Below are 72,089 nucleotides of genomic sequence, written 5' to 3'. Positions count from 1 at the left end.
GGGATTTAGTAAAGAACTCATGGAAGGTGGTCCTCTGTGTGTCTGTCTAGGTGAAAATCATGAAGTAGGGGACATCATCCTACCCAGGCACTACAAGGACTTGAAGACTTTTATGTTAAAGACAGTCCAGACACTCCATGCTTTCTACCAAGCATGAATTCATCCAGGTCTGTAGTCCTCTCAGGGGCTTCTTGCCAGCCTCTCCCAATAACATCATTTCAGAAAAAAAAGCACCTAGCTCAGTAGGCTGATTTCTTTAATCAACCTGGCATATCCCTATCTTTCAGGGTCCATAAAAAATGGTCCATTGAAGCAGATACCTAGTATCTCCTTTAGCTAATGATAACTGCAGCTTCCAGGAAAGAAAGAAGGCAATGCCCAGGCAGAAGGGTGAGGTACAGAAGTTGGAGTTTGAGTTTCAGCTCCAGGGCCTAATACTTTCTTGGGAGATGCTTGTATATTTAAATGGATGCAACCCTTGCATAACTATCAGAGCTAGCAGTTATAGAGTATCCCAAGCAGAGTTCTACATGATTTATAATTTTTAATTTTTTTGACACTCAAACAAAGCCACAGGAATAAGATTATCTCCATGATGGAAATGTGGACAGAGAGCTTGAATAGCTCACTAAGCTGTAGGTTACAGAAGGGCTGTGTGATTCCAGGAAAGCCACTATCAAAAGAGATGTGCCAAACCAATCTGCTCCACCATGGCTCACAAGTTTTGGCCTTATTTGTCTTATCAGTATTCTCAGTGGGAAATGTTACAGTCTTGGCTCTGACCTTTGATTTATTCTCTCAGCCCTAGATGATCTACAATGGTATCACCTCACAACTAACCAGCTAATAAACTGGCTTAATGAGATGACATAAACACTCTGCAGTGCTCTGAAACCAGAACACTGAGACACTGTCACCAGACCTGCAGTTATTTTCTAAACATATGCTGCACAGTGACCGCATGAAACAACATGAGGAGTTCAGGGAGGATTTTTCTTGGGGTTGAAATTGCTTGAATTCCTATTCAGAAAGCAATCAATGGTCCTTCTGAAATATCACAGCATTTGGTTCACTGCCACCTTGTAACACGGGGCAATCTGAATCTCATTGGGTTGAGCCACAGGCAATCAATTCTATAATAATTGTCCTCAAGGTTTCCAGCGACTTCTATGAATATGCTGCACTCCCACAAGTTTCTTAATATCTAGCAATTTATAGTGCTGATATTTTGTTGGGAGAAGGGGCTATTTCCTGGAGCTCTGTGGAAGTTTCAAAATTGATCATTATCGCCCACGATTGACTCACAATGTGGTTATTTGTTGTTTTGCTTTAACTCTTGGGTTTCCCAGCAATTGGATCCAAGAGATGTAGAATTTTGGTGTGGAAAGAACATAAGACAGGAAGCATGGATGACAGGTTGAGTCTTGGTTTTGCCGTTGGGCAGATCCATTCTCTTCATTGGGTCTTAGTTTCATCTTTCATGTAACAAGGCATTCGAGGAATTTCAGGTGCTGCAAACAGGCACCTTTTTATTCATTCTACACATTAACTGTGAGCTATGGGGGTGGGAGGGGAATGCCAATCCCATCTTAGACAATGGAATAATTTATGAATGAAACAGAATTTCTTTTTTTATTATTGTGAAAATACTGTACAGAGGGGTTACAATGACCATGGGCAAGATAATGAGTACATTTCTTATCAAGCATTGTAGCCTCCTCCTTTGTTTCCCCTTCCCATCCCTTCCCATCCTCCCCCCCGACCCCCACCCAATCCTCCCCACCGCCAGCGCCCCCCCCCAACACCAAAGTTGTAAAGTTAGATGAAACAGAATTTCTTGTCCTCAGGATTCTTCCTTTGTGACAGACTGAGTTTCCCGCCTACATGGGTATTTTTGGAATCACATTTTCCTCTAGAATCTTGTCAGTCCCTCATCCATAGAATAGTATCTCCCTCTCTCTTTGTGTTTTTGGCAGTATTGTGATGTTGGAACTCAAGGCTGCATTGTATGTTTGCTGGACAGGTGTTCTACTATTTGAGACTTGCTTCTAGCCTCCTTCCCCCTTGCTTTTTCACTAATTATTTTTGAGAAAAGATCTCACTTTTTGCTGGGACTTGCCTGGAATGTGATCCTCCTATTTATACTTTCCTCACCATGCCCAGCTTTTCTTTTTCTTTTTTTTTTGGAGAAGCTTATATTCCCTGGTAGTCTAGAACCCCAATCTTTCTTATCTCTACTTCCCAGTAGTCATAAGTGCTCTCCTCTTGTACCTCAGTGGCCTTGTGACTGCTCCAACAGATAGAATTTAGTGGAAGAGATGTCATGTGAATTCCAGATATGGTCACACAGTCCAGGGCTCTGTCTATGTCAGGATGCCTGCCTGGAACTGAACCACCATATACTGAGAAAGCCCAAACTAATGCATGTGCAGTACCCACAAAAGAAATTCATGTTGCATGCAGTAGGTACTTATTGTTGGTTATTATTATTTGTTGTTGTTGCTGTTGCTGTTGTTGGTGATGGGTTTGAACTCAGGGTCTGGGTATTGTCCTTGAGCTTTTCTGCTAAAAGCTATTACTTTCATCCACAGCTCCACTTCCAGCTCCACTTCCAGATGTCTGGTGGTTAATTGAGATGAGAGCCTTATAGACTTTCCTGCCCTGGCTGTCTTTGAACCGCAATCCTCAGAACTCAGCTTTCTGAGTAGCTAGGATTACAAGTGTGAGCCACCAGTGCCTAGCTTACTGTTATTATTATCTTAGTTGAAAGAGTTAAAATCATAGCATGTTTATCAAGAAAACAGAAATAAACAATAATGGTTAGATGATAATCTAAGACAGTACCCAACGGATTGACTATGTTCTAAGGAGTCTGGAAATTCAGAGAGGAGAGTGATCACATTAATGGGGTAGGGAGACAAGAAAAATCCATGGACACTTGGCTGGAGAATGACTCTAAACGAGGCTGCTAAGATGAAGTATGCTCCCTTACACTCGTAATCACAGCTACTTGGGAAGAAGAGATAGGAGGATCCAGGTTTAAAGTTGTTCCCAAGAAAAACATGCTAATTACTAAAATTACTAAAGCTTAAATAGCTGGAGACATTTGTTGAAATGATAGAGCATTTTTCCTAGCAGGTGCAAGTCTCTGAATTCAAACCCCAGTAATTCCAAAAGAATGGACCACATAAAAATGGAGAATTGGAGTATCCAGGGGTATCTTTCAGTAAAAGGTATAGAAGGTAGAATGAATAATAACAATATAGCACTCTATCCTGCTAACAGTCTTGTACCTCTGAAAGAGATGAGAAACCTTGTTCAGAGAGTCGATTAACTTCTCTGAGACCACACTGAGGGCAAGAAAAGAACTGGTCCCCAATCCCAGTCTTCTTGATTCTAAAGACTGTTTCTACTGTACTTTGGGATTTAGTGATTCTAAATAAACTAATACTGTATCTTATTTTAATTTTCATGCCTTTGTTTGTAACCTTGCATTTTCATGAAATCCTAAGGAACATGCTTCAAGTAATAATTTTATCTACACTATGGAAATGTAGACTGGGGCTAAGTCAATCAGTCAGGTTAGTAAATAGAAAAGTTGAGCAGCATATTACTCAGTAACTGATGAAGAATAAATATTTAATATTCCTCAACTCAAACATGGCATAGAAGTGGTAGAAATGCATAGTGTTCCATGCACTTCAATGCAAACAAGAATTTCAGAGACAGTGCCAACCTTTCATTGGAATCTGTCTCTAATTAAAGACAGTTTCTGTAGGTGTATTGCTTGCATCGTGTAAGCACACCCAGTCTGTCGGGGCTGAGTAATTGGTGTTTTACTTCCCTTCTTCCTCTGATTATTTGGACTTTGTGTATCATGATTTCTCCTGATTGGCAAGAGGTGACACAGGCCAGTTAAAGATGTAGAGTGCATGGGGCAGGAGCAAGTACCCAGGAATTGGAAGGAGAAAGGCTGGTTTCTGGATTTGTTTTTACCTCTTATTCATCAAATGATCCTCAGCTTTCTCTTTCATTAAATGATGGTGATAGGCTTGCATTTAATTACATTTATACACTTATTTTTCTTTTTAGCCAGTGAGCTGATGTGGACAGGAACTGGGTAGATATCATTCTAGAAATGCAATGGGAACCAAAGCTCAGCACTTAGACTCAGAAGTTAGAAAGATCTGGATTGAATTTTGGCTCAGCCATTTATTAACAGTGTGTTCCTAAGGGAGGTGAACTTCCTTGCTATGTTGTGGTTTTCTCAAATGTAAAGTGAGTAATAGTAATATAGAATCAATGAACATAAAATTGGTTAGAGCAAATAATTGTTTAACTTAGAACTTGGACAGTTAAAAGAACTTAATTTTAATTCTTGCTAATTTTTGAATGGCCTATGTCTAAAAGAAGGTGGCATGGAACATAATAAATATTCTTTGCACTAAAACATGCACATATGCATGCATGCATAATGTACGAATGAGCTGTGGTAGGCAAGTTGGGAGTTCTTATAGTTCAAATCAGGTTCTGGAGGGTTCTGTGGATATCGTAACAAAGGTATGAATTATATCCTAAAGAAAGAACCACCAAAAGTAGAAGATTGCACACAGCTTTAGTCCTCCATTGACACTGAAGGGTGGGAAGACAGAGGATAGGTAAAGAATTGGGTCCTTTTGAGCTCATTGATATCCTCATCCAGGCCTTGCTAATGCTATACTTGGAGCTGTTGAAGGACCTCAACCAGAAAGCAAAGACAAATCATTTATGGAGAAAATTGTTTTTGTAAACCAGAATGTTGTGGCTTGTGATGGTTGGTCAAATTAACTGTGTAATAATCATCTCCACTTAAGCTTGTGATGGATTGGCTGTAGTCAGAATAGAAGTTGGGGGAGAAATTACAAGGGAATGAGCAACATCGTCTGTGTTTGGACTATATTCATAAGTCGTAGGCTTGAGGATGTCATCGGCGTCATCTTTGCTCTTCACTGACCACACTGAGGGTGAGGATGGGAAAACACAGTGGAAGAGGGTGAGCCTGAGCCAAGCCCTACCATTACTTACAGTTTAGGTGCCCCCAGACCATTTCCCTAATCTGTTAGAGACTTTGCATCTACCCTTGTAAACAAGGGTAGAGTCTGTAGGTTTATAATTTACTTTGATGGTGGTCCTGCCCAGCGGATTGTTTAGCTTGTTGTTTCTGTGGTCACAGAGGCACAACATAGTTTTTATTTTGATGATACATATTTCTATCTATCTATCTATCTATCTATCTATCTATCTATCTATCTATCTATCTATCTATCTATCTATCTCTCTGTTTATTTCTCCTGGTCCTGTGGCTTGAACACTGGGACTGGGTGCTGTCTCTGAGCTCCTTTTGCTCAAGGCTTATGTTCTACTATTTTGAGCCACAGTGCCACTCTAGCTTTTTCTGAGTAGTTTATTGGAGATAAGTGTCTCATGGGCGGCCCAGGAGGGCTTCCAATCCTGATTCTCAGATCTCAGCCCCCCAAGAAGCTAGGATTATAGGTGTGAGCTACCAGCTCCCTGCCATAAATGTTTATATATTGACATTATTCCTGCCCAAATAATTAATATGATACCAGTTGCTAATAAGAAATTGGACCTGCTCCCGCTTACTTAAGAAAAGGGGAAATTACTGGAAAATAGAAATGCTTTGCCTTTTGCAAGTGGAAAGGCAATTTTACAGACAAATGAGGCTCAGCCATTTTAGTCTGGCCTCACAAGTACTCGAGCCAGAAATATAGAAAAAATCAACTCTCTCTGCCCGTCAATGACTTCCTTGGGCCTCACCACTGTCTGTCTCAGGGATTGGAAAGTCCCTATCATGCTCACTTCTCTTGCTCTTAATTAGATGCTTCAGTCTGTCAATGGTCCAACATGGCCACTGGCACTAGACTCCATGTTGTTACATGAGGCAATGCCTAAAGTAATCCTAGGCTCTGTCCCTTAAGAGTTCAGCTGAGTGTGAACAGATTGGTTCAGCTCCATTCTACTGAGTTTTCCTTTGGATTTAGATTATTCCCTTTGGTCTAACTGGCTTACATGAGCCAGGGATTACAAGGTATATTGAGCTGCCCTGGCTAAAACCAGTGGGAGAGAAGCGACTCTTTGAGAAGGAATCAAAAGAAACATCTGGCCTCTCTACTGCATGGATCAGTGGCCTTCCAACATTTTGAAATGTGACTGTAAGAAGCACGTTATTTTATATCCTGATCTAGGACACACATACCCCTTTCCATAAGACAAATAAGGGTTTCTTAACACAACCCTTAAGTGTGATGCTGGATATACACCTATTTTCTTAATCTGTGTATTTTGTTTCATTTGTACAAAGCTCTGGTCATATCAATTAAGTTGGTCGATTTTTACAACCCACTGGTAAGTGGCCACTGTAGTTGGATGAGGACTGAGACCATTGGAATAGGCTTCTAATTGACCTTCCCCTGCTTGTGTAACTCTATAAACTACTACCAGATTAATCTTCGAAATCCAGATCCCAGGAAACCTTCAAACCAGTGGCATTGTTTAATGCTAAGTCTAGTCTTGGCTAGCTGTGGTCTCTGAACCCTGGCTTCTTCATCCTTTATAGCTGTGTCCCTGTGTCCCTCCCCCCGCTGCCCCCTGCTTAGAAAAATTTCCTACGACTTTCTTCTTCCAAATCAAACTCATTTTCCAGGGCTCATCTCAATCTTACTTCCTGGTTCTAGACTTCGCAATCAGATGTGACTTTGCTGCCTCTGAATCCATTTCTTTTTCTTTTTTTCCCTCGGTTATGGAGCCTGAACTCTGGGCCTGGGCTCTGTCCCTCAGATCTTCAGCTCAAGGCTAGCGCTCTACCACTTGAGACACAGCGCCACTTCCAGCTTTTTCTGCTTATGTGGTGCTGAGGAATCGAACCCAGGGCCTCATGCATGCAAGGCAAGCGCTCTACCACTGAGCCACCCTTCTAAACCCTGAATCCATTGCCTTTGTAGTTTCCCTGAAGTATTTCCCATCATCCAGTAAGTATCAGTTTTGCATTGTTACTTGTTTCCTTGGCCCAACTCAGATTGAAAGTGAGGAGAAGCTAAATTTGAATTTCAGGCAAACAAGAAATAATTCAGGCTGGGGCGTAGCTCAGTGATAGAATGTACTCTTAACATGCTGGAGGCCCTGCTTTTGATCCCAACTACCACCAACACAAACAAATGAACATTTTAGTATAACACATAGGCTTACACATAGTATAACACATAGGCTTACACCTGTAATCCTGGCTACTCAGCAGGCTAAGATCTGAGGATAATGGTTCAAAGTCAGCCTGGGCAGGAAAGACTCTTATCTCGGATTGACCACCAAAACTGGAAGTGGCGCTGTGGCTCATAGTGGTAGAACACTAGCCTTGAGCGGGCAGTGCCCAGGCCCTGAGTTCAAGCCCCAGGACTGAAACAAAGATACACACACAGAAAGACAGAGAGAGAGACAAAAGAAAGAGCGAGAAAAAGAGAGAAAGATAATCCCTCTAACCTGTACGGCTTTGCAGAACTCTGGAATACCAATGCTTGTCTCTGGTTTCCACTTAAAAAGCAGGATAGTTTGTGTCAGTGATGGAATAGCCCAGGGGGGGCTGGGGAAAAGGTGGGGCTGGGGGACCTGACTCTCTGAGTAGTAGGTAGGAAACAGTGTGAAGGTTGTGTTCCTCAAACCCACTTTACCAGGAGACTCAACAACTCAATAACAATTGTCTTGAGCAATTTGACCCCTAAGCAACTTGGGTCTTATGATTCAAGAGCTCTTTCTAAATCCTACAGCTGTTTAGCTAACTGTGTAGTCAGACCTTCACCATTTCTGCTTCACTATCCAGAGTGACAATTCTCAGTAAAATGGTTATTAATTTTTTTAAGGAAAAATACAATTGAGAGAAGCTCTGATTCTCTCAAGTTTTCTGTGGCTGGTTGTTCTTGGACAGAGGTTATCGAAATATGGCACTATGAACATGAGCAGCAACCAGCTGAGAACTAGTTAGAAATTCAAATTATCACAAGATCTGAGACCTACCCACAGATACTGGTTTTAGACCCAGGGATTAGATCGATACTTCCACAAGCCATCCAGTTGATCCCAAAGCAAACACATACACACCACACACACACACACACACACACACACACACACACACACACACACGTACACACATGCATACACACATGCACACAAAATCTTAGGGAACTACTACTCTGGGCTTTTCTGATTTGATTGGCTTTAATCCAAAGGATTTTTTATATGTAAATTCTTGTTCTTTTCACATCTTCAAAGCATCATTTAAACACACTCTTATAAATCAAGATTTTAAAGGACAGCCTTTTAAAAAATAGTAACATATATTTGAATTAAAGTCCCTACATACAGAAGCAAGGGAGTAGGATATTTGAAACAGTCTGATAAGCAACAGTCTTTTGGCTTTTGAGTCATTTATTCATATGTTCATTTATTCAAATACCTTGCGTCCAGGTGTTGCAAGCACTGTGCTAGGTGCTGGAGTGAACAAATACTTGGTCCCTACTCTGGTAGAACTTACAGCTTTCCAGCGAGAGGAGGGGAGAAATATTGATTAAAAATCCATTCACAAATGTCAACTTTCAATCAAAACAGGAGCTCGAGAGACAGGAAGCAGGAAAAATAGCAGCAACAGTGGGTGACACTGGGGAGGACCATCGTAATTCCCTAAGAAAATGTCATGTGAGTGTGAAGCTATGAAGAACGGACAGGAACACATTTGCAAGGAAGGGAATGGTCATACCTGAGAAGAGCATCTCTTGTACCAGACCTCCTTCAGCAGGAAGTGTAGCTACAATAAAAAGATGAGGCTGTATGACTGAGTTCTGAGCTGACCAGAAAGCAGTAGCCAAATTTAGTCATAAAGGCCAAATTTAGATACTGTGCCGACCATGACAGTTCTGTCCTTTTGATCTAGATCTCAACTGAGCTGCTTTTTGTGTGGTGAACACACCTGAAGCTAGATTTCTCCTTGTTACAAATTATAAGTGGGAACGGAGAGATTAACATCTAGTAATGGCTAGTCGGTGGTGTCCTAGATTATGTTAAATATTCTCCAAACAACATAGTTCCTCAGAATAAAGAGTTCTCGACTCCCCACCACTAATAGTGATGAAACTAGAAAACTGAAATAGGTGGGAAAAAGACTGTGTCAATATTTTTATTTCAAGGAAAATATTTCAAGGACACACTCCTCCTTCCCACAAGAGCAGGCTACTATGCTTATTGGATCCAATGGCTCTTTGGATAACAAAGAGCATTTAATCTTACTACAATACTTCAGCAGGGCTAAGAAAGTAGAGCAATGGTAAAACACTTGCCTAGCATCTTAGAATGCACAAGGCAATGGGTTTAATTCTCTAATACTACAACACACACACACACACACACACACACACACACACACACACACACACACACACACACACTTGGCTTAACATTTCAGTCCATATTTCCTGATTCCTTAGCTGATTGACAAGTCAATGAGCTGAATAACCCTGACTTATGTGGGAAATTTGCTTCTGGAGAACTTAGTCTTACAAATAGAAACAACTTTTCTGGCATTTGAAATACAGTGAGAGAGAAAACAAAGACATTTGTGTATTTCTCTTACAGAAGAATTGCAGTTGATGGAAACAGAGTGGTCACTATTTGCTGGCAGGGAACGACAGGATGGTGGGGAATGGATTTTAAGCATAGTTGCGTATTTCTTCTTATCTAGACAGAAAGCAGAGACAGCACTCTTCTCTACAGGAGGCCTATGCTGACTTGTAAGGGGATAGTCAACCTCTTAACCCTTCTCCACTTGCTGTGAGGCTGAGACACCCAAATACACAGTGACCACAGCGATCTCTTTATGCCATTCGGTTTTGTTTCAGTTCATTGGGCAGCTTGTTTCCTGTCTGCATTGGCCTCCTTCCCTCTGTGTGCTCCATCAGTGGACTCACCCAGACATAATGGTTTTTGACCAGGCTACAGAGATAGGTTGACCTCCTCAGAAAAGAGACAGGCTCTCCAAAGGAAAAAAAAAGATAGGAACAACACAGTGTGAGTTTTTTTTTTTAATAAATCCTCATATGCGTAGCTGTTCTTAGATTTGGCTTCTTCTCCAATTGCTAATGCTAATATTCTGGCAGCTGCGGTTACCCTGCTGTTTGCACAGTTGAAGATGAGACAAAGTGGCTCAGACATTGGACCTACAATTATTCATCATATACATATATAATGAGTTATATATAGAATATTTAATTTCATATATACATAATGAAATATATATTCATATATCTCACTCTGAATTTATTCAGATATCTCACAGCACAGTCTGGTGTTAACTACAAAATAAATGCATGGGAACTGTAAGGTAGAGAGATCATGGAATAACTGAGGCGATATTGGAAGAAGAAGAGTTTTCTGCATCTGAAGGTCAGGAGGAATCCAGATTGGCCTCAGTTGTTCCCTTAGAAGATCAAAGATCCAGGCTGGAAGTGGCAGGGATGAGATTATGTGCCACTGCTTCCTGAGAGTCAATTGTGAAGGAAGTATCTTTCATAGATGACACATATGACGTCATATGTGAGCAGGTACCTCCGTTTCACTATGAACCACTGTCCAACCTTGGTTGGCTGGAGGTTTGTTTAGCAGCTTGAAAAATACTAAAGTTCTATCAGGGATCTCAAACTCTAACAGGTAAGTATAGCTTCACCAGTCCCACATCTAAATGGTATCTTTCCCCCTTCCTTCAACCAAATCCCTACTCCAACCCAAATAATTGCTCTTTGTCTGGTTGTTAAGAGTACCTCTGCACCTCAATTCCTTCATCTGCAAAATGGGGATAAAACTTCATAATGAAGATTTTGTCTATTGAAAGTGCTTCAAAATGGAAGCCAATTTGGTAAAGTCATTTCTAGAAGTAGTTAGGATCATATCCATAAGGCACTTAGAATATTGCCAAGTGCAGAGTAGGGGACAAATATATACTAGCTATAGGGAAGATGTTGGAAGTTCATTTCATTTCCTTGCTTATGTTTTTCCAAAGACCAAGCCTTGTTCTTTGTTCTTCTTTGAGCAGGCTATGACAGTCATAATCTTGGCTTTTATGTTTCTAAGTACACAGGATGGAAAAGAAATAGTGCTTTCAAAGGGCAGTGGTATGTTCTAGAAGTAAGCATCTGTCATCACATTATATTCATTCCATCGTAAGTAACAAATGCCAATGTTCAGACTTTGTGTGGAATTTCTGAATATCCTAGTGGTCTTTCTCTTATTTCTGAGGTGCTGCTAAAGGATCTCAGCAGACCAGAGTGCAATCTTGATTTTTCTAGAACACTAGATTACTTTGAACTTGATACTCCTAGGGAAGAAAAGAGAACTGAATCACTAAATGCATGGGAATGCCCTATAATATAGTAGCCATTTAGTCACTACTAGTTGTCATAGCCCTCTCTTTCATTTTTTATTAATAAGCTTTTTACTGTGAAAATACCATACTGAGGGGTTACAATTACATGAGCAAGGTAATGAGTACATTTCTTATCAGGCATTGTTGCCTCCTCCTTTGTTTTTCTCTTACCATCCTTTCCCTCCCATCTCCATGACTACACTCACCACCCCCAACACCAAAGTTGTAAAGTTCATTTTTTGACATAGCATTCTGTACATTTCATTGTTGCAATGGGTCCAACTGTATCCCAATTTAAACAATTTGTTTTATTCCTTCCCCTACCCAAATTATACCAACATCAAATACAGTGAAAACAGGGGTTATACCATGGGTGAGGGACATACAAAGCAACAAAACAATCACCTTATAAATATGTTAGGTCTCCTTGGCACAGGCCGAAATTTTCTTAATAGAGACCTAGAAACACAACAAATCAAAAAAAGGATTGCAAATGGGATTGCATGAAGTTGCAGAACTTCTGCATGGCAAAGGACATAGCTAGTAAGATCAATAGAAAGCCCACAGATTGGGAGAAGATCTTCACTAGCCGTACAATGGACAAGGGTCTCATATCTAAAATATACCTGGAACTCAAAAAATTAAATCCCCCAACAACAAATCCTCAAAGAAACAACTGCCCAATAAACAAGTGGGCTAAAGACTAACAGAGAAACTTCTCCGAAGAGGAAAGAAGGATGACCAATAGACACATAAAGAAATGCTCAACCTCTCTCACCATAAAAGAAATGCAAATCAAAACAACATTGAGATTCCACCACACCCCAGTTAGAATGGCTATAATCAAGAACTCTAATAACAACAGATGCTGGAGGGGATGTGGTCAAGGGAATTTTACTGCATTGTTGGTGGGAATGTAAACTTGTTCCACCACTTTGGAAAGTATTATGGAGGTTCCTCAAAAGACTCCACATAGAGTTCCCCCATGACCCAGCAATCCCACTTTTGAGCATTTACCCAAATGATCCCAAACAAGACCATACTAAAGCTACAAGCATGACTATGTTTATTGTAGCATTATTTACCATAGCTAAGATATGGAACCAACCCAGATGCCCCTCAGTAGATGAATAGATCAAGAAAATGTGGTATATATACACAATGGAATTCTATGCCTCCATCAGAAAGAATGACATTGCTCCATTTGTTAGGAAATGGAAAGACTTGGAAAAAATTATATTAAGTGAAGTAAGCCAGGCCCAAAGAAACATAGGTCCCACAGTTTCCCTTATTTGCAATAACTAGAATATGTCTGAGACAAGTAGAAAAGGTCAGATAAGATGATGTTTGGTGAAATGAACCCCAAGATAAGGACACAAGTAGTTTTTTATTTTCTTGCTATTGTCATAGCCCTTTCTTACAGGATTAGGACATTTTGAATGAAAAACAATACCAAGTTTTTTCAGGACCTTGGATAGCGCACTGTATCAACAGGTTAATTCTGAAACTTCAGGAAAGGGATTCAACCAAGTTTTGAAGGATTTGAATTCGAGGGAAGCTAACAAGAACATGGATAGTATGTAGTTGACTTTAATGATTATAATATTTAAACACAATTTATGAAGACTCGGCCAGTCATTAACAAAGCTCTATAATATAGAAAAAGGTACCTATTTTAAAGGGGGATCAAAAGTTAAAAAAAATGAGTTAATTACCACTATTTCATTCAGAATAATAACATGTAATTCAGCTTTGGAATCCTCAAATATGAGTGGTGTAAAATGCTAAAGAGTCAATTAAAAGAGTACAGTTAAGCAAATAACAGTTACATATACCTGTAGTATTATATCATTTGCTAAGTCTATAGGTTTTCTTTAAGACTGAAAACTTATAAAAATATGGGTAGGGCTGGGCACCAGTGGTTCACACCTATAATCCTAGTTTCTTAGGAGGCTGAGATTTGAGGATTGTTATCCCAAGCCAACCCACACTGGAAAGTTCATAGGCTTTTATCTCTAATTAACCACCAAAAAGCCAGATGTGGAGGTATGACTCAAGTGGTAGAGCACCAGCCTTGAATGGAAAAGCTGAAGGACAGCGCCTGGGTGCTGAGTTGAAGCCCCAGTACCAGCACAGGCAGATATCCCCTCCACTCCCCCGACCCATGCTGCTACCATGTTGTATTAAACTCCTCTTTCACCATATGCTAAACACATTTTAAAATGATCTAAGCAACATTCAGAGCTACTCTTGCTGTGCCCTCTTCCAGTAGTCTCACTCTCTATCTAGAATGTGTCTGCCCAAACATTCCAAGGCTTCATCTCTTTCAGTTTTTGAAGCCAACGAATACAAAATGGCAATCTGCTCTTCCCAATCGTGTATTTCCTGAAGAACTCTTTCAGTTGCTCTTTGGTGCAGCTGTCTTGAGTAATGCTATTATAACATTTCTAAAGAGATGTGGGCAATACAGACCATAAAAGACACTGCAAAGAGCTAGATAGATGAGTGGGTCCACATGTCTAGATAGTGGTGAGTACAGATTCGAAATGGGTTACTGGATCTAACATCCAGTTTGATCACTTATGCAGTTGTGGAGGTGGATAAGCAACTTGCAAGTCTCAGTTTCCCCTTAGATGAAAAAAACAGAACTATCCCACATAGTATTATGAAGACTCACTAAACTGATTTATGTAAATATTGTAGTATGGTGCTTTGTATCCAGCCATTAAAGGGTTGAGAAGCAGACACAAGAAACTGTCTATTACAATTGCATTAGAGCACATTTTGGTGACTGGCTTTTAATTCTTCAGAAACACGGTATTAAAATGCCAAAACTATTAACTCCCTCAAAATACAGAATCCTTTGTGGGGGCTGTCATAGTTGGGAGACCCAAGGGCTAATTTAGAATTCCATTGAAGAATAATGTATTTTTTCTTTTCCTTTATATCAACTCTAACACAGAGATCACAAATTAAATGAGGAAGTTATCAAAAGAATCATTACATATATCTTTGATAGAATCAAAGCTTGGTATCAGTGGCAACCTTAATCAGGTTCTATAAAGAGAATTTTAAAGCAGAATTTGTACACAGTCACTTAATAGAATATTATAGATCTGGATTTGAAAGTGACATTCTTGCTTTCAGTGCACCCTGGGTTTAAGATTTTACTAAGACCACTTGGTTCTGCCATCATAATAAAGATTCCATTCAACCTGGAGATGGAATCACTCATTTGTACTCTGTTCAGCATTAGGCAGGGGTCCTAATTCTTTCAAGTCAATTGTTTTTCAGGCTGTGATATTTTTCATTTATTGCTCAGGGAGACATAAGCCTTGGGAAGAATTAGGTCTATAAAAGCTGCCTCTGCAAGACTTGCTTTTTTTTATGGGCACTTGAATATAAACAATGAGACCGAAGTCTGGTGATATGTGTTCATTGGCAAATGCATATGTGTCTACATCTATATGGATGGATGGATGTATGGATGTATGGATGGAAGATGGAAGGTAGATGGATGGATGGAGGTGGATAGATGAATGATGGGTGGGTGAATAGATGGATGACTAAATAGGTACATAAATGGAGAGGTGAAACGAATATATGTGTATACACACAAACACATATATTGTTGGTTGTGGATCTTGAACTCAGGGCCTGAGCTCTTCTACTACTTTGAACTACAGTTCCACTTCTAGTTTGCTGGTGATTAATTGGAGGTAAGAGTCTTGTGGACTTTCCTTCCCTGGGCTGGCTTTGAACCATGGTTCTCTGATCTCAGAAGCTAGGATTACAGGCATGAGACACTGGACCCTGGATGAAACATGTTTTTGATAGAATTTTAAAATTTGTTTCATCTGTATCCAATCATGGCCAGGTACCATACCAATTAAACATTTTTGTCCCTTTAGGAGTGTGTCATTGTGTATATTAATGGGAACGGAGGGAACAAGTGGAATCAAATTCCCTTTGTCTACTCTGGAAAGTGCCCAGGGAGGTAAGAGCTTTCACTCTGGCCAACAAGACAGTCTACTGTAGCATTTGGAATTTGAGTACGTGTTCCAAGGTATGGTGACATTTAGGGAAATAGAGTGGCAGAGTGACTTGTGGATCAATGGATGGATTTGGTCGGTGGAGGAAACTCCTCTAGTTCCTAAGGACTGACTCTCTAGAAGGTGTTCGCTTTCGAATCCTGTTTCTGCAGTCCCTCCCTGGATAGGATAAAAAATTCTCCTTCAATTAAGTCAGCACAACTTTTGGTTGCTAATTAGAAATTTGACTAGTACAGGGTTGAGAAGGCCCATTCTAATTCCTTTATGGACTATTCATTTATTCAATAGTCACAATTGTGTTATGAGAAGTCATTCCCACTTTTCAGAAGGGTAAACTTGGAAAGCTCACACACTGCCCAAGATCACATAGCAGATTTCACTTTTGAATCCTGGCAGTCTGTCTCTTGAGCATCCTTGAATCTGCATCTTTAGCACTCTGTGATATTGCTTCTAGACGGCCCCCAGAGAGAGGGAAACAGACCAGAAACTAGCTGCTCACCACCACTACCTCTTTATTTTCCTGCCACGCAGCTAGACTATACTTGCTTGCCTCACTTAGACCTGGATGTAAACATAGAACTGAGTTCTGGCAGTAAGTTGTGGAAGGGAAGTGGGCTTGGGTCACTTCTGTGGCTAAAGTAGCTGAGATGTAAGTGTGCCTTTCCTGTATCCCATTCTCTTCACTTCTTCTTGTCTGAATGAAAAGGATTGGTGAGGGTAGAGCCAAGCACAGAACAACTGGAGAGAAGCCTGCCTCATCAGTCATGTTCTCTAGTGGGCTGTGATTGGAATGAGGAATGACCTTGATTTTTGTTATACCTTTCTAATTTTACAATTTCCTGTTAAAAACCCCTAATGTATACAAATAGGCTAGGGTGACTAAATACTACAGTCAATGGTGGGTGAAGAGACGACAAAGCTAATTAGACTCAGCTTCTGACTTAGGGAGCTCTCTCCCACTTCCATAGGAATCCATCTGAGAATTCTTCCTGGAATCTGTGTGGCTTCAGACTCATTCTCATCACAGCTTTAAAAACTTTGTTTTCACATTGCCTTAGATGACTCTGTCTCTTTCTCCACTGCATCCCAAAGCATATAGAGATTTGGAACTGTAGTCATATTTTTACAATCTGTCTTTTGGAACTTGTCCAAAACCTTGATTAGCCTGAACCCAAATCCTCACCTCTTGTGCACTCTTTTGTTCTAAGTCATATCTTGCATTATAGAAATGAACATTTTTTCCCCTGCCATGCCCACAGATTTTGTAGCTAGGAAAGAACAAAAAATATGGTAATTCTCTGACATTGAGTTTGTTAAATTATGCACTGATGAGGCTTCATATTTCTTCTTCTAATTAGAGGGTACGATTTGAGTAATCGCAAGTAAATTGCCAAACATGTCTACATATATTATTTTATTTTGAATGACACCCTAGCAATAAAAAGGACTAGTTTTACAACAAATCTTTTATCTTCAAAGGTCAAAATATTATATATTTCCAAAAGCTTTCCTACTTGTAAAACATCTTCTGGGAAATATAATACCCTGCCTCATAGGGAAAATAATTAACAGGGGATGTGGATGCTGTCAGTCAAAGAATCATTAAAGTATGAAGGATTCCATAAAAGACTTTCTTTTCTCATTTGCTATATTGTATGAGTAGAATTTCATCTAATACATGTGACACTAAAGTAGAAGACTTCTAAGGTTGTTCTTCAAACAGGGAAAAGAGGGCATTGGTTGAGAATGACATTTCTAAGTTAACTTGAACTTTTCTTAGAAAGATTATTTTATTTGGATATATAGTCTACAATAATTTATGGCTCAATGCTATGTGCCTTCATTCATTCAAAAAGTAACTACTTATAGAAAGTTTGTCAGAATTCATTTTGTGTGTGTGTATGTGTACCAGTACTGGGGCTTGAATTAAGGACATAGGTGCTGCCCCTTAGCTTTTTCACTCAAGGTACTCTACTACTTTAGCCACAGCTTCACTTCTGGCTTTTCGATGGTTAATTGGAGATAAGAGGCTGGTGGACTTTCCTTCTTGGACTGGCTTCGAACCTCAATCCTCAGGTCTTAGCCTCTCGAGTAGCTGGGATTACAAGAATGAGCCATCTGTACTTTCAAAGTTGGACATTTATCCTTGGGCTTTGTCAAAATGAAGAGACCAGGTTAAAAAATTCTGTATAATTTTTCATTTGAGGCTTGAAACTCAGTATAAGAATTCTATTCTTAAAGTCACTAATAGTGGTCAATTGCAACGTCAGAAAATTGCAAGATTTGGAAGAATCTTGTCTCAAGCTCTCATTTTACAGATAAGTTCATCTGCCACTTACACTGTTCATTCATTTAGCTGAGAAGTTTATGAGTAAAACCCAACAGAGGTAAGGAACAGCTGGACCCAGGTGCCCCAACAAGTCATCAGGAACTGTATTCTTCCACCACCTGGCTTTACCTCTGTGGCTTGCCCTTCAGGAAAGTGTTAAAGCCATCTTGATGGCTTTAGCTAAATGTGAGCTTCTTGATTCTACTAGTTCCAATAAAAACTGTTAACCCATTTTTTTTTTGGTCATGGAGTACCTCTGACCTGTGACCAGAGAGAGGATTTCCACATTCTGATTTTCTTGGTCTATGTAATGGTGCCTATCAAGGTAGGAATCCAGATAAGCTTCCCCAATCACATACAGGGTTAATAACAAGACTATCTAGGAGAGAAAATATTGCTAAATGAACAAAAATACTAAATTTCTACATACCAATTTTTCACTCTCCTTTCTTCTTTCCTTTCTTCTTTCCTTCTTTTCTTCCTTCCATTCTTTCATTTCTTCCTTCCCTCCCTCCCTCCCTTCCTTCCTTTCTTCTTCCCTCTCTTCCTCTCTTCTTTCTTTTTTCCTTTTATTCCTCCCTCCCTCCCTCCCTTCTTTCCTTCCTTCCTTTCTTTCTTTCCGCTCTCCATCTCTCCAATTAAATGAGGATAATGCTCAGACCCTGAGTTGAAGTCCCAGGACCAGCACACACATACATGTACACACATATACATGTGTCTGCACACGTGCACACACACACACACACAGATACAGAGCAGACAGCTCAGTAGCAAAGTGCTTGCCTAGAAAGTGCAATGCCCTGGGTTCAATCTCCAGTACAAAAGGAAAAGACAAAAGAGTACAGTTAAAATGGAGCAGATACTAGATAATTAACTTTGAGTTAATTAATTATCTACCAAAGTACATTTTATAGGATATTCTATCATATTTAGTTGAAGGACTGAATAGTCATTAAAATAGTGATTGGGATTTAACAGGTGTTACAGCATCAAAATAGATTTTTAAAAAACAGATTCATAACTGGATTGTGCTTGGGTTTTTCACTTCAAACCTACTAGGTTTATTTTTAGTTTTTCTGCTTTGTTTCCAAATAAGAAATTAATTTAAAAAAGAGCATCTATTTACAGTATTTTCTTCAAATAATCCATCATTGAGGGATTTTATTTTCTCTAATACACCAAAAGCCAAATCAACAATAATCAAAACTGAATTTCCTTTAGCAATGAAAATTGAGGAAGAGAATCATGCCAATGTGTTCTTTAAGAATTTTGATCAGGGGTTATACCATGGGGGGAGAACATACAAAAGAAACAAAAAATCACATGGTATAACCTCTGTTTTCACTGTATTTGATTCTGGTACCCTGCATCTTGTTTATACATTTTTCTAATTTGGAGAGGGGAAGGGAAATAACAAAAAGCTGAAACAAGGATACAGGTTGACCCATTGTAACAATGAATCTGTACAAGACACTACGTTGAAAATGAACTTTACAACTTCAGGGTGGGGAGGAGGGAGGTGGAGAGTGAGGTGTTAGGGAGCTGGGAAGGAAAGTGAGGTAGGAGAAAAACAAAGGAGGAGGCAACAATGCTTGATAGGAAATGTACTCATTACCTTGCTCATGTAACCGTAACCCCTCTATACAGTATTTTTACAATGAAAATATATAATAACAAAAGAATTCTGATCAGAAATCAGGTTCCAATGGCTTAGCTCACACCTGTAATCTATTCAGAAAACACACCTGGAGATTTTGATTTGAAGCTAGCTCTGATAGAAAAGTTCTGGAGATTCCATGTCTAATTAGACATTAAAATACCAGTGTGGAAGTGTAGTTCAGGTATATCATTCTATGTTTCTATGTATCTATGTTGCTATGTCTCTATGTCTCCATGTTTCTATGTCTCTCTCTCTCTCTCTCTCTCTCTATCTATATTTGATACAGATATATTTGAACTGTAAATACTGTACAGAGGAATTACAATCACACGAACAAGGTTAATGAGTACATTTCTTATCAAGCATTGTTGTCTCCTCCTTTGTTTTTCCCCTACCATCCCTTCCCTCCCACCTCCACAATTACACTATCCCCCCCCCACCTAAATTGTAAAGTTCATTTTTCAACATAACATTTTGTACATCTCATTGTTGCAATGGGTCCACCTGTATCCCTATTTGAACATTTTTTCCCTTCCACTCCCCAAATTATACCAACATCAAATACAGTGAAAACAGGGGTTATACTGTGGGGGAGGGACATACAAAGCAACAAAAATCACGTGGTACCTTATAAATATGTTAGAAACAATAGCAAGCAAGAAAAAAACACTTTGAGCAGATTAACAACCAACTTTATTAAATAGGCTCTGGTATTACTTCTATTTTATGTATCAGAAACAGATTAAGACTTCAACCAAAGTCTATCTGATTCTAGAACATATAACTACCATGTTAGTTGGTTGATTGGTTGATTTGAAGTGCCGGAATTGAACTAAGGGCCTTGCATACTTTAGGAAAGTGTTCTATCACTGGGCTACATTCTTAGTCCTTGATTTTTTTAAAATTGTGATTAAGTGATTACATAAACTTCACAGTATTGTGAGATAGTGATACTTAAAGTCCCAAACACATTCTAACCTTCATGAGGCAAATTGTCTTTATTGTGGTCTATGAAATTTATGAATTCTATGAGCTTTGACAATACAGCCATTTCTTCCACATCGGTAGATATGTACATTTCTTTCCTTTTGCTTAGTGTCAGCTGTTCCCTCTTTCCCACTCATTCCCTCCCTTCCATCGCTGCCATTGAGTTGCTTAGTTCATGTTGATCAATGACCAGTGCAGCTGATGAGGATCTTGAGTTTTGTATCTAGGTTCTCTGCTACTGAAACCATTCCACAGTCCTTTTTCTGTGTTATGGGGTGTTCTGTTGGTTATTTTCAAGATGGGGTCTCACACGAATACCTGGACCAGAGGCTTAATCCAGTTATTTATGCTTTTAGTGTCTCTGAGCACAACTGTGCCTTCAGTTATGCTTACAATATGCTGGGATTGCAGGTGCTCACCACGGTGCCAAGCCATTGGTTGAGAGAGAGTCTCTCAAATGTATGTCAAAATTGTCCTAGAACCATGATCCCCTCATCATCTGTACTAAGTACAATGATAGGCTTGAACCACCACACCCAGCTGTCAGCATTTAGCTTTTGAAAGAAGCGTAAGTATGTTACTTATATGCTAAGAACTCCTGTCTTCAAGTGAGGGGGAAGGTAGTATGATTCAAGGGTGTAAAAGTAGCAAACTTTCTCTAACTAAGTATCACTGAGCTCCTTGTGAGTCACAGGTATAGTTCTTAACAGGGCCCATGAGCGGGCTGCATCACCATTTGGAGGTTAGTTTACATGATTTACAAAGCTGAGTTTGATGGCAAATGAGTTTCCACCTCTAATTTTTCTCCGAGACATTACAGAAGATCCAGGGACCATCATCACCAGGAGACATTTCTATCTTTTTTCCAGGCATATGAACATTATCTGAAACCCTAACTGGAATCAGAAGAAGGAAAAGACTCCTTCCTTCAGGAGAGGAAGTCTGTTCGCTTCCAATATGTCAGGCTTCCTGTGTGGGCAAGAGACAATCCCCTCAGGGCAACTGCTAACCCATGCTGGGATCAATCCACCATGAGCAGGAAGAGCTGTTTACTTAAGGGGTCTAAGGAGAGAAGGCAGTAGCTTGAGGGAAGATGGTGACACTTGTCATTAGCAGAGGTATGAGTCAGGGAAAGGCTGGCTCCTTTCTGGAGAGATGGGCCCTGGACACTCACAAATAATGTCTGACGAATGGGACTTAACACTTGCTCTCCCAGGGGAAGGCTGCTGAATTTAGGAGTGAGTACCTGATGTTTCTTTCCTGCTTTTTTCTCGGTGGCAGAGGATGTAACTAATAGCGAATCATGTAGTGTCTCTTTGTATGTAACTCTAGGCCTTTTAACTCCACAGAGAGCAAAGGAGTTGCTTAAGTGTATCCAGTCTCTCAGAGTGGATGGATTCGTTTCCTTTTCAGAGACATTTTTCTTTGCATTCTTTGTACTTCTTGCAATCAAAAAGGCTTTCATTCTGTTGCTCAATGGGTGGATGGAAACATTTTAATCTATCTACCATCAGTTACATTTATTACTATTATTAATTATTATTGCTAAAGGCTGAACATTTGTTGAGCTCATAAAAAATGCCATTATTTAACATGACCTCTTTCATGTACTCTTTGCATGCCTGGTGAGACACCAGTACTAACAGTCCTCTGCTTGCATAGGAAGGCGAGACACTGCTGAGGTAGATTGGAGCCATCTCAGGGCTAATAGTTGGAAGAGACTTAAACCTGGGTCATTTTACCAGTGGCAACATCATCCTGCATCACAAGAACCAACTGCTGAACATTCAGATATTTTGTGGATTGGTAATTAAATGTAGTCATTATCAAAAGTTAAATTAGCTAAACTTTTCACCAGATAAGCTTTAAAACAAAGGCAGTAATTTTCTTTTTTTTAATCTGAGCTGTCTCTCAGCTCTTCAGCTCAAGGCTAGCACTCTACCACTTGAGCCACAGTGCCACTTCCGGCTTTATTTTTTTCTGCTTATGTGGTGCTAAGGAATTGAGCGTAGGGCCTCATGTGTTCAAGGCAAGTGCTCTACCACTGAGCCAACTTCCAAGCCCAAGACAATAAATTCTTAAACTTGTCACTTTCTACTTATTTGATTATAGTCAGCTTTATCTGTATCTGTATCAGGTACTGAACTCAGTACTGCTGCTTCTGCTCATTGGCTGGCACTCTACTAACTGAGCCATGCCTCCAACTCCATAATTGAAGTTATTTTTATCTATTGAATCTCAAGGATGGAACTTACTAGATAATTGTGAACCATGACACATTGGTTAGCTGTTTTCACTATAGCAATCATCAAGTGGTGCAGTTTTTTTTTAACCTTCAGAGTAAGTCATTAAACACTTTCCAGTACACTGGTGCCCTTTTGTCTGAACGGCTATGGTATATCACTTCCATGTAATGCAGAAATATTCTGTGCAGGAATTATAGTGGACGCAGAACATACAAATTGAATTAGTCACAGTAAAAAAAATAAGGAAGAGAAAAATCTCACCAGAAATTAGAAGGATGTGGAGGCTGCATAATTCCAATTTGAAACATTACATCAAGTAAATTCTACAGGGCTGTGGATGGATAGCAGAACACTTCTTTAGCATGTGAAAGATTTGCACTTCTACCACTGTAAAATAATTAAGACAAAAGTAAATAATAAGCAAGTAAGTAAATAAATAATTCTACCTATGATAAAATAACACTCAAAATACCCAAGAATAAATATAAGCTAAAAGTTTCCAGTCTAGTTACCTCCTGGATCTCTTTTTACTTTTAGTATAGAGAACAAAAGAGGGATTAATTGGGCTGTGAGGTGGATCCATTTCAGGCATGGTATATCTGGAAGTGGAAAGAATCCCATTAGTTGATTTTGAGTCTCTGAATATGTCTTTTTGACTGAGGAAAACATGTCATCTCTGGAATACTTTTCTGTAAGGGTCAACTAAGCATTAAACCAGAGGAATGCTTTGTACACTCAGGAAAATGATTCTGTAAGGAACACTTAAAGCCCATTGATATGGTGATTTGTCAACCAGATATCTTTATCATAGAATTTCACACCAGTTTTGACAATCTGGCCAGCCAGATTCATTCTCAATGTCTTAACATAAATGGACTTTCTGAAGGTGAGAAGCTAAAGAAGAGGGAAGAGAACCAAATACTGGAATGTTTTAAATGTGCTCTGCTATTTATTGGAAACTCTTTCCCCTTTTCTCTGCTTCAATATCCCTGGGGATTGGGCATCTACCTTTTTAAAATTTTTGGCTGCAAAAGCATTACCAACTGAACTAGTCTGTAGATACTACATACAATTAGACTAAGGTCATACCTAGCAGTGTGCATATTTAATCAGCATCTAACTGAATCCATTTTCTTCCCAATCACTGGATCCATCGTATATCCAAATGACCAGACTAGATAAACTATATTACAGTCGGATCTTCTGTGATCTTGATATTAAAAAGAGTAACAGAATATATACATATGTATTCTGGTATATATATTCTTCATATATATTCTGTTGCATATATGTGTGCTTACATATATGTGTTTGCTTACACATATGTGTTGCTATAAGTATATATATATTAGTTACTTGGGTCTGATATATATGTACATACATTATATGTATATATGTACATATAAAACATATACATATATAACCTATTTATTGCAAACTTAAGTTATATATATTTATATACGTATATGTATATATACATACATATGTACATATATATTGCAAGCCCAATTTATATATATATGTTTATACATATATATATATATATATATATATATATATAAGTGGAGTTTGATATTGGTTACTGGGTTTGAACTCAAAGCCTTGTACTTGCTAGGCAGGCATTCTTCTACTTTGAGCCATGCCTCCAGACTTTTTTGTTTCAGTTACTTTTTAAATAGGATCGCACATCTTACCTGTGCTAGTCTGGACTGTGATCCTCCTGTTCATACTTCCCATGTAGGTAGAATGATAAAGCATGAACAACTGTAACCAGCTTTTTATTGGTGGAGATGGAATCTCATGAGCATTTTTTTTGCCTGGACTGGCCTTGAAATGAAATCTCAGTCAAGTAGATATTATTACAGGTATGAGAGGTTTGAGCCACTGTGCCCAGATTAAAATATATATTTAAGTACATATGTTTATATATATATATATATATCTAATATATATTTAAATGTTAGTGCAGGTAATGACTAATGTTAGTGAATATATAACATCATTTGAAATGTCCATGTTAAGAAAGAGATATTTTGCTTCATATTACTTTATGGTTTGCTTCCCAGTTCTTTTCTTAATATGTATTTTATCATTTCCATTTCAGCGGGACTCTAATGTGGAGATTCTGTCGTCTGGGTTATAGAAAAAAAATCTAACTGCTACTTTTAGTAGCTAGATGAATTCAAGTCATGGGCATCCTAAAGGGTTGAAAATACAAAACTATCACCATGCGTCTGTTCAGAATGATTCTAAAAATTATTTGGAAAGAGGCCAAATCTGAATTATAAATGCAAGTCAGTATTGTTGAAAACAGAACCATCGGTTTGGCTATTAGGCAGATAACTTAGTACATCTTGTCCAATTGAAGTTTGGGCTATAATACAAAATACCATATGAACGTAAACATTCTATGTTGTTAGTGGAGGATAGAAAAGTTCTCCCCAATCTTCGTGAAGAGGGGTTTTTACAGCATAATGAGAGACAATGACTTACATCTTCCCTTGATTGGATGAGTGCAGTGAACTGGAACTCCATCCACCTAGCAATTTCTCCTTCTTATAATGATACCCAGATTTTCTCTGCAGATACAACCTCCCTTGCACTTAGACTATGTGCTTCAGGAGTAAGAGGATTGAGGGGGAAACATGCATTTTGCAATTTGGACTAGTAAGAATAAACTGTAACCTCTCTGAACAGCATCTTTGTACAAGGAAATAAAATTTAAAAAACCCTTCAGGCTTTTGTCAAATAGTTGGAGAAGTGCTCTACCTTTTCACTGATTAGAAGTGTTGTGTGTGTGGGGAGGGGGGGGTGTGAGGCCAGAGCTAGAAAGTAGTATTTTGTCATTCTGTGCAGCCAAAATGAGGGAGATAGAGAAAGAATAAGAAAAGAGAAATAGATTGGAAGCCAAGATTGCAAACTACATTTAAAACTTAATATGTTAATATTTCATTAGTATGTGACACTGTACCATAATAGTAAATTATATATGAAAATCTATATCCATGCATATATTATTTATGTAAATAATATTTATTCTGGTCTCTTAAAACTAAATTAATCCTAATTGATTCACTGAACAACTTGGCCCAAATCATCCAAATTTTCTAAGCTGCAAAGATTTAGTTTTTAAAAAGGCATATGCAAAATAAGGTTATAAAAATCTTTAGTTCTCTCAAGCTGCGATACAATTATCAGAACACACACATATGATTATATACATATAAGAAAAAGAAGGATATGTAAGAAAAAATCAGTAATAGTATTTCCCCTGCAGCAATGGTGAGTAATGAGTTGGACAACTCAGGTTTTATTATATACCTTCTTGTACTTTTGGAGCTTAAAAGAATTTTAAACTGTGCATACATTTTACTTATTAAAACTCCAGTTTTATGTTTCTACAAAGATCCATTTTTGTAGTGCTGGGGATTGAGCCCAGAGCTTTGTATATGCTAGCCCCATACCCTGCCCTTAAGCTATCTCTATAGTCTTTGGTTAATGAGATCAATCTTACTGGGTGACTCAGGTTGGTCTGGAACTCAGCGTGTCTGCTCAGGCTGACTTCAATCTTCCTATTTCTGACTCTGAGTTAGGATTACAGGCTTGTGCCACCATATCCAGCTGAGATGATTTCTTTGATAAGCAATGGTACACTCATTATTCACAAAGGAAATTCATCTCCTCAATTTAATATTTAGTAGCATATAAATGCTAATTTCATCTATTTGTTAACATTCGCTCCCAAATGTGCTAAAATAATGATGACAAACATCCAACTTAATCTTTAGATGCTCCAAAATATAACACACACTTCATTGTACTTGAAATACTATCCGAATTGTATATACAGTGTGTTTCCTCTGTCATTTTCAGAGTATTAATTCAGTTTGTCAAGATACCATCTGTTCCTCTAATCCTCCGCTCCCCCATTTTGAAGATGAGCAGTGTCAAAGCAAATGCATCATTCACATCTAGGACTTAGAGGTGGCTTTTGTCATTTTATTTCACTGCCTCTTATGGCCTGAGGGACAGGTTTTGCCATTTCATTTAATTTCCTGTTGTCCCTACATCAATCTATTAGTTGGTCTTTGGCAAATGGAGCTTACTGAGATGACTTCAATGAACCATTTGCTCAGAGGACTAAAAATATAATATCTAAAATAGAGTTCTACAAGCCAGGCATGGTGGCTCATGCTTGTAATCTTAGATACTCAGGCAGCTGAGATCTGAGGATTGTGGTTCAAAGCCAAACCTGGGCAGAAAGGTCTGTGAGAATCTTATTTACAATTAACCAGCAACAACTAGGAGTGGGGATAAGGCTTAAGTGGTAGAGTACTAGCTAGCCTTGAGTAAAAAAAATGCTAAGCAAGAAAGCAAAGCCCTGAGTTCCAGTCCCAGTACTAGGACTTAAAAAAACAAATAAATAAACAATAAAAAATAGAGATGTATAAGAACAAATATTACTTAGATACATCTTGATCCTCCTGTATTTTTCTTTCTTCATAGAATTATGTGTCAAGGTCAGAATGATGTGATCATTGAAGGCTTGCTTGTACGTCCTGCTATGACTTTTCAACCCCCTGTGGCTCAGATCCTCTATTGTAGTATTATGCATAATTTGAATCTAAGCACTAGAATTGAAAAGACCTCATTAGATGTGAGGATCTATGTATTCTTTGACAATGTAGTCCTTGTGGTAAAACAACTTTACTCCAAGGAAGTATGAAGTCAACTAAATAATATTAATGACACTAAGACTATAACTAGTGGAGGTCGGATTTGAATCCTGGCACCTAATCCTATAACCTATGGTCTTTAATCTTCTCAGTGAGTTCAGAGACTAGAGAAGCAGATGATGGTTTAAACATATGGTTAAGGGTAAGAACAAAATTATGTATAAAACACAGAAGTCAATAAAGGGGAGAGTATGGTTAATTTTATCCAGAGACACCAAGCAAGCTTTCCAGAAGAGATGACCTGACAGATGGAGTTTGGACGAGGAATAGGTATTTATTTGGTCACCACATAGGTGTATAACTACAAACCACATGTAAGTAAACTTGCTGGTGGTTTTATTCACTCATCTTAGAAATTTAGCTTCAAGGTATGATGGTATACTTAAACAGTCGAGAAGACAAGATGCTAAAAGATAAAATAAATTTAGGCATTGAAACAGTAACTCATAGCTGTCCTAGTAAAAGACTGAACTCTTCTGTCATTTGAGATGTATTTAGATGTACAGTTACATGATGATGTTTTGCAGACCACAGGACACCACAGATAAATATTAGTCTTCATTCAATAAGTGAGATGGCCCTTGGTTTGCAAGAATTAGTTGTTGTCTGTGTTGTTACAAGGTACAACACAGACAGAAACTTAGAAAAGCACTTCGGAGAAAAAGAGGAAAAACTGGGAGACAGTGGCTCATGACTGTAATCCTACCTTCTCAGGAGGCTGAGATCTGAGGATCACAGTTCAAAGCTACCCTAAGCAGGAAAGTCTGTGCGACTCTCCAATTAACCACCAAAAAGCTGGAAGTGACACAGCGTCTCAAAGTGGTAGAGCACTAGCCTTGAGCAAAAGAGCTCACAGACAGTTCCCAGGCCCTGAGTTCAAGCCCCACAACCACCACTACCACCACCAACAAAAAGTGCCAAAAAGTTTTGATAACATGATGAGGGATGAAAAGTACTTTGGCATTTTTGCTTCTGTGTGCTCTTCTCTCCTGGGAAAAATATTTCTGGAACAGACTGCTGGAGGATGAAAAGCATGCACAGCTGTGAAGAGCTCTGGCCTCTTCATTTCAGATAGTTACCATCCTGTTGGAGCCCCAGCCAGTGACCCCTTACGTTTGTGAGAGTGAGTCCAATGGTGTTAGCCTAATCTACTGTACCCTGCGATTCCTCATTCATGTAGGCTGCTGGATTTTCCACATAGGTCTCTTCTACTTGTGGGTCAGTGAGGATTACAGGTCCCAACCTTGTAGTTACCCCAGGGGAAATATGGAATATTCTACTCTTTTCAAAGAGTAGCAGCCCATTGCGCTTCACCCATGGGGCTCCCGGTAAAAGAAACAGCACAGAATCCACATTGAAGTGTGTAAATCAGTGGGGCTCTATTTATTTTATGTCTTTAGTAAATGAAGCAACAGTAGCACCAGGCTACAGATGACATGCTTTGGAGGCAAAAACCCCAATAACAATCTAGCTTCTTTGGCAGGAGTGGAAATATTTCTTAATTCTCTCTGGGAGAATTGTAGGGAGGGGGTAACTGTGACCCCTCATCTGTCAAGTCACCCCCAGATTGTTTTTTACACAGAAATAGCCAGCAGCTCATTTAAGCACTACTGAAACGAAACCAGCAGATTAGAAGAGATGTGTCTATTCCAACCTCACATTATTTATTTTTATTGCTCTTGAAGGGAACATTGAACCAATTCTATTGTTCTAAAGACATCACAGCTTCAAACTGGGAGACATTTAAGTTGCAATATTAGAAATGTCCTTGAGCTGAGGGCATGGGTCAAGTGGGAGCCCATGTACTTAGCAAACACAAGGCTCTGAGTTCAAACCTCAATCATGTCAAATAAACATGTACATACTATACATACATACAAACATGCATGCTTGCATACATATATACATACATAAAAAGAATTAAGCTGGGTGCTGGTGGCTCATGTCTGTAATCTGAGCTCTTTATCAGGCTGAGATTTGCAGCTAGCCCAGGTAGAAAAGTCTATGACATGCTTATCTCCAATTAAGCAGCAAAAAGCTGGAAGTAGAGCTGTGGCTCAAGTGGTAAAGCAGTAGCCTTAAGCAAAGAAAGCCCAGGCAAAGCATCCAGGCCCTGGGTTCAGTCCCCAGGACCTATAAAAATAAAATTCAAGTAAGAATGTAAGGCTCCGAGTTCAATCCCTGCTTGTATGGGAACATGAACACACACACACACACACACACACACACACACAATTCCTTTGAGTCATTTTGTAGTCCAAATTTCTCACATCTATGTATTCATGTATAAAAATAAGCACTTATTAATTTCAAACAAATATCATTATTTTATTTCCTCCTAATTACTCTTAGTTCCTCACACTCAGTTAAAAAATATAAGAAAATAGACTTAAAAGAAAATAAAAACAAATAAGCCAACCATTGAAATAGTTTAACAGTTGTCAGTATATCAATATTTTAAATGTAGTTTATGTTACTTCATTTTAGTAATAGCAGCACACTTTCAAAATACTGGTTGGGGTTTGTTATATTTATTTCATCTCTTAATTATTACAACCTAGTGACTATTTTTACTATTTATTTATTTATATTTATAGATCAGGAAACTGAGAAATGTAATAACTATTTTGCTGGCATATTAGTTAACTTCTCCTTGTTGATATCAACTTAACACTCCAGGTTAAAGAATCTCTCAATAGCTTTCTTTTAACTTTTGCGTATGGAGGCTTCTGACTATACAGAAGTAGAATGAGAAGCACCCTAATTCTTCATGCGCCAATTCCCTGAGTGTACTGATCAACATACACCAATCTAGTTTGACAAATCACCCCCATCTGAGTTTTGATCTTATTCTTTGGATCCAATTCCCCAAGGGGATTTCTCTGTCTAGATACCACTGGGGAAGAATTCACCCAGCATTTCCCCAGGGGTAAAAATGCTATAAGACCAGTATTCTCCAAGAGGTTCGAATGCTATGGTAGTTTTGCCCAGCCATGTCTGTGTCTGTCAGATGTGATGGGACATTCCAATTGTATAGAGGATGTATTTCCTGGCTTCCTGAGAAAGATTGTGACCTGCCCCATGGAAATCTCTTTCCTGTATTCCTTCCATCCCCAAGGACTTCTTCATGAGCTGGTTGGCATGCTTTCTTGTGCCACCACCACACACTCTGAAGTGGGTAGGTGGTTAATATTCATGAAGGCTGATACCCTGTGAGTCTGTTGGGCATATGGGAGCCACAGCCTCTGTTCTCAGTGAGTTTGCACCAAAGAGTCTGAATCTATTTACTCACAACTTGCCAATGTTTTGACATCTCCTTGCTGCTCTGCCTTGTCAATGAATGCCTTGTAACACGTTCGCAATGGGAAGTGTTGTCTCCACAAGCCAACAAGAGAAGTGGCTTCCCCTGTCACCATGGGCATCCTGTCTCATTTTCTCAAGGGATAAATGTTACACTCCAGGCAAAACAAAGAAAAAAAAGATGACAATCCCAAATAAACTCCAGTTTCTGCTTCTTTTTTTTATCACTAAATTCTTTAGAGAAGGAAGCAACGCAGAACTGTTACCTGGCTCTACACCAATTAGTTATATTTGAAAACATTTTTACCTTGGTCCTGTGGGACAAGAATACGGACAGTGTTGTTTTTATACTATACTTTTTCATTTAACAAATTGTAATACATTTTTTGTCAACATAATGTGAAATATGTAAAAGATTACTATTCATTTTGTATGCATATTTTAGACATTTAAAAATACTGTCATAAGGCTGGGAAGGTGGCTCAGTAGTAGAGTGCTTGCCTTGCATGCATGAGGCCCTGGGTTCGATTCCTTAGCACCACAGAAGCAGAAAAAGCTGGAAGTGGCACTGTAGCTCTAGTGGTAGAGTGCTAGCATTGAGCTGAAGAGCTGAGGGACAGTGCCCAGGTCCAGAGTTCAGGCCCCACAACCAACAAAAAAAAATACTGTCATCTACAAGTGTTCCTTGAATTGCAATGAGATTATATTGTAATGGCCCCATTGTAATTTGAAAATATTCTGAGTCAAAAATGCATTTGAACTGAGCATGATAGTTGCAGTCCTATCTACTTGGGTCACAGAAATTGGGGTGGTTTGAATCCAGGAACATAAAGTTTCTTAAGATTCCATCTCAACTGATGACTGGGGTTAGTGGCACACACTTGTTATCCCAGCTAAGGGGGAAGCTAAATGTCTGATTGCTGGGGCTAGTATCTGTTTGCTCCAGTAACATGGGGAAGAACAAATAGGAGGATTACAGCCCAGCCTGACCCCTACCTCATAAAGGGGCTGGAGATGTGGCTCAAGTCGAAGAATATCTGTCTAGAAAGCTCAAGGCCTTGAGTGAAATCTCCTGTAATGCAAATAAAAATGTATTTGATACACACAATGTACCCAACATCACAGCTTAACAACATAGCACCTGAAGAGTATTGGTTCTTTACCCTGGAATTGTTTAGTTGACTTAAATGAAGGCTACAAGTTTTCCAGCATCTTGAGAGAGTAGTAGATTGCCTATTACTAGCCCCAGAAAAAATCAAATTTAAAAGCTGAAGAATGGTTACTACTGAATATGTATTGTTTTCACATCATCATACAGTAAAAAAAAGTAAGTCAAATTATCATAAGTTGGAGACATCTGCAAATGCATGTGCATGTGTGTTTAGAATTATAGATATACATGCTGAGTTCATATGCATGTAGTTCTTTTGCATAAGATGTCAAATCTAATATGCCACGGATAATACAATATGTCATCATTCATGTATAACATCACAAATGTTGCCTGGTCAATAGCAATTAGAAGACACCATCAATAATGAGACTTACAATGATGTGAAACTATGAAAAACAAACATCTTGGAACTGATGAAACATGGCATTGTTTCTGCATTTTTCCCATGTGACAATGAAGCATATTTTCATTTCAGTGCAAATAGATCCTCTAGTTTGTAAGCTGCCACATATTATAGCATATTTAGCTGTTCCACAGTTTCTTTTCATATTGTTGAACATTTAAGTTGCCTGCCAAATAATGCAGACAAGAATCCAAGGAATATCCTACAAAATTAAGAAAGGGAAGGGAAGGGGTGCGTCGGGGAGGGAAGGATGAGGATGCTGAAAGAGGTGACATTGATCAAGACATACTGTCGTCCTAAACTGCTTCGTTAAGTAACAACTCCTTTGCCCAACTATTTATTTCTTTTACAAGACAAAGTCAAAGCCCAGCAAAATAAGTACCAGGAAATAGGTACTTACAAGAGGGGAGGGCGGGGCCAAGTGGAGAGGGGGGAGAAAAACGAAGGGGGAAAGAGAGAGTGGGGAAAAGCAGGCAAGAATTCATTGTATATGCCACAGAATTGAGAGCTATTCAAGGAGGGGGTGGGTTGAAGAGGAGGTGAAGGCGTTGAAGTGGTGACACAGATCAAGACGCACTGTGCACATAAACGGCTTTGTTAAATGGCAAAAAAATTCAATACATACCCTCAACATTAGGAAAAGTAAGGAAAGGAGTGAGTTGGGAAGGGTGGGTGAGAATGTTGATGGGTGACATTGATCAAGAGGCACTGGATTCACAAGCTGCTTAGGTGAAAGCAACGCCTTTGTACAACTACTTAAATATAATAACATATATAGAGAGAAAGAGAGAGAGAGGGAGAGAGAGTGCGAGAGAGAGAGTGCTAGAGAGAGAGTCAGTTGTGGGGCTTGAACCATAGCGCCACTTCCAACCTTTTCTGTTTATGTGGTGCTGAGGACCTGAACCCAGGGCCTCACGCATGTGAGGCAAGCACTCTACCGATGAGCCACCTTCCCAGCCCAATCACATGTTCTTTAAACAATAAAAGATAACAGTTGGATGAATCTATTTCAGTATAAACCTGTACATGTGTGTACTTGTGTGCATGTATATGCGTGTATGTATGTTTGTGCTTGTGAGTGTACTTGTGAAAATTTTAGAAAATTTATTCCTAGCCTTAGAGCTGAAAGTCAAAGGTGATATAGAGCCAGAGAACATTTTTTATTGGTACTGAGAAAATAGGAGATGGCTTTTTTTTTCTTGTTGTTTTGGCAGGTTTGAGCTCAGATCTTTAGTGCTGGCTAGGCAAGCACTCTACTACTCGAGCCCTACTCACTACCCTGTTTTGCTTCATTTTATTTTTCAGATAAGATCTTGCCTTGGATGGTACTCAATACTGCTCCTGTTTTTGCCTCCTGCATGCTGGGATTATAGGCATACAACATCGTGCTCAGGGTTCTTAATCTCCCTTTGTCAGAGGAAACTGCTGTGGTTCTATGCACTCAGGTGACTTACTCAAGCTCTTGTGATTAATAAGAGGCAGAGCAGAAAGCTGAGGTTTTTGTTCTCTGGAACAGTACATTCTTCTTCAGTCTTCAAGGGGAGATAGTTACCGGAGTGCCAAGATCCACTGTGGCTCCATCTCTCATAGAAAATGGCATAGTAGTCGCATACAAGCTACACATATGCTGCCATGTATTTTATATTACCACTATATGACTTATACTGAATGCAATATAAATGCTATGCAAATAGTTGTCTCTCTGTATCATTACAGGAATACGACAAAAAGTAAATGATCCGTTGGGCACCAGTGGCTCATGCCTGTATTCCTAGCTACTCAGGAAGCTGAGATCGGAGGATCATGGTTCAAAGCTAGCCTCAGCAGGAAAGTCCACGAGACTTATCTCTCCATTAACCACGAGAAAACTGGAAGCACTGTTGCTCAAAGTGGTAGAGCGTTAGCCTTGAGTGTAAAAGCTCAGAGACAGCACCCAGGCCCTGAGTTCAAGCTCCACAACTGACAAAAAAATTGTAAGTGATCTTATACATGTAATCCATGTTCAATACAGATATATCCATCATAGCCCTAACTCCACAGTACATGCAGATGATTGCTTTAGTCCCTGTGTATAGAACCCAAGGATAAGGAGGGCTGACTGAACTCTTCAACCCTACATCCTCCCTTCCAGATCCTTCTAATACAAAGTCATCTCTGATAAAACACCAAATGGTTAGTGAGTTTAACAGCAGGTGTTTCAACAATTGGAGAGAAGCATTCTTTTTTTTTTTCTTCAGAGTTCTCAGCCTGACATTTATGGGAACAGCTGTGTACTTTGTGGGTATTTAATGACCTGTGCTGGCAAAGACATGTCAATTATTTGTACACACATCTGAGCAATCAGATGCTGAGCTGATTAGTCTGGTTCAGATAACACTGCTTCTCCTCCGAGGGGGGAATGGAAGGCAGGGATTCTTTGTCCCTGGGTGTAGTGTGATTTCCTGTAAGTTGCACTGAATTAAACTGTACAGATTTGACCATCTGTTCTAAGCTGGGGGGAAGGGCATTCCTCTCTCTTTCTTCATGAACAAGTAACCAGTGAGGACCTAAATGATCACATAAAACCAAGCAAATTGTATTGTCATCCCACTCATACGATGTTGATTGGACATAAACATTTACTTTAAAACCCATATAATGATCCTGATTGGCAGCCAATAGTCTCCAAGTCTCACAGAGCAATGCTTCTCAAATGTTAATAGGCATGCACACAAATCTCATGGCCCTGATGAAAATGCAGATTCTAGTTTACTCTGCCACCAGGTCAAGGGGATGAGGTGCTATTCTTTCGCAGGTAATGTTGATGTGGTAAGACCATAGATACCATGCTGAATACCAAAGTGCTAAATCAAGGATTGACAAATAACCAGTGGGCCAAATCTTGATCTCAGCCAGCTTTGTAAATATAGGCTTTCAGAATACAGACATGCCCTCTTGCTTTTATTTTCCAGCTGTTTTCTACAGCACAGTCAGAGCCAAGTAGTTGTGACAGAGATGTGAAGGTCTAGAAAGTCTAAATTATCTACTATCTGGTTCTGTGCTTTCTCTGCCCTAGATGATGTTCTTTGACAATAAACACCTGCTACTCAAGATGGATTTTCAACACCCATTCAACATTCAGTACACATTCGATCTATCACATACTGGATATTGTGCTAAGAGAATACACTTTCTCTACTTTCATGGAGCTATACCCTTATGTTTTTGCTTTTTCAATATTTTACCAAGTTGTTATCTTCTCTAATTCACCTGTAAAATGGGGATGGCTATAAATAAGGCTAAAGGTTTGTAAGGAAGGTTCTGGCACCTAGAGAGTATTCATAAAATTTCTTATTGGAATTAATGTGTTTTTTTTTCCTCACTCACCAGATTCTTTTTTTTCTGGATCACCAACAACTTCCTCACATTGGGTGGCTCTGCGTGTGTGTGTGTGTGTGTGTGTGTGTGTGTGTGTGTGTGTGTGTGTAAGCTATGTGTCAGTGGGCACATCAGTACTTCCTTTCTAGTTATTCAGAACAAAATAGGCTTGAAAGTGACTTTCTTTTCAACTTCGAAATAAAGGTTTAACATTTCAATTGGAGCTTCTGACATTGAAACCTTGCTTTGATCATGCGACCAAAGCAGAGTTTCTGGTTCTTAAGCTGGACCTTTCTGTGTTTCTTTTCTTGCTTCCTCTGCTTCAGGAGGGGCCCATGGTGACATGACCTCTGGTGGACCAGGTGAAGGAGATGAGAGAAGACCTGACTCTCTCGGCCAGGAGACTATCATTAACCGGCCTCTCTCCCAGGGTGATCACAAGACAGCCATTATGCTAAATAGCTGAGGTGAATTTTTAATCTATTATTTACCCACTTTCAAACAGAGGCTGGAAAAGACAGAAAATTCTCTTTGGGTCATTGAAAGCCTTTTTGTATCTACTTAGATCTTAAGTAATCTATATTATATATAATATAATATAAACCAGGAGTCACATATACTTTAATTTTAGCTCCTAAGAAGCAGGTCTAAGGTAAAGATTCAGATGAGAGATGGAGTAAACAGTGGGACAAGTGAGAAGCAAGGCAGGGAAGGGAAGGCTCTGAAATGTAGGTGTGTTCTCTTAGTTCTCTTATGGTTACCTAACTGCTTAAGGGCTGTTGTGGTCCTCTGAACGATCAGTTTTGTTCTATCTATGTAGTGGGTGTTTCTTATGCCAGTAGCATAGTTTTGTGATAACTATGTATATGTTTTGAGATTTGGAAATGAAAGACATCCAACTTTGTTCTTTTAGTAGATTGTTTTGGCTATGTTGGCTTCTTTAAAATTTTCTTATGCATGCTAGAATCAACTTGTCACTTTCTGCAAAGAAGAAAGAAGCAATTTTGATAGGGATTGAGAGGAATTTTAGATAACTTTGGGGATTATTGCATTTTAACAATATTGTCTACTGGTTTATGACCACTGGCTGGTTTTTATTATTTTTTTGGTGCCAATCCTGGGGCTTAAAGTAAGGGCCAAGCCTGGGTGCTATCCGTGAGCTTCTTTTGCTCAAGGTTAGCATTCTGCCAGTGAGCCACAGCTCCACTTCTGGCTTTTGTAGTTAATTGAAGATAAGAGTCTCATGAACTTTTCTGCTTGGATTGGTTTTGAACCTCATCATAAAATCTCAGTCTCCTGAGTATCCAGGACTACAGGCATGAGCCAATGGTGCCCATCTAGAAACTTCTTTCTCTGTTTCACTTTTTGATTGTTCTTTTGTTGTATTAGTTATCTTAGTGTAACAAAATACTACAGACTGGGTGGATTAAATATTAGACATCTACAATAAGTGTGCCTGTATTGTGGGGTTCTAAAGGGACCTTTCTTCCTGATGTCTTCTTATAGCCTCACATAGCACAGAGAGGGGAGAAGGAGGAGAGGAAGTGGGAAGGGGGAAAGGGATAAGAGAGAGAGAGACAGACAGACAGACAGACAGAGAGACAGAGAGAGACAGAGACAGAATGCCTACTTTCCCTGGTTTCTTCTAATAATAGCACTAATTCCTTCATGAAAGCAAGATCCCTGTGACTTCATCTAAGTCTAATAACACCCATCTCTCCAAATGATCACATTGCAAGTTGGGAGATTCCACATAAATGTTTTAGAGAAGCTCATTCAGTCTATAAGATGAGTGCATAGAAATTTAGTTGGTTTTTATGTACTGATCTTCTACACTAGAAGTGTGATGAGTTTGATTTTTTTCTAACAGTTTTTACAGTGGCTTTCTTAGGATAATCAGTGTCCAAGTTCATGCTACCTGCAGCTAGAGACAGACTTACTTACTCTTGTGATCCTTTCCAACCTGCATGCCTTTCATTTCATTTTCTAGCCTAACTGGCTTGGTTAGGAACACTACTGAATAGAAGTGGCAGCATCATCTCAATGCTGATTTTAGACGTGGGAGCAATTAGCTAATTCAGTTAATTTCATCATTAAAAGTGATGGAGGCCATGGATTTTCCCATAGATATACTATAGAAAGTTGAGGCAGGTTTTCGCATTCCTAACTTGTCCTGAGTATTTATTATGAAAGAACATTATATTTTGTCACATGATTTTATCTGCATTTATTGATATAGCTACATAGTTCTTCTTGTACTCCAATGGAGTGAGGATGACATTGATTTCTGGATGTCAAATCAACCTTACCATGCTGAGATAAATTGCACTTGATCATGGTGAATCATTGCAGTTTTTTTTAAAAATTGAATTTAATTTCTCAGTACTGGGTTGAGAACATTTGTGTCCCTAGTCATAGGAGATAGCTGTCTACAATTTTCTTTTCCTGAGACACTTCTGTCTCTAATTCCTATCAGTGCAGTACTGACTTCATAGAATGAGCTGAAAAGTAGTCCCTCCTCTTCTATTCCATTCCTATTATTTCAGAATAAGCATTAGTAATTCTTTTAAATACTTTCAAGAATTTACCAGGGAATTTACTAGGTCATAGCTGTATGTGCTGTTGGCAGATTTAAAATAGCTAACTCAATCTCTACTTATTATAGATGTACTCTTTTTTTTTCTTCTAAATCTCCTTTCGAGTGAATTGGTTTCAGTAGTTTGTGTCTTTCTTAGAATCTGCCCATTCTAAACTATCTCAGTTTTTGGTGTTTTTTTATAACAGCTTTCATTTTCTATCCTTTTAAAACATTTCTGTAATGTGAATAGAGGGGCTGCTTCTTCATTCTTGATTTTGATAACTTGAATATTCTTTCTTTTTCTTGGCCAGTTCCCAGAAATTTGGTTATTGTGAGTAGACTTTTACCATTAAAGTAATCTAGATCCAAATCCTTCACTTTCACTGTATGTTTGCCACCTCAAAAACATTTTCTTTTTTTTCTTTTTCTTTCTTGTTGTGTAAATGCCAGCACTGGGTCTTGAAATCAGGTCATTTAGTTCTCATTCCATGTTTTCACTCACAGCTAACACTCTACCATATGAAACACAGCTCCAGCTCTGCTTTTTTGCTTGTTAATTGGGATAAGTCTCTTGGATCTGTATGTCCAGCCGGGCTTACAACTGTGATCCTCAGATCTCAGACTACTGAGTAGCTAAGATTACTGGTGTGAGCCACTAGTGCCTGGCTATCTCGTGGGTTTTTGTTTTTTAATTTGTTTTGTTTTTTAAATAAATGTCTTTGCTGGGCACTGGTGGCTCACGTCTGTAAGTCTCAGCTACTTAGGATCTGAGATATGAGAATCACTTTTCAAAGCCAGTCCAGGCAGGAAAGTCTGTGAGACTCCTCTTCTCCAGTAAACTCCTCAGAAAAAGTTGGAAGTGGCACTGCGCCTCAAATAGTCAAGTGCTTCACTTCTGTTTTTTTCTGAGTAGTTTATTGGAGAAAGAGTCTCAATGACTTTCCTGACTGAACTAGCTTTGAACCACTATCCGGAGATCTCAGCTAAGATGACAGGTATGAGCCATTGGCACCTGGCTGACAGAAGAATTCTTTTTTTCTGCTATAGTTTATTGTAAAAATACTATACAGAGGGGGTTCAGTTACATGAGTAAGGTAATAAGTATGTTTCTTATTGAGCATTGTTACCTCCTCCTTTGTTTTTTTCCTACCATCCCTTCCCTCCCACCTTCTTCAACTCCTCCCTCCCCCATGTTGTAAAGTTCGTTTTCAACATAGTATCTAGTACATCTCATTGTTACAATGGGTCCTGTATCCTCATTTTAGCATTTTTTAATAAGTTTTGTTATATGTATGTATATATATATATATATATATATATATATATATATATATATATATATATATATAGTTGTTGTTGTTGGTCATGGCCTGAACTCTGGGCCTGGGTTCTGCCCCTCAGTTCTTCAGCTCAAGGCTAGCACTCCACCACTTGGGCCACAGCACCACTTTTTTTTCTGCTTATGTGGTGCTGAGGAATAGAACCCAGGGCTTCATGCATGCAAGGCAAGCACTCTACCATTGAGCCACCTTCCCAGCCCCCTTATAAGTGCTTTGCTATTCAATCATAATTAAACCTCAGTTTCTAATCTGGAAAATGGAAATAGTCTAATGTATTTATTATTTTGTTTCTGAAGTCATTTTATTCAGATACTATTTTTATTTAATGATATAGATATAATGATATAGGTATATATAGGTATATAACAAAGTTTTTTGAATGTAGAAATTATCTTCTAGTGCAACTCAATATAAAATATGATGTATAAATATAAATATATTCTAGTAAGATAGCTAAGGTACTATAGCTTCAAAATATACATAGAAATAAACTTAATCAAGAGGTAAAAGACCTCTACCTTCACAGAATGAAAAGATCTCTTATGTTCATGGATAGGTAAAGTTAATATTATGAAATAGCTACCTTACCAAAATAGGTAAAATTAATATTATGAAATAGCTCTATGCACACATATGTGTGCATACCATATATATATATAGAGAGAGAGAGAGATTATATATACATTACCCTTATATATTGGTAATATATATATATATATATGTTGAACAATATCTGTTGTTCAATATAATCCCAGTTAAACTCCAGTTATATTCTTTATAGAATTAGAGAAAAATTTGATAAAATTTATATGGAAGCACAAAAGACCCCCACCCCAACAGCTAAAGCAATCCTGGACAAAAAGAATAAATAAAACTGTAAATAATGTTGGAGGTATGGCAACACCTGATCTCAAACTATATTAAAGGCCATATAAAAAATGGAAGAAAATATAGACCAATAGGATAGAAGGGAGAATCCAGGAATAAATTCATAGAACTACAGCCATCTGATTCTGAGCAGAGGTATCAAAAATATGCGAGAGAGAAGACAGCCTTTTTAACAAAGGAAACCTTTGAAAACTAGACAGCCACTAGACTGAAACTAGATCCCATCTCTCAACTTGGTCAAAATCAGCTCAGAATAGATCAAAGACCTTCACGCAAAATCTGAAAATGTGACACTAATAGGAAGAAAACACTTCAAGGCATAAATATCGGCAAAGTTTCCTGAATATGATTCCCATCGATGAAGACATAGAAGCAATTATTTACAAATGGGGTTGAATCAAATTAAAAAGCTTTGGTGCAACAAAAGAAATAATTACTACAATTATGAGGCAGCTGAAACTTTTGCCAACAGGTTATTAGTATCCATAATATATAACTAGTTAAAACAATTAAAGACCAAAACAATCCATCAATACATGGGCAAATGAAATGAACAGACCCTTTCCAAAGGACAAATAGCCAATAAATACATTAGAAAAATGTCCATCTTTAACCACCACGGAATACAAATTGAAACCTCATAGAGATTCCATCTCACCTTAGGCCTATTGGCAATGATCAGGAAAATAGCAAATTCTGATGAGGATATGGGGGAAAGGAGGCTTTTGATACAGTGTTCATGCTAATATAAATTAGTACTTCCAGCAATGACACCAATGTGGATGTTCTTAAAAATCTAGAAATAAATTTATGGTATGATCTAGCTACAGCACTCGTGGGCATATGCCTACCTGAAGGAATCAGTAGCATTGTACAATAGAGACACTAGCATGCCAATGTTTATTACAGCATTATTCCCATAGCCAAGCTATGAAAACAGCCTAGGTGCCCATATGGTGTATAAACACATGGAATATTGTTCAGCCAGAAAGAAGAACAAATCATGGATGGGACTGGTGACCATTATGTTAAGCAAAATAAGCCAGAATCAAAAAGAAAAGAAAGTGCCTTACACTTTCATATGCACAATCCTGGAGGGACTATTTGGAAAGAGGAAGGAATAAGAGGAAGGAACAATGGGATGGATGGTGGTCCAGAGAAATGAATGAGGCTGTGAGTATGATTAAAGTACATTTATGCATTTGATATGTCATATATGTATAGAGAAGGTACTCTAGTAAAATAATTTGTTTAAAGATGCAAACTATATATGTATATATTATTTCCCAATCAGGGAGAAGATATGGGTTGTGGAGCTGAGAATGGGAGGCAGAGTTTTAAGTCCAGTCTGATGGCCACTGACAAGGGGGGCCAGTGACCAATTAATGTTTAGTGTCCCTTCTTGGTGGCTGATGGAACACATGCATAATTAAGAGCTCTCAGTGTGATGAGGTTAAAACTACATTTCCCATAATCCTCTGTCACTATGATCCTACCCCCAATCTATTAAGTTTTTAAGATATTTGTGTAAGGCATTCATGGTGTACCAAGCATACAGTGGGGTTCATCAGGGAAGAGACACAGTCTCCCTCCTGGTAGGGCCTGTGTTCCTTCCTTTGGTGAAGCTTATTCCAAGCAAGATAGAGTTACTGCTGTCTTACAATAAATTCTCACTTTCCCTCTCCTGGTATTCCAGGCCCAGACACACTCTGTCCAGAAAGGATATCGTAAGCTGAATGGCTTGTGACACCATCTCCCAGACTTGTTTCTTCCATTCCCCATCACAATCCACCCCATCATAATCCATGCTGCTCAAACACAAGCATTGCAGCAGCAATTCACTTTCGTGTCTAATGTATAATCATCTGTATAAACATAGGTTATTATGAAATAGTTCTCATCCTTTGATACCTGATCAGAGACATTAAGCTAGCCAAAGTCCTACTTCACCTTCCTGCTTGCTGCCCTGAAATTCAGCAAAGCATGGGGGCACAATCATTGGCAGACACCCATCTGTCTTTTTTACAGGTACTTTCCCTCCCTCTCCCTTCACTGGAACAGGGAACAAGGCTCGCTTTTGCCCCCGAGGAGTTAGAAGCAAAGGGCAAGGTAGAGGGAACAGCTGCCCTGTGAGCTTTGGATGAACCAATGTCTATGTCCACTGAGTAGATGATGTTAGACTTTTGGCAAGGTGAGAAAAGAAAAAGACATGGGTGTGAGGGAGGTGGGAGACGTAAAAAGGACCCTGGGAGACTGAGGAGAGAAACACATACTCAGTGTATATGCGTGTGCATGCGTACCCCAAGCTGCAGACATTCATGATTCATGTCATCCTTCCCTTAAAGCACCCTAGGGAAATGTCCTGACCTCTTAGTATAATGGATGTTTAAGACCTTGGAGCCTCTGAAGGCTGCTAATCCCGGACACTGGTTATCACCAGGAAGGAGAATTCCAGTGGCCAGGCTTTTACATCACCAGGAGGTACAAGCTGGAGTTGGAACTGAGTGGCTTTAAAGGAAACAAAGGTGTTGGAGGTTTTCTTTTTGTTCACATTTAAGCTGATAGGGAGAGAGGGAGAGACAGCAACAGAGACACAGCAAGAAGGAGAGCTTGCCGCCTTACCACAGGATAAGAACTAGTGAAAACTCAGACTTTCTGGCTGTGTCCATTCACCCCACACTTCTGTTGTGAGATTCCACAGCTTCAAAGGACGGGAAATTCTTTGTCCATTTGATTTTGGTTCCAGCACTCTTCCGAGTCACTTTGGCTTTGATAAGTGCAGATGGATCCAAAATGAGAAAAGGACAGAGAAAGCCAGCTCAGACTGTGATTCACACACAGACCTGAACAAAGTCAAGGCGGAGCGATTTTCCTGGAACTCCCTGGAGGGCAATGAGGTAGAGGTACAACTACTGTAGCAAGATCAGGAGAAAACCGGAACTCAAAAGCATTTCAAATCTGCTTTCTGATTTGTAAACCAATGGCCTAACAGGCTACAGGCTGAGGGCAGGCACTGGTTGCCTGGCTCTGATGTGCACAATGACTGGCACTGAGCAGCATTTGATGTCATCTAGGTTAATCTCATCAGCCTTGTTTTGCTTTGTGCAAGTTCCATATCCTCTCCGTGTCTCAGTGTTGTCCTCTGCACAATGTAGTAGTAGCCACATGTGATAGAAGGGTAATGTAGGTGATGGCAACTTGCCAACAAAACCTAAATATGTATAGCCTTTACTTTGACCAGTCTCGCTTGTAAGAAGACATTCAAATGTATACATTTATATAAATTCGACTTCTACTAGAGAACAAAAAGGAATGTAGAGGAACAGATCACCCAAGGATTGTTGTGATTGACAGAGCTTTGGAATAAGTTGTTCCATCTGAGGGGCCACAAAAGGGGCTGGTGGCGGGGCATGTAAATTTTGTCTATTTGGGGGTTACACAAAATATTGTAATATCCAGTTGTGTATTTGGGGGTTATGGTCTGAGAGTAGGGCTGGTGAACATACAAAATACGCTTGTCGAGGGCTGCTTATGTCAGCCTGAGAGATGACATGAAGGATCCTCTCCCACTCCGGCACCATCAGAAAGGGCTCCTCTTTCTACCCCCGTGTCTGTAAGAATCTTTTGAGAATTTGCTCAAAGGAGCTCTTAAAAGAAATCTTGAAACAGGATTTGGGTGTAGGTAGTTTATTTGGGAGCAGATGCCAGAAAATGAAGAGACAAAAAAAGAGAAAGAGAGAAGAGAGAGAGAGAGAGAGAGGGAGAGAGAGAGAGAGAGACAGACAGACAGACAGAGACAGACAAAGAGAGACAGAGACAGACAGAGACAGACAGACAGAGACAGACAGACAGAGACAGACAGACAGACAGAGACAGAGACAGACAGACAGACAGGCAGACAGGGAGAGGGTGAAAACCAAAAACCAAATAAAGGTTGCTTTGCTATTGGTTCCCATCTTGGGCAACGAGAGGTTAATCCCACCGGGAGCACCCTGAGGAATCTGTGGAAAAACTACTGCCTAGGTGTGCATATGTCTTGAGAGAATGCTAGAAGCTTCGTTCCCCTGTGTGATAAAGAGGTGGTGAGACCTTCAAGAGTTAGGATCTGGTAGAAGGAAATTGGGTCCCCTGTGTGTGATTGATTCCCTTCCTGTTTCTCTGCTATGGTGTGATAAAGTCTGGTGACTACGCCCGGCTGCTGGCGCTATTCTCTGGGATCCTCTAGTTGCTGAAATTATGAGTGAAATAAACCATTTTGCTTTACAAAGTGCTTAGCCCCAAGAACTTTGGTATAACAGCACAAAAAGGAATCATAACAATGGTCAATAAAAGAATGTGGGACTTAGGTACTTATTCCATGACTTATACCCGACACTGGTTGAGTATGTACGGTTCCTGAGACATTGATTACTCCACAATTTTTAGAGTCTAACTGGCGGAGGCAATGGATTCAGCTGGTAGACTTCTCCAGGCTCTTTCTTAAGGTGGATCACAGGCAATATGTGGAACTGTCAATTTCAGTGGTTCTGAAATGATGTGGGCTCAGGGGCTATAGTGTCAGGCACAGTTTTGGTTTGAGTGTTTTATAGAATTAACCAGCAGAAGTGGCCTGGTGGAAGAAGTGTGCTAGGAAGACCCATGAAAGTTTACAGCCCTGGTTAAGGACTGATCTCATTCAGCACTCAATTTTATCCCATTTCCTCTCTACTTGATTTCCTTGTGCCGGTGAATCATACAGAACCCGGAGTCAGTTCCTCTCCTTAGTCCTTTAAATAGCTGTTTGGGTAGCCATGCATGTGACTGTGTTCAGAGGACATCTGAAATGACAACTTGCCCATTTGGAGATGAATGCAGATCTGCTGACTCAGCATACTACAGCTCCAAGGACTCCCAAGTAACTCTTTTTCTTTCTGTTTCTCTCTAGCCCTGCTTTCTTTCATTACTACACATGGAGGATCCCAGTGATCATATGCATTTGTAACTCATTGGGGACATTCATTCATTCATTAAAAAATAGCAAAAGTATTTTTTTTATGTGCCTGCCTAGAGCTCCAGGTTAGGGATGAGAAGACAAAAGTAAATAAAGCTTGAGACGCCTGCCCTCCAGGAGTTTACATTCTAGCTAGAGACAAATGAAAGATGAACTATAGAGTTCTTAGATGTGTCCTGTTGTATGTCAAGTGGTCAAGAAAGCCAGTGGAAAGGTATTATGTGATCTGAGACACAAATGAGAAGAAGAACCTTCAAAGGAACATACACACCAAACGGCTCTGATTGTGAGAGTCTGGGAGAAGGTGATGCACTCTAAGGGATAAGAGCACTGAGCTTAGTTGTGTGAGCTCTTGAGCCATGGTTGATCACGTATATAGGTCTTTGACCTTGGGCACATCATTTACCTCTCAGAGCCTCAATTTCTTCACCTCCAACATGGGATAATATATTTACCACTTCCTATGGATGCCATAAGATGAAATAAAATATTGTGTGGCCTTGTTTATGATCATTTGGGTAAATGCCCAAAAGTGGGATTGCTGGGTCACAGGGGAGCTCTATGTGGAGTCTTTTGAGGAACCTCCATACTGCTTTCCAAAGTGGTTGACCAAGTTTACACTCCCACCAACAATGCAGTAAGGTTCCCTTCTGTCCACATCCCCTCCAGCATCTGTTGTTATTAGAGTTTTTGATTCTAGCCATTCTAACTGTGGTGAGGTGGTATCTCAATGTTGTTTTGATTTGCATTTCTTTTATGGCTAGGGAGGTTGAGTATTTCCTCATGTGCCTATTGGCCATCCTTCTTTCTTCTTCAGAGAAGTTTCTCTTTAAGTCTTTAGCCCACTTATTTATTGGGCAGTTGTTTCTTTGAAGATTTGTTGTTGGGGAATTTAATTTTTGAGTTCCAGGTATATTTTAGTTATGAGACCCTTGTCTGTTGTATGGCTAGTGAAGATCTCCCAATCCGTGGGCTTTCTAATGATCTTGTTAGCTATGTCCTTTGCCATATAGAAGCTCTGCAATTTCATGCAATTAATCTTCAAGTTTCTATAAGCATGCGTTATAAGAAGTGGTCACATGTACAAATAACAACTATACCACATAAAATACAATTTATTTGCTGAAAAAAAATGAAGAGGTAAAGATTTACAGCATCCCTTGGGGGAAATGTTTGATTTAATAAGGAAGCATTCTAATTAACTAGCAAAAATCAATCCTAGCTGATCTTCAGTACCACAAAAAAAATCAATCATAGCAAAAAATAAAAGATAATTCATAGCCCGAAAATCCAATTTTTCCATTCTTCATTTGCAGCTAACTTTTCTAGTTGGAGAAGTACGCTGGTTTTGTTTTACAGAAATAATCTTGTTTTTTTTCCTGTTGAAATTTATTATTTTTTATAAGTACTGAGAATGGCAGTTCATTTTGCTGTAAGTTCTAGACACAGAGATTTTTATTGACAATATAGAAAAGGGCCAAGCCATTATGGTATAGAGAATGATGGACTAGCTCCTTTGGCAATGGCTAAAATTTTGAGGGAAGATTAATAAAGTTTTTCTTCTGACTAACATAAACAATAAACCACCAGGCTTAATGCTTCCTTTGTCTTCTAACTCTGCCCTGTTTTGTTGACTATGGACAACAATTTCAGTATCACAAAGGGCACTTACTGCTTGTGAGAATTCTCTTTTAATTAATACAGAAACTAGAGCCTTTGAACATAGATCAGATATTTCAGGGCAAAGCCACTCCCTTCCTGGTGTCAGGGAGCAGAGCAGATGTTTTCCTCAAGGGCAAAAATTTTGACTGAATTTTCTTTAGGACTCTGAATCTCAGCTGAAGTTTTGGGTGAAGTTACTTTACCCCTAGCTCCAGGTGTTTAGGGATTATGTCCCTTTGCCTATATGGCAAATATAAAAATGAATATATTGTAGCTGGGCATGACGTGGTGCATGCTTGTAAAACAAGCTACCTAGGAGACTGAAGCAGAAGGACTCAAGTTCAAGGTCAAACTGTGTACACAGCCAGACCCCATCTCAACAAACAAAAAAAGCAATCAATAAATATATTACCAAATTGGGCCAATCGGAAATTCACCTAGAGGCAATTTTTGTAAGCCCCTCTGCAAAGCTGGCTCTCTATTTGTTTTGTTTTTGCTGGACAGAAGCAAAGAACCACATATTGTCAAATCTGTTGCTATTTATCATGGGATTATGCACAGAGAACCTGCTGAGAACACATCTAGCAATGGAATGGAGTTGAAAAATGTAAGGAGAGGCTGAGTCCTGGTGACATTTTTTTTCCAGTACCTGCAATAAAGCATAACTCTAGGGGGCTGGGCAGTTTTGCATCAGACAATAAATATATTTTAAAGCTTTCAGTTTGAATTTGGCTTTTTTTTCCCTCACAAAATGGCTCTTCACTGAGAGGTCATAAAAACCTAGTAACACATCAAGTCAGTCCCACATTTAAAAGACCCATAGTGATTTCTCAGTTTTCTCAAAATAGATTCAAACTCCAACAGAAGCAGAAGAGAAGATTTGACCCTTGTACTTTCAGTTTCTCCCAGCTGCTATCATCTATCAGTCTCTCTCTCTCTATCTCCCTCTCTCTCTATCTATCTCTATCTATCTATCTCTCTATTTATCTAAGTATCTCTTATCTCTCATATGTGATCCATCAATTACTTATCTACCTTCTTCGTCCTGCAACATCTATTACTTGTCACCCAACTATCAACTATTTATCACCCTCATCCATCAATTATCTATCATCTAATTTATCTATCAAACTATCTATCTATCCAATCATCTTTCTTCTGGGAACACCTAATTTCTTTGGATTCTTTCCATGGAATATGCTTCTTCTTCTAACTTCCATGTTTCCTGTACATCTGTATAACAAAGCTTCAGATCTACAGAAAGAACCTCAGTTTCATTCTCTGTAAATTGGGGGTGATAATAAACAAATAGCAGGGGAATTTCTGTAATGATTCTCCTGAAACAAAGCATGTAGTAACTTCTCAATAAGTGTTTCCTGAATGAAAACAGAGTGACTGAACACATGCTTTCATTAAAGGAGGAATTGGCCTTGGTTTTGGATAATTTGTGTGATAATTGGAATACTCTTGAATAATACCTGTATTTCCAGACAGCATCCCTGCCCTGTGTTGGCATTTTCACACTGGAATGATCAGACCATACAATTTCTAGCTAATTAAGCATGTTTTTAACTCAAAAGGTGAGAGATTATCCATCATTTCCTTTCATCTCAGAGGAAATTGTGGCTTTACTTTGGTCTGCTATGTTCTGTTCTCTGTTTCAGAAGTCTCAAATATTTGTGTCTTTGTAAATTGATTCATTACAACCCCTTATCTTCTTTGTGTCTACTGAGACTATTTGAAAATAATTTCATTGACTCTGAGGTCTTCCTGAGGTGCATGAGACTATCCCACACCTCAGTTCAATTGAGGAGTTTCCAAGATGTGGTGGGGGCGGGGACCTAGAGTGCGCAGCCAAATTCTGTCTTCCTGGTTTCTCTAAGCATGCCTCGACAGATAGATAAAGGCTTTATCATTGCAGTTGACTTTAACAATATGGTTATGCTGGGATTGTAATATGGATTCAAAGTAGAGGACTGGTTAAGCTTTAGGTTCTGGAAGTGTGCTATGAAACACCTTTTTATCAGTCACATGCAATTATCAGCTACTTAATATGTAGTTATGGAACCAAACACCAAAGAACCTTTTGTACCAAGCTCCCTAAAGATTTATTAATATATAGAAGTCATTCAGAAAAAAACAAAAAGACAGTAATTGTATTTGATTCACTACATTAACAATCTAGAGAAACAACATGAAGATATCTTTAATCTATTTAAAAAGACATCGCCTATTTTTTTCTTCAAAAATTAGAAAAACTCGGGGCTGAGAAGGTGGCTTAGTGGTAGAGCACTTTCCTTGCATGCATGAGGCCCTGGGTTCGATTCCTCAGTACCACATAAGCAGAAAAAAAAGCCAAAAGTGGCACTGTGGCTCAAGTGGTAGAGCGCTAGCCTTGAGCTGAGGGACAGCACCCAGGCCCAGAGTTCAGGCCCCACGACCGGACCTCCCCCCCCAAAAAAAATTAGAAAAACTCTTAGATTACTCAATTAACCAGCTCATCCATAGTCCTGTCAAGAGTTCTTTTACATAAAGTATGTTATGTAAAGAACACCCAGGAAGGGGCATAAGAAAGGCAACTTTGTGTGCCCAATTAGGTTATTATAGCCCATAATCTAAAATTCATTTTAGGGCTACCTATGAACTTTTAGTGGTATTTTTGAAGCCAATCACAGCATTAATCTGAAATACCTCTTTATTCATTTGTTCAACAATGTTTGAGTGCTTAAAATGCAATGTCATGAAAAAATATACTTAGTCTTTGCCTAAAGGATCTTATAGTCTGATAAGAGAGCTATTAATCAGCACATTAATGATTTATGCAAATCAATTTAAACTTCATGCTAAAGACTAAAATCCTGCGGGAGCATTACAAGGGGATGTGGCATGGTTGGGAGAACCAGAGTCTCCCCAAGGGAGTGCTGGAGGACCTGATGATTAAAGCAGGAGAGAGAATGAATGCTACTGGAATTAAAAAGAGCGGTGATAAATCACAAGCTACATGCGTAGATATTGAGCAGGAGCCCTCAACTGGAAGTGTTTATTTGCAATGTTCTCTCCCCTCACCCAGTATCACCCACCAAACACACACACACACACACACACACACACACACACACACACACACACACAGAGTGTTCTTACAAAACCTTAAAGGGTCAGCTGAGATTTCTCTCTCCTAGGAAAGAAGGTTCTAGGTATTTTTTGCATTCACCAATAGTAAGCCAAGGACCCCCAGTTTTACACTTTTATAAGACTCAACCCACGGAGTAGGTGTGTTGTTCTGAGAAAGTCTTTGAAGAGAATTGTGGAGAGAAGTCTTGTTCTTTGTTCTTTGGGTGTTTTGCAGATACCTCGACCATGTCATAATAAGTTAAAAAATACAGAAGTGCAGCCAGAAATGGATACTGTAGTGTGAATTAATTTTTTTTTAATTTTGTCTACTTGTGGGGCTTGAACTCACAAGGGCCTGGTGCTGTCCATGAGCTCTTTGCTCTTAGAGCTCTACCACTTTGAGCCACAGTGCCACTTCTGGGTTTCTGGTGGTTAAGCGTCTCACAGACTTTCCTCCCTGACATGGCTTTGAACCATGATCCTCAGATCTCAGCCTCCTGAGCAGCTAGGATTACAGGTACAGCCACTAGGTGTCTGGCTGCATGAATTAATTTTGGAGCTCATCAGCTTTGATAAAAGGAGCCATGACACCTTGAGACCCCTATGGTAAATGTGTTAAACGCAGGGCTTAGAACCCAAACAGGAAGAATGTGTTTGGTGATGGGGGCGGGGAATGGTGGATAAAGACAGTTATAATTTCTCAATTTCACATTTGACCACATCATCCAAACAATGAGCACATCTGCAGACCCAATCTCTATGCAGTAGACCGGGGAGGCTCTTAGCAGGTCGGAAAGCAAATCAATGAAGGCTGAGGGGAACAGCAATCTAAAGCAGCATATGTACAAGAGAAGAAATTTCTGACCCTGTCTTTTTATGTTGGCATTGGAATGCCTCACGTCTCTTCTGTTTCTGTTCAGTTACAGAAGAAGAATTGCATTAGAATTTAAAATGACTTGACCCTTCTTAGAAGAGACTCTAATAAATTAACATTTTTACAGACTGACACTGTCTTCAGTCCATTTGCTTTGGGACAAGCATGTTACTCCAAGAACTCGGGATGGTTTGGACTCCATTGGAAGCTTGTAAGGAATTCACTCCCTTTGCTCTGCTTCCTGCACATGCAGAAGAGGACCAGCATACAGGAAAGGTATTGTTGTCCCTATCCCAACTCAGTAACTCTGTCTGCAGTCTTTGTTAAAATAGACTCAAGGGAGTCAGACATGATCACTTATTAATGATTTTTTTCAGTTGTGGGACTTGAACTCAGGGCCTGGACACTGTCCCTGAGCTTTTGTTCTCAAGACTAGTATTCTATCCCTTGGAGCCACAGCTCTACATCCAGTTCTCTGGTGGTTAATTGGAAATAAGATCTCACAGACTTTCCTGCCTGGGCTTGGCTTTGAACTGTGATCCTCAAATCTCAGCCTCTTGAGTAGCTGGGATTACAGGTGTGAGCTACCAGTGCCTGGCTCACCTATTAAACATTTTACCTTTGTTCCCTGTGTTGCATTTTTTCCATCTATGTCGGTGGTGAAAAGAAGTGATTCATTTGCCAGAGTGTGAGGATTCCATGTCAAAACAACATACACTGTTCATTGCTGTAGTGATTGGGGGGTGGTGGAAGGAAGATGGATCAATTAATAACTTCATTTTAACATCAGCTTGCCAATTTTGGTAAAGCTGTTAATTCTGAGGCCACAGAGCAATCTGGTTATATATACATAACATATATAGTTCAAAAGGATATTCCTCAAGAGGTAGGAGCTATTTTTGTATGTACATTTTAACATTGTCCATAAAGTAATGAGATAATAATCATCAAGCATTTATCATGTATCTGGCGTATTTTTTTATTTTTCAAATTCTTTTCTTAATTGTGAAAATAATGTATAGAGGGGTTACAATTACATGGGCAAGATAATGAGTACATTTCTTGTCAAACGTTATTGCCTCCTCCTTTGTTTCCCCTTCTCCTCCCTTCCCATCTCCCCCTCCAGCTCCCCTCCTCACCAAAGTTGTAAAGTTCATTTTTCAACATAACAACTTGTACATCTCATTGTTGCAATGGGTCCACCTGTATCCCTATTTAAACAATTTGTTTTTTTTCTGTCCCCCTCCACAAATTATACCAACATCAAATACAGTGGAAACAGGGGTTATACTGTGCGGGGAGGGATTTACAAAGCAACAAAGAAATATCTTATAAATATGTTGAAACAATATCAAGAAAGAAAAAACATTTGAGTCCTTATCTTGGGTTCATTTCACTTAACGTCAACTTATCTGACCATTTCTGCTGGTCTCAGACATATACTAGTTATTACAAATAAGGGAAACCATGGGATCTATGTTTCTTTGGGCCTGGCTTACTTCACTTATAATTTTTTCCAAGTCTTTCCATTTCCTAACAAATGGGGCAATGCCATTCTTTCTGATAGATGCATATAATTCCATTGTGTATATATACCACATTTTCTTTTTTTATTATTATTTTATTTTATTTGTGAAGATACTGTACAGAGGGGTTACAACTACATGAGCAGGATAATGCATACATTTCTTGCCAAGCATTGCAGCCTCCTCCTTTGTTTACCCTTCACATCCCTTTCCAGCCTCCTCCCTCCCCGCCCCAATCATTCTTTCTGATAGAGGCATATAATTCCATTGTGTATATATACCACATTTTCTTGATCCATTCATTTACTGAAGGGCATCTGCGTTGGTTTCATAAATTCTTTATTGTGATAAAGTGGTTACATAATTTCCCAAATTTCACAGTATTGTGGGATAGTGATGCTTAGTTAAAGTCACAAACACATTCTAACTTTCATGGGGCAAATTGTCTATCACGGTCTATAACATTTATGAGTTCTATGAGCTTTGCAATACAGTTACTTCTTCCACATTGGGTGATATGTACATTTCTGTTGTTTTGCATAGCATCAGCTGTTCCCTCTTTCCCACTCGTTCCCTCCCTCCCATCGCTGCCATTGAGTTGCTTAGTTCATTTTGGTCAATGTCCAGTGCAGCTGATGGGTCCTGCTGTTGTATGTTTTTCTGTGATTCCCTCTAGTTCTGTATCATCCTCTTGGTTTCCCTCTGGTGTGCACATATATACCATATATGTGATCAGCAGCATGGGGTTATTTAGTAGTGATTCAATTAGATGAGTGGAAGTCCTTTATTTTTTGTGTTGTTAATTTTGTCATATCACCTTACATTTGGATTTAACATCCACTTATCAGGAAGATCGTGAGCCGTTTGTCTCTTTGCTTTTGGCTTACCTTGTTCAACACGATTTCTTCTAGCTCCATCCATTTCCTTGCAAATGCCATTATTTTGTCCTTTCTAATGGCTGCATAATATTATATTATGTATAGAAAGCACAATTTTTGGATCTTCATCTGTGTTGGGACATCTGGGTTGGTTCCATATCCTAGCTATTGTGAACAGTGCTGCAATAAACATGGAGGTGCATGTGTCCTTGTATACTGGTTCCTGTTGTTCAGGATAGATGCCTAAAAGTGGTATGACTGGGTCATAAGTGAGGTCAATATTTAGCTTTTTGAGGACCATCCAGACTGCTTTCCAAAGTGGTTGTATAAGTGTACATTCCCACCAGCAGTGTAATAGGGTTCCTCTTTCTCCACATCTCCTCCAGCATTTGTTGTTGGCTGACTTTAGGATGTGAGCCATTTCTGACTGGGGTAAAGTGATATCTCAGGGTTATCTTTATTTGCATTTCCTTCAAAAACAGGGATGCTGAACATTTCCTTATGTGTTTTTTTGTCGTTTTTATCTCTTCTTCTGAGAAGTCTCTTTTTAGTTCCCTTGCCCATTTAGTAATTGGTTTGTTAGGTTTGGGAGAGATTAGTTTCTTGAGTTCCCTGTATATATTGGAAATTAACCCCTTATCTGATATATTGCTGGTAAATATTTTCCCCAGTTAATTGGTTGTCTTTCTAGTTTGGTTGCTATATCTTTAGCTGTGCAGAAACTTTTTATTTTAAGGTAGTCCCATTAGTCAAGTCTCTCTCCAATTTGTTGTGACCCTAGGACTCTGTTCAGGAAATTCCTGCCTGTGCCTATAAGTTCAAGTGTCTATAAGTTCAAGTGTCTCTCCTACTCTGTCCTGCAGTAGTTTCAGAGATTCATGTTTGATATTAAGATCTTTAATCCATTATGAGTTGATGTTGGTGCATGGTGATAGGCTGGGGTCCACTTTTAGTTTTCTGCATGTGGCCTCCCAGTTTTCCCAGCCCCAGTAGTTGAAGAGGCTGTGTTTCTTCCACTGTATGTCTTTGGCTCTGAATATTAAAACACTTATGGACTGTATTTTTCAGACTGGGAGAAGCATAGGAGTCACTTGGAAGCCTTGCTAATAGGGATTTCAGTTTCAGCAGGTCTGGGGTAGGGCTTGCGTCAGCATTTCTACCATGTTCTCAGATGGTGCTGACTTGTTCTATTTCCATTCATAATTTGTCTAGTAAGACACTCTGCAATGCACAACTTCATCAGAATGTAACTCAATGAGGCTTTCCATACTAGTACCTCTTTATAGATAAAGAAATGAAGGCTCAGAGAGGTTAGCTGGATTGCCATGGTCTCAGGTGGAAATCACAAACCTAATTCTATGTGAAACCAGAGCCTTAAAGCTCAGTAAGTATCTTTTAACTGTCTCCCATCAAAATGGAATCACTCTTGATGGCTTGGTCCCATAACTAATGAATAAATTTTAATAGGCAATAATATGTCTAAGCCTTTTGGTTCAGTCAAGTCATTCTCCCTTCGTTTTAATAGGTTTTTGCAGCCTGTATAAAGCTCAGTTTATTAAAGGAAGCTTGTTTTCTTCATTTAGGCCAACTCATAATCTCAATCCACACTGACATTGCCCAGACTGCTCCTGGCATAGACTATTTTAAATGTTAGTCTGCATTCATGAGAGATGGGTACAGGAGCATCAATCTCAGCACAAATGTTCCATGCATAAGAAAAACCAGGCTGGCAAAGCATTTCTTAACACTCCCAGACTAATTGTAATGGATAAGCTCATAGTAAATATTGAAGCTATTTGTCTACATTTAGTTTAATTCTAGGTACATTTATTAAGCAATAACTAGCTTTTAAGTGCTGGAACTCAGGTTGTATCAGAACATAAATAAATGAAGCAAACATTTTCTAGGAAGTTTCAGAAGTATTTGCACCTGTTAATGCATTCATGTTTTGGATAATTAATTCATGTCAGTTCAATCATGGACATGTTTGTGAACAGGATAATGTCTGCTGGCATTGGACTTGTTTACCTTTATAGGGCCTTAAGGATAAACAGGTTTGATGCTATTGATGGTACTCCTTGTTGTCAATCCAAATAAATTATTTGCCTTGTGTGGAATATACTTATTTGCTCCTGTCTCATGTGCCCAAATTAATCCTACTTTAAATTTAAAAGTTACAAGAACATTAGACCCCAGATGCTTCTTGTAAACTTGAAAATTATCTAGTCAGCTAATGTGGGTTGAGTACCTACTAAGTGAAATAGTATGTGCCACATTTTAAAGCATATATTAGACATGACCTGTGCCTTCAAGTAAGAAAAGAATACAAGGCTTCTTCAACTTCTGTGTGCAGAGAAATCACTAAAGGTATATTCATACAATGAAATTCTCCTTAGCATTAGTAACAAAAGAATTAATTATAAGACACTATGAATATATCTCAAAAACTATGCTGAAGGTAAAGTTTGACTCCACAGAGTACACACAAAAATGCTTATTGGATTGAGCTAATTATTATGAAAAAGCCATGCAAGTATCAAGTGCTGTCAAGATTCTGAAGCTTGGTACCATATTACACAACCCAATGAGCACATTGGGCTTATTTTCTTCCTATCATTGTGGTTATATATTGACTTATTGACTTGCATGCCAACTGTCAGTTTCCTACTAAGATTGTCAGTTACATAAAACAAGACATATGTCCATTGTTTTCTACTGTATACCCAATAGGTTGCACAATGCTCAATAGATATTGGTTCCAGTTGTGCTTGCATGTCCTTTCAGAAAAGTGGTTCTTTTTTTAAAAAGTAAGTTTTTTTTTAATTGTGAAAATACCGTACAGAGGGGTTACAATTACACGAGCAAGGTAATGAGTACATTTCTTATCAAGCATTGTAGCCTCCTCCTTTGTTTTTTCCCTACCATCCCTGCCCTCCCATCTCCATGACTACACTCTCCTCCCCCAGCCAAAGTTGTAAAGTTTGTTTTCTAACATAGCATCTTGTACATTTCATTGTTGCAATGGGTCAATCTGTATCCCTGTTTAAACAATTTGTTTTTTCCCTTCCCTCCCCAAATTATACTAACATCAAATACAGTGAAAACAGGAGTTATACCAGGGGGAAGGGACGTAGGAAGCAACAAAAAAATCACCTTATAAATATGTTAGAAACAATAGCAAGAAAGAAAAAAATCACTTGTGTCCTTATCTTGGGGTTCATTTCACCTAACATCATCTTTTTTTGAAATCTCTCAGAAGTAGCAATAAAAACACAGGAGGAGGTTCTCAAAAACAATTTTTAATTAAAAAAACAGAAAAATTATGTCTTATAATGTAGAGACAGATTAAATAATATGGAATTTCTCATCCAAATTTTGATGAATAGCTTTCTAAGAAGGGAAAAATACCTCATGGAGTAAACATGCAAATGAGTTTCCATTTAAGCTCTTTTAATTAATGAATGAAACAGATAATATGAAAAGTGAATTGACCTTTAAGTTAATCATTATTTTATACATTCCCAAAAGATAACAGAGTTGTCCAAATGAATAATTTCCACCTTTGACTGAAAGCTTTACTAACTGTTGGTACCTACATTTCCCCACGATGCCCTGAGATTCCAACTTGGCTGTCTGAGATGGATTCTGGGTATTGATAATTTTACATCTTTTCATGTTATTCTAACTTCAAAACTGAGAATCACTGCAAAAGGAGTGAGACCTGATGCAGATTACATAAACCAGGTTCATAGTTATAAACAAGGATAATAGCTACCATAGGAAACTGGCAACCAGAGGAAGCTCTAACACATACTAGGTCATCATAATTGATCACTCCCATTATCTCTCTGTTTAAGTCATATAATTTGTTTAGTTTGTTTTCTTCTGTTTCCCCACTCCCCCTTGCCGGAAACTTGCTTATATTTATACTGTATATATAGTGCTCTTAGCTAAGCTGCTGAAATGGAATTTGAATCTCTAAAAGATAAGATTGGTAAAGAGGATGATAGCTTTATTACCAAATGCTATCTTTTAAATCATAGAACCCACTCTGCTCATATTAGTCAAAAGGAGATCTAAAGGAATATGAAAATAGATAATAAAAATAGTTATTGTATTAACCCTTCTTAATTAGTTAACACAAGCCAGATATTTTTCTTTTTTTCTTTTTGCAGTACTAGGGATTGAACTCAGTGCCTTGTGCATGTTAGACAGACACTGTAGCCTGGACTAGGTCCATAGCCCTTTTGGCTTTGGTCAGTTTTGAGTCAGGGTCTCACATTTATGTGTAAGTTTGCCTGGATTGTGATCCTCCTGTTTATTTTCTCTACATAGAAATGAGAGGTGTGTGCCACCAAGATCAGGTTTTATTGGTTAAGACAGAGTTTTGTAAATTTTTCAACAAGGCTAACATTGAACTAAGATCCTCCTGATTTCTACCTTCTGAGCAGCTAGGATTACAGGTGTGAGCTATTTAAAAATCTCTGGATGGATCATTCCATTCCAGCTTTACAGCACCCCTAGCACTGGGTAATCTGATCCTTCTATGGGATCCTCACTTTACAAGGAAGGAAAATGAGGTACAAAGAAGTTAGATCACGTGCTCAAGTTCCATAGTTGGTAAATGGCAAGGCAATGACATGATCTTGGGCAGTCTGATTTCAGTTGCTCTGCTCTCAGTCTCTTCATCTTTACTACTTCCTTTCAGAAGTTTTCTCTACATGAAAAATAGTCATGCCATTTAATGATTGGCTACGTGCTGACAAAGGTGTTTGCTTTCAGGTGATTGTTACTATGCAAACATCACAGAGTGTACTTACACAGACCTAGATAATATCACACACTCTACACCGAGGCTGTACACTGTATGTATATGGCTGGTCCTCCATGATAAATAAAACAACATGAGATTCAGTAAAGTCCAACAGATAATGATACAATGAAGAGACATGGAAACACAAGATATTCTTCCTGGCTAACACTGTCACACTGTTTTACAACAAACATTTTTTTTCTTTTATAAATAGGAGAATACTCTAACAAGGTAAAATATAGCATAGTAAATATATAAACAAGTGGTATCATCATTTTTTCAACCACTATTCTACATTGTGCACAATTGTGTATACTCTACCTTTGTATGAGGGGCAGCATAGGTTGGTTTACATCAGCATTCCCACGAACTTGGGAGCAATACGTTGTGCTGGAGTTAGAAGGCAATGACGTCATCAGCATTAGGAACTTTTCAGCTCTATTATCATCTCATGGGACCACTGCAATATAGTTAGACTGGGATGGACTGAAATGTGTCCAGGCAGCACATTACTGTGTATTTTCAGATCTAGCTTGACCTATATAAATATGTGTTTAGGAACTGAGTAACAGCTTTGATTTCAAAATAAAGTAAAATGCATTGAAAAACTAGTATATGTCTGGGACAAGCAGAAAAGGTCAAAAGCTATGTACATATGACCAGATAAGATGATGTTAAGCGAAATAAACCCCAAGATAGGAACACAAGTGGTTTTGATCTTTCTTGCTATTGTTTTTAACATATTTATAAGGTACCATGTGATTTTTTTTGTTGCTTTATATGCTCCTCCCCCATGGTATAACCCCTGTTTTCACTGTATTTGATGTTGGTATAATTTGGAGAGGGGAAGGGAAAAAACAAAATGTTTAAATAGGGATACAGGTGGACCCACTGTAGCAATGAGATGTACAAGACACCATGTTGAACAATGAACTTTACAATTTAGGCGAAGGGGAGGGGATATAGTTGTGAAGGTGGGAGGGAAGGGATGGTAGGGGAAAAACAAAGGAGGAAGCAACAATGCTTGATAAGAAATGTCCTCATTATTTGCTCATGTAACTGTAACCCCTCTGTACAGCATTTCTACAATAAAAAACTTATTAAAAAACTAAAATGCATTGAGTATATGAAATTAATCAAAATTCCTACATACTCTTGAGTTATTTTTGAAAGCTGTCTATTAAATAATAGACTACATATTAACTATTTTTCTATGTACTTTTCCTAGGGAAACAAGAAGCTTCTTTGGATAGATTATCTTGTTATTTTAGTGAGTATTCCAGCTTTACTTCTCTTATGTCAAAGGCCAAGGGCAGCAATCTCACTAGGAGACATGAATCTCACTGAAATTCAGTCATCTTGTCCAGGGCAACCCCATAATTATCATAAGCTCCTGCTGTCCACCTGCTGCCTAGCATAACTGTGTGGGTGCGTGGATCATGGAACAAACATTTAAAATGACTTCCTTTTAAGAGGGCACAGGGCTATAGTTGGAAGCTAAATTATATTTGGGACTTCCTTATCACTAGATATGAGGGCCACTGCATTGTTTACTCAAAGCTTTAACTTGTCAAAGGAAATAAGAATTTTAGCTAACCTATTTCCCTTGCCCAGTGAACAAAATTTGAGACATAAAACAAGGGCCTGACTGTATCTGAGGCTGGGTATACAGTTGGAAGAAATCGTACCCACCTCAATTAGCTCATGATCCTAGTGTGGGTACAAAAGCAAAGGATTCACATTCATGTCTTACAACTGTCAGCTGGCATTGTGTGGAAACATAACTAACGCAAGAAGGATGGCCTGGCACTTCTTCTTGCTTGGCTCCACCACTACTGTGGCCCAGCTCTGGGACGGAAGCAGAATCTGCAGTATGGTAACCTTAGCTTGAATCTCTGCTCCTCATTTTCTCAGTAGAGTCATCCTGGGCAGCTTACTTGCCTTCTCTAGATTTCCCATATATAAAATGGGACTAGTAAAAGGACTTCTCTCAAAGGCTTGCCCTGAAAATTCAAGAGATTTCATATAAAGCTTCTGCTCAGTTAATGGTTTATATGCAGAATGTGTCACTTTGCTCTCATCTCTTCTGCAAAGGGGAGCTCTAATATTTATAATGTTCTTAAATCCTCAAACATCAAACAAATGTCAGCAAATTGGGAAAGGACAGAAAACCTTTTAGCATCCACAGCAGCCATTTGCCTTATAAGGTTCTAAACACTGAGTATTATCTAGCTTGGCACTCTGCTGCTTGAGTACCAAGAACTAAGGATAATTATTCTACTATTACAAGAATATAAGTGGCCATCTCTGCTAATGGGCTAATAGTAAAGAAGCAACTTGGGCTAATAAGTGATGTATTTACTCATTGGAGACATTTTCCAGTGTTCCCTCCCACATAGTTCAATGTGTAAAGCAGGTTGGTGTTATGTTATTAGCTCTAACTGAAAACAGACATTCCTGAAGGTATAGCCCACAGTTGGACTTCCTGTTTGTATTGCTGGTGTTCCTTGCCTATGGGTGACTGGTGCAAATATGTCCACACTGGGGCCCAGATACCTTTATGCTTCTCTTGTAGGGAAATTTAGCATTATTGAGGCTCTCCATATTCCCAATAATTGTTTCATTTGGAAATTAGTACAGTTAAGGTCTGGGTAGAGCCAAGCAATTTGAAGTTCATGGCATGCCTTATATTTTATAAGAGGTCTACATTTTGCAAAGCTTTGGAAATGCATAAGTGTCAAGAATTTGGGCCACTGTGAAAATAACATTGCCAGGCTTAAGAGCTGGCATCTCCTCTGTTTTTCTACCCTCATTTTCCAGTGTTTTGGGTTGGCTACATCATAAAAGTTTGATGAGGAATCAAGCTCAGTAATGGATGTATTATTGCCACTGAGCTGCTAAAAGTCTCAGCTCATTATTCATTTCCTGATTTTATTTTAAGCGGATCTCAATTGTTCAAACTCATACAAACAATTGAGCTTTCTACCTCTTTCTTGCTCCAGACTCATGAGACAGGGTCTGAATTCTGCAAAGTTCTGAACCTAGTCCTACAAAAGAACATGCCCAAGCGATGATTTATTTCCTGAGAGCAAGACTGACTGAGTATGATGCTGTTATTTGCCTCATTCTTGGAATTTGCTGAGTATGTAGAGTGACTAAAGGAGAAAACACAAACGAAGAAAAATTTTGAGACCATAGAAACATCACCAAAAGTCTAAAAACAAGCTCTATATATCTTCCTGCATATTTCTTATTCATGCGAAGAAATAATTAATCTACTGAAGAATTCCCCAAGCTGATATTTTTTCAAGTAAACTTCTTCTTCCTTCAAGACCTGACACAAATACCACCTGTACCAGACAGAGCATTCTCGAAGAGCCACGTGGTGAGTTTTAACATGTTACGTCTTCCCATCACTAGCAAGAACTCCTGTCCAGGGCAAGGGAATATTTTGTTTGATTTTCAATCTCCTAATATTTTATCGGATAGAGAATTAGAACCTACATTCAGCACATACCTGCTTTATATGTGGGTGGAGATTCAGGTTCTTCTCTTCTCATAGGGTGGGGAGAGTAGGTAGCTTAGAAACTGGGCACTGAGGATCTCATAATAACACATCTCTTGTATTAGCTCTTTTCTTCATCACTGGTAGGTGTCCTTTGGATTCACTTTTCTACATATTATGCCTGTCAGATTGAACTGACATATGGCTCAAGGATATTTCTCATCTCCTGTTTGATTGTGGGTATATAAGTGTTGTACTGGAGCTAGGTCATGGGAAACATAGAAAGCACATTTTGAGAGGTTGAATTGGGAGTTGTTATTGGAAAGCTAGTGATCCCAGGTGAATTCTTGTCACAAAGACCTGCAGCCCCTCAAATACATTGTTAGAAAATTGAGCCATGAGAGCAGAAGAGGAAAGAAAGAGCAGAAAAATGATACCAACAAACCAGAATGACTGCAAGGGACACCATGGTGACCGGAAGAGAGCCGGGAGACATGAGCATCATGGCACCTGAGCATGTCAGGCCTAAAATAGGGTCCTGGTCAGGAGGCAGGTCCTGGTCACAAGGAGCTTGAGAGTTCATGACCCAAGACTGGCAGGTTCAGTGACATATTGTCTAGGTCCCCGCCTCTGCAGCTAGGAATTCAGTCACACCTATCATCTGGGGGTGGAACTTCCCTGCTTCTACCATGAAGACAAGATAGTATCAGTTGTACACAATTCTTGATCATCCCCCATGTGGCCAAGAAGGCGTCGGTTAGATCTAGACTCCTAATTTCTTTAGGTGTTTTAAGATAGAGCTGGGCTTTGTTTCCATTCATTATGGTAAGAGGAGCAGACATGGAAATGACTGACACAAAGGAAGAAGCTTTCATCTTCCAAGATACCTAGAACCAGGAAGCAGAGACTTCCAGGGATGCAGCAGGAAACAGACAATGTTAGAGGGGAAAATGTGCCAAGTTTCTTCATTGTGGTTTTTGTAGGAAGAAGTGTACAGACTAAGGATTGGCAAGGGTGAATAATTTCTATGAGGCTAGGCTACAGGCTTCTTTCTTTCTTTTTTTAAAAAAAAATTCTGTTGTTATTTTTGCCTTTACTCTCTTTATTTTCAGGCTCCTTTCTTGTCCAATAGATAGGATTGAAATGATGAGGGCAGGTGGATATTAGACCAGAATGTAAGAGTTAAATACAAGAGTAATCGGGTTTGGTTAGTTAGCTGGGTTTGGGCAACTTGTCTGCTCTCTCTAAGAGCAGGTAGCCCTGGGAAGGAATGGGCCCTAGATATGAATGGATCAGAATAAAAAATTATGCTTAATATCGTAGGCCTAACTAGCTCAGGGAAGGACATTTCTGTTTGGTCCTTTTCAAATAAGGATAGCACTGAGTTGAGGCTTAGAACTAACATATTACTTGAGATTGTAAAGTCTCATGAAAGAAAGGAAGAAAGAAAATAAGACAGGAATATTAAAAAAAGAGAGAGAATGGGTGGATATGGAGGAAAAAAAGGAACTGAGCACCTAGCAAGTAATTAGAGCATACTTCATGAGTACAGGAGGGAATTAATAAATGAAAGACTACATATGAGTTCATCTATCTATCATCCTTTTAGTTCACCATAATGTATCATTCATATGTATGCAAGTACTTGTGTTAGGGGTAACAGAAGTGCTTGAAATTCAAGCTGTAATTTTAATCAGGTACTAAGAGACTTTGAACACTGTCAATGTCAGCTATCATTGGTAGGAAATGGATAGGTATATTTTTCACACGTCTAAAATCACAGCTGGTAAGGAGATTGCCTAATTAGTATATTTGGAAGATGGTTTGTACACACTGATTTAAGAGACTATGTAGTCACTTGAACAGTAGACAATATTAAGGAAGACCTTGAAAAATAATTCTAGTTAAAAGCCTTAAGGGAAACACTGACTGAGCCAGCGTGCTGATTTTTATGTCTGTCAGCAAATATGTCCAGAGTGCCTCCATTTAAGGAAAAATTTCCATTTTCCAAAGTTGCTAAGTGACTTAAGCAAGGATTTGTCACTCAATTGTGTCACAAATAAGCACTTCCAATACATAACAGTACTTGTTTACAAATGATTATAAATCAGTTTGTCAGAGAAATTTGGATGCTAAGGGTTAGAGAAAAACAGACTCCCAGATCCTGCCAAGATCAATCAGAAACAATGAAAACAAAAATAACAGGTCTCTGAGGTAATAGGATCAGTTATAACGATGTGATCTGCTTATAATCTTTTCAGATCACCTCTGCATAGCTGGGCTTTTTGATATGGAGAAGATGACTAGGCAGGGATCTTGTATTCTAGTATCTGTAAACTATTTCTTTTCAGACATTGGAGAGGAAAGAAATTAACTCCTGATGGACACTGCATTAAATCTGTAATGAGGATTCCGTGCTGTCTATAAGAGGAGACTAAGGTTAGGGGTTAAATCTGTAATGGGGATTCCGTGATGTCTATAAGAGGAGACTAAGGTTAGGGGTTCATGTTCTCTCTCCCACATTGCAAGCATTGATTTTTATAAATGAATGTGTGTGTGACATGGCTGCAAAATGTCCTAATTCTTCTTTCATTCTATTTCTCATATCTGTGCCCCTGCGTAGGCACTGATTGTCAAATGGCTGTGTCTGGCCAGTAGAACATGGTGGAAATAAAGGTGGAAATGAAGCTCTATGCACAGGGCTCAAGAAATCTGCTCTCTGCTTCTGCTGTCTCTCTTGGAACTCTGCCGGCCCTATGTAAACAGCCTCCATGTGAAAGCTATTGAATAATCCGGGGACAGTGGGGAGGGGGAATGTGATAGCAATGAGGGGTCAATCATATTGTATCTGCATGTGTGAATAGTGAAACCTCTTTGAATAATGAGCACACATTAAAAAAATAAAAATAAAAAGAAGCACAGAATATAAAACAAGTCCTGTCTAGGATTGGCATGTTAGTGGGAGGACAAAGAGAGAGGATGAAGGAGAATAAATACTGTCAAACTACTTCATGGATGTGTGTGAAAATGGAACAACAAAGCTTGTTGCCATGGTTTGGTAAGGGGGGGGAGGGATAATGGAGAGTGATGGAGGGGTAAATCTGATGAAGGTACAGTGTATGCAAATATGAACACGTCAAAATGAAATCCCCCAGCGTAAATAATAGACCTTAATAAAAAATGTAAAACAAAAAAATAAACAAAAACTCAGCTCAAACCAATAAAACAACAACAACAACAACCAACCTCCTAGACAGCCCCAATTATTCTGCTGGGTGATGACATAGGCAGAAACAGTTTGACTGAGAGATAGGCAGAAAGAAAAGGGGTCGGGGCGGCTCAGCCACTCCATTTCCCTAGACAACATCGGATCCTCAACCACTAAGTAGGCTTCTGGAGAATCACCAACGGAGCAGAGATGTGCAATGAGCCCAGCCAGCATTAGCAAGTCCTGGCCCAGCAATGCTAGCTGCCAGCCCAGGAAAATCACAAGCTAAACATTCATACTTAGATTATACCACCAAGGTTTAGTGATGGTCAGGCTGCATTAGGGTAGCAATAGATATTTGATGTATGTGCCCCAAAGCTTTGGTTGAAAGCAGAGAGAATGTGTGTGCTCACCTTTGATTTCTAATCAGCCACTTCTGACCTCCTCCCCTTCTCCTCATCACTGTCACTCTCCAGCCTTGTCTTCACCCATGCAAAGTTATGCTCTCTGATACCTTCTCTCTAAACTACCGTTATATTTGTTCCAGCTTTGGAAGGTCATGCATCCAGTTCTGTTGATCAATTGACACTTATTGATGATCTAGTTTATTCTAGGCACGTAAGGAAGCTTGCTGGTAAGATGAATCACAAATCTAGTCATAATCATAATAAATTAGCAACCAAAATTTATTGAATACTTTCAATGTACCAGATCCTGACAATAGCTTCCAATGTATTTTTTTCACACCAGATATAAAAATCCTTGTATCTCTTATGTTATAGAGAAAGACAGGAGTTTTTTTTTTCAGGTTCAGTAACTTGTCCTACATCGCACAGATAAGTACAAGGGTGATCCAATCTCTGAATGCAGACACCTCGTTCATAGATCTATGTGGATCCAACTGAATCAATACACTTCCATTCAATGATCTATCATGCCGTCGATTTTTTTGAATGCAAAAGATCCACTTGAGCATATGAACACACACACACACACACACACACACACACACATACACACACACACACACACACACACACACGGATATAAAAACCCAGGATTCTCCTGATGGAGATGTATTTTGGAAGAGAGGGGGAAGATTTTGAGGGAAGAAAATGGCTTTATGCCAGATAGAGAGGGAAAACTGAGTTGGATAGGCAAGTCTTTGTATTCTCTGTCTTAAAAAAATGTAGAGTAATTAAAGCAAAATAGGTAGCACTACTCTCAAGACAGGTATTCTATGTTCTATCAGCAGTGCATACTTCCTTCTCAGACTGAGCAGCTTGGAGTGTGTTTGGGAGCCTGAAGAAAAAGTCTAACATTCTGTTTGGCCCAGTAGTGCAGTAGGAATTCCAGGCTGTCACTCGCTATTGGTGTTCTGCCCCTGGGAATGGCCCTCTGTTGCTGTGATCACTGTCCCTAGGTTATTATTAATTAACCTAAGAGTGACAGTCCAGTGTACGAAACTGATTGTAGGGGAGAACATGAGGAATAGAATGGCATAGTGCTGTCTTGTTACAGAGGTGCCATTTAACCCCTGAAACAAGGTTTTGTTGACTCCATTTCTCTCTCCTGTCCCACATTCAACTCACCAGCAGACCTTCCTGGCTCCACTTCTGTCTGGTTCCACTTCTATCATGTATCCACAGTGTGAGAGTTTGTCACTTCTTCTGATGGCACCATATAGGAAAAGTAGCATGAAAACTGCCCATTCCTCCTACCACCCTCCCCACTTCTGTTTCAAAGGATCCTGTCATTATTCTGCTTAGAGCACATGCAAGGGTCCCCCATCATTCTTAGAGGAGCTCACATTGTGGCTAGAATGCAGTTGGCAAGGAGGAGAGCCACCGAGGGCAAGGTCAGGGAAGTAATCAAAGGTCACACCTTGGAAGGCCTTGTAGGGCCTGGCTCCAGTAATATGTATGCCCTATTTATTGTGCACATGGCCAAGGAGGGGCTAGGGAACTTTGCCCCAATGCAGGTCATACTCTTGTTTCCAGGTTGGTACTGACACTGATGGAATCACCATGGTTGCTACTATTATTCCACCTACATGATTCCCACCACTGCAGGATTCTTGTACTTTGTCTACACTGCTATTTGGATTGGCTGTCATTCCAGCTGTCATCTCTCCCATGCAGCATCTGAGACTGTATGACTGACTGTTCAGAAGACAAGTGTTTTAGGCTTCTCTCCCCTGGTGAGTCTGCCCAGTGCCGGAGGCCCTGGCTAGTAGCAGTGCTGGCTTCCACCATGCCTGAAGAAATTCTCATCATGTTGATGGCAGGACTTTACAGTGAGCACCCTAACGATGCTGCGGTTTGCAACACACTGTTTGCATTGCTCAGGGTCCACACTGTGGCCTGGTCCATGGAAATGGTGCATTTTCTTTAGTACTACTATGGCACACATTGTGCCTAGCATCACTAAACACAGCAAGGAAGCCATAAGAAGACCACATAATAGGGCCCATCCATTAATCAAACAAATGCCCCCATTCCAGAATCCCCAAAGGCATGGACAAATAACTAATGGCAAAGACAGCCTATTAAATCATATGGAATCCATGTATTTATTTACTGGATATACAGGACCCCATATAGGCCTGGCCAGTAAAAATCCTGCCTGTAGCATATCACAATCAAACTGTCAAAGGTACAAGAAAAGATTCTAAAATCTGCCAGAGAGAAGTACTCAGTTCTATCGAAGGGTATCCTAGTTAGACAACAGAAGAGTTCTCAACATAAACACTATAGACTAGAAAGAAAAACAGAATCATGTATTTCAGGACTTGATATAAAGTAACTACTAACCAAAAGTGCTATACTCAGCAAAGCTATCCTCCAGAAATGAAAAAGAAACACAATTCTTCCATCTGCAACAAAATCTGAGAAAATATGTGACCATCAGACAAGTCTTACAAAAAAAACAACTTAGGGGAGTCTTATAATCAGAAGTGAATGAAGGGTTAATACTACCATGAAAATCACTAAAGCATGTGAAATTATACAGCCCATTGTAAGAGTAGATGGACTAAAGAGAAAAAGGGAAGAACCAAACATTATCCGTAAACCATCAAATCACAAACATCAACAGGAGAGGAAGAGAAGAGCAAAGAATATTTGAAAGAAATCGAACAAAATTAGGTCCTTGCTCATAAATAATAACTTTGAATGTAACAAGTGGGCTCCAGAGAAAAGAGAAAGATTAGCTGAGTGGATAAAATAAACAATGAATTTCAACAATGTACTGCCTGCCAGAAAATTCACTTTGTGGGTAAAGTTGCTCACAGATCAGAAATGTCAGACTGAATGATTATATTCTAAGCAAATGGAAACCTAAAGTGATCAGAAGTATCTGTGCGTATATCTAACAAAATAGACTTTCAGACAAAAGCTGTAAGAAGAGACAAGGAATCACTCTGACAAGGAGATGTAACAATTTTAAACCCATATACACCTAATAGTAGAGCACTCAGTTCTATAAAACGAATAGCATTAGAACTAAAGAGGCAGATAGGCTCCCAAACAATATTCATGGGGACTTCAGCAGCCCCAAGTTCATCAATGGACAGATCATCTAAACCACAAGATCAATAATGAAACGTCAGAGTTAAACTACACTATAGATGGAGCACTCAATATTTACAGAATATTTCATTCAATAACTGAAGAGTACAATTCTATTAGTATATAGACTATCTCTATAAAAAGACCTTGTATTAGGGTGCAAAACCTTAACAAGTCTTAACATAAAAAATTACATCATGTGCTCTATCCTTCCAAGTCACAATGGAGTAAAGCTAAAAGTCAATAACAAAGGATAGTCTTGAAATTATACAAAGAATTGGAGTCAGAACAACACACATTTGACTAAACGATAGGTCATCAGAGAAATCAATGAATAATAAAAATTTCCCCAAACAAATGAAAATAGAAATACAACATCAAAAACTTGTAGAATATAGCAAAAATATTCCTAAAATGGATTTTTGTTGTTGGTTGTGGGGCTTGAAATCAGGGTTTGGGTACTGTCCCTGTGCTTTATTATTTTTCATTCAAGACTAGTGCTCTACCACTTTGAGCCACTGTGCCACCTCTAGTTTTCAGGTGGTTAATTGGACATAGGAGTCTCACAGACTTTCCTGCCTTGGCTGTCTTTGAACCACAACCCTCAAATCTCAGTCTCCTGGGCAGCTAGGATTACAAGGCATTAGCCATTGGCACCTGGCATAAGAGCAAATTTTAAAGCCTTAAGTGAATACAAAAAAAGAGAAAGATTTCTGCTGGGCACTGGTGGCTTATATCTATAATCCTCGCTACTCAGGAGGCTAAGATCTGAAGGATGGTGGGTGGTTCAAGGCCAGCCCAGGGAGAAAAGTTTGCTAGACTCCATCTCCAAAATAATGAGCAAAAAGCTGGGCTAGAGGCATGGGTCAAGTGGTAGAGTGCCAGATGATCAAGTAATCTAATGTCAAATTCAAAACTCCCAGCATAGACAAAAGAAAGAGAGAGAGAGTCAGAGAGAAGAGAAGATAATTAAAGAAAGAGGACAAAGGAGAGAAAGAAAAAGAGAGAGAGGAAGTGGAAGAGAAAAAATCAGAGCTTGACCACACACATGGGCATCAGGAAAACGCAAGATTTACTGAGACATGCTGAAATTATAATCAGCCGTGCCAATGAGAAGATTCAACAAATTGTCACTGAATGCAAGGCCTGCCGGTTGACCAACACTGTCCGGAGTGCAGCCAATCCCGGGACAAGAATGGGAGGAGACAAGCCTGGAGCGTATTGGGAAGTAGACTTCACTGAGGTAAAGCCTGGCAAATATGGGCATAAATACCTACCAGTCTTAATAGATACTTTTTCAGGATGGGTGGAAGCCTTCCCCACCAAACACGAAACAGCACAAGTTGTAGCAAAGAAGCTGTTGGAAGATATCTTACCCAGTCCTGCAGCAGGTCCACCAGGAAATCTGGCCCAAACTAAAGGCCTTCTATGAGACTGGACCTCCGCTGGAGCCTCACCCTTCCAACTGGGAGACTGGGTCTATGTGAAGCGTCATCAACAGGGAAACCTGAAGACCCGTTGGAAGGGACCTTACATTGTGGTGCTGACAACGCCCACGGCACTTAACGTCGATGGAGTTGCCACCTGGATCCACTTCACCCACACCAAACCAGCGGACCCCTTCCCAGTGAGAGAGGATTACCTGTCCCAGTGGCAGATTAGCTGCAACAGAGGCAATCCTTTTAAACTTAAGTTGCGCCGTGTCCCACAGAAAAACCTAGAATATTAACCTTATTGATAATAAAAAACAAACAAAAAACAGAGATTGAGATTGAATTTTTAATAAGTAATTTAATGATGCATCTCAAGGATTTAGAAAAATAAGAATGAACAAAACTTAAAGTTAGTAAAAGAAAGAAAGAAAAGAAAAGAAATATAACAATGAGAGCAGAAATAATCTAAATGGAAACTAAAGGAAAAAAGAAAACAAAGAAGTCATTTTTTTGAAAAGATGAACAAAACTTGACAAATCTTAAGCCTGACTAACCACAAAAAATGGGGAGAACCCAATAAACTCAACAGAAATGAAAAACACTCCAATGAAAAAACGGACAAATGATCTAAGTAGATACTTCTCAAAAGGAGAAGGACAAAGAATAAAAAAAAATGAGGGGAAAAGTTCACTAGCCATTGGGGAAATGCCAATCAAAGCTACAGTGAGTTACCATCTCACCGTAGAACAGCTATGGTTTCATTGTGTGAATGCTTACCAACCTATATAATTTACCATGTTCCAGTGTATTTTCTTTTCCCACTCAGTGTGTTTACTTGTAAATTTTATAGGGCATTTTAGTTAAATGAGGGAAACCATACAATGTATGTTTCTCTGGGTCTGGTCTGGCTTACTTTGTTTAATATAATTTTTCCCAAGCCTTTCCATTTCCTTACAAATGGGGCAATGCCATTTTTTTGATGGAAGAATAGAATGCCATTGTGTATATATACCACATTTTCTTGATACATTTGTCCATTGAAGAGCATCTGAGCTGATAACATATCATAGCTCTGGTAAATAATGCTGCAATTAACATGGTTATGCTGGTAGCTTTAGTGTGGCTTTGTGTTCTGTTGGATAAATGCCCAGTAGTGAGATTGCTGGGTCATAGCAAAGCATTATGTTTAGTCTGTTGAGGAGCCTCCATATTGCTTTCCTGAGTGGTTGAACAAGTTTACATTCCCAGCAACAGTGTAATAGAATTCCTTTTTGGCCGCATCCATTATTGTTAGTCTTCTTGATAAGGCCATCCTAACTGAGGTGAAGTGGAATCTCAATGTTGCTTTGATTTGCATTTCCTTTATGAACAGAAATGTTGACCATTTCTTCATGTGTCTACTGACTATTATAACTTCTTCTGAGAGGTCTCTCCATATCATTAGCACACAAAGCTGCCATACCCAAGTGCATCTGATCATATAAAATAATATTTACCATGGCTAAGATATGGAACCAACCCAGATGCCCCTCAGTAGATGAATGGATCAAGAAAATGTGGTATATATACACAATGGAATTCTATGCCTCCATCAGAAAGAATGACATTGCCCCATTTGTTAGGAAATGGAAAGGCTTGGAAAAATTATATTAAGTGAAGTAAGCCAGGCCCAAAGAAACATAGGTCCCATGGTTTCCCTTATTTGCAATAACTACTATATGTCTGAGTCAAGCAGAAAAGGTCAGATAAGTTGATGTTAGGGAAATGAACCCCAAGATAAGTATTCAAATATTTTGGTTTTTTCCTTTCATACAATTGTTTCTAACATATTTATAAGATGATTTCTATGTTGCTTTGTATGTCCCTCCCCCATGGTATAACCCATGCTTTCACTATATTTGATGTTGGTATAATTTGAGGAGGGGAAGGTAAAAAACAAATCGTTTAAATAGGGACACAGGTAGACCCATTGCAACAATGAGATGTACAAGTCATTATGTCGAAAA

The sequence above is a fragment of the Dipodomys ordii genome, unplaced genomic scaffold, assembly GCF_000151885.1.
Source record: "Dipodomys ordii isolate 6190 unplaced genomic scaffold, Dord_2.0 Scaffold12, whole genome shotgun sequence".
Classification (NCBI taxonomy): domain Eukaryota; kingdom Metazoa; phylum Chordata; class Mammalia; order Rodentia; family Heteromyidae; genus Dipodomys; species Dipodomys ordii.
This window is presented reverse-complemented; position numbering follows the sequence as displayed.